At 41.3% G+C, this 72,089-nt stretch overlaps 1 protein-coding gene and 2 long non-coding RNA genes across 3 annotated transcripts; all 3 read right to left on the reverse strand.

The window, feature by feature from the left end:
- Window positions 1-34,063: 34,063 nt before the first annotated feature.
- On the reverse strand, window positions 34,064-35,805 carry LOC131321198 (uncharacterized). The gene is made up of 2 exons (XM_058352202.1): window positions 35,266-35,805; window positions 34,064-35,050 (listed from the first exon to the last, which is right to left on the reverse strand). The coding sequence occupies exons 1-2, from the start codon at window positions 35,803-35,805 to the stop codon at window positions 34,064-34,066; spliced, it is 1,527 nt and encodes a 508-aa protein (XP_058208185.1).
- A 26,079-nt stretch (window positions 35,806-61,884) lies between these two features.
- On the reverse strand, window positions 61,885-63,226 carry LOC131320405 (uncharacterized). Its single transcript, XR_009198217.1, has 2 exons — window positions 62,411-63,226; window positions 61,885-62,114 (listed from the first exon to the last, which is right to left on the reverse strand). It is a non-coding gene; the product is annotated as an uncharacterized LOC131320405 (long non-coding RNA).
- Window positions 63,227-64,781: 1,555 nt separating this feature from the next.
- On the reverse strand, window positions 64,782-68,147 carry LOC131320406 (uncharacterized). The gene is made up of 2 exons (XR_009198218.1): window positions 66,347-68,147; window positions 64,782-66,228 (listed from the first exon to the last, which is right to left on the reverse strand). It is a non-coding gene; the product is annotated as an uncharacterized LOC131320406 (long non-coding RNA).
- Between the last annotated feature and the right edge of the window lie 3,942 nt (window positions 68,148-72,089).

Here is a 72,089-nt window from a genome sequence, read left to right on the forward strand (position 1 = left end):
AAGAGTGTAATACCGTACGAGTACATCCATACGGAACCAAACCACACCAAAACGGTCCAATACCGTCAAGTACATCTATACGGTACCAAACCACACCAAAAGGGTGCAATACCATAAGAGTACATCCATACGGTACCAAACCACACTAAAACGGTGAAATACCGTACGAGGAGATCCATACGGTACCAAACCACACCAAAACGGAGCAATACGGTACGAGTACATCCGTACGGTACCAAACCACTCCAAAACGGTGCAATACCGTACGAGTACGTCCTTACGGTACCAAACCACACCAAAACAGTGCAATACCGTACGAGTACATCCATACGGTACCAAATCACACCAAAACGGTATAATACGGTACGAGTACTTCGTTACGGTACCAAACAACACCAAAACGGTGCAATACCGTACGAGTACATCCATACGGTACCGAACCACACCAAAACGGAGCAATACCGTACGAGTAGATCCATACGGTACCAAACCACACCACAACGGTGCAATACCGTACGAGTACATCCATACGGTACCAAACCACACCAAAACGGAGCAATACCGTACGAGTACGTCCGTACGGTACCAAACCACTCCAAAACAGTGCAATACCGTACGAGTACATCCGTACGGTACCAAAAAACACCAAAACGGTGCAATGCCGTACGAGTATATCCATACGGTACCAAACCACACCAAAACGGTGCAATACCGTACGAGTACATCCATACGGTACCAAACCACCGCAAAACGGTACAATACCGTACGAGGACATCCATACGGTACCAAACCACACCAAAATGGTGCAATACCGTACGAGCACGTCCAAACGGTACCAAACCACACCAAAATGGTGCAATACCGTACGAGTACATCCATACGGTACCAAACCACACCAAAATGGTCCAATACCGTACGAGTACATCCATACGGTACCAAACCACACCAAAATGGTACAATATCGTACGAGTACTTCGTTACGGTACCAACCCACACAAAAACGGTGCAATACCGTACGAGTACATCCATACGGTACCAAACCACACCAAAACTGTCCAATACCGTCAAGTACATCCATACGGTACCAAACCACACCAAACGGGTGCAATACCGTAAGAGTAGATCCATACGGTACCAAACCACACCAAAACGGTGCAATACCGTACGAGTAGATCCATACGGTACCAAAACACACCAAAACGGTACAATACCGTACGAGTACTTCGTTACGGTACCAAACCACACCAAAACGGTGCAATACCGTACGAGTACATCCATACGGTACCAAACCACACCAAAACGGAGCAATACCGTACGAGCACATCCATACGGTACAAAACCACACCAAAACGGTGCAATACCGTACGAGTACATCCACACGGTAACATACCACACCAGAACGGTACAATACCGTACGAGTACTTCGTTACGGTACCAAACCACACCAAAACGGAGCAATACGGTACGAGTACATCCGTACGGTACCAAACCACTCCAAAACGGTGCAATACCGTACGAGTACATCCATACGGTACCAAACCACTCCAAAACGGTGCAATACCGTACGAGTACATCCATACGGTACTAAACCACACCAACAGGGTGCAATACCGTACGAGTACATCCATACGGTACCAAACCACACAAAAACGGTGCAATACCGTACGAGTACATACATACGGTACAAAACCACACCAAAACGGTCCTATACCGTCAAGTACATCCATACGGTACCAAACCACACCAAAAGGGTGCAATACCGTACGAGTACATCCATACGGTACCAAACCACACCAAAACGGTGCAATACCGTACGAGCACGTTTAAACGGTACCAAACCACACCAAAATGGTGCAATACCGTACGAGTACATCCATACGGTACCAAACCACTCCAAAACGGTGCAATACCGTACGCGTACATCCATAGGGTACCAAACAACACTAAAACGGAGCAATACCGTACGAGTACATCCATACGGTACCAAACCACTCCAAAACGGTGCAATACCGTACGAGTACATCCATACGGTACCAAACCACACCAACACGGTCCAATACCGTCAAGTACATCCATACAGTACCAAACAACACCAAAAGGGTGTGCAATACCGTACGAGTACATCCATACGGTACCAAACGACTCCAAAACGGTCCAATACCGTACGAGTACATGCATACGATACAAAACCACACCAAACGGTCCAATACTGCACGAGTACATCCATACGGTACAAAACCACACCAAAACGGTGCAATACCGTACGAGTACATCCATACGGTACCATACCGCACCAAAACGGTACAATACCGTACGAGTGCTTCGTTACGGTACCAAACCACACCAATACCGTGCAATACCGTACGAGTACATTCATACGGTACCAAACCACACCCAAACAGTGCAATACCGTACGAGTACATCCATACGGAACCAAACCACGCCAAAACGGTGCAATACCGTACGAGTACATCCATACGGTGCCAAACCACTCCAAAACGGTGCAATACCGTACGAGTACATCCATACGGTACCAAACCACACCAAAACAGTGCAATACCGTACGAGTACATCCATACGGAACCAAACCACGCCAAAACGGTGCAATACCGTACGAGTACATCCATACGGTGCCAAACCACACCAAAACGGTGATATACCGTACGAGTACATCCATAAGGTACCAAACCACACCAAAACGGTGCAATACCGTACGAGTACATCCATACGGTACCAAACCACTCCAAAACGGTGCAATACCGTACGAGTACATCCATACGGTACCAAACCAGACCAAAACGGTGCAATACCGTACGAGTACATCCATACGGTACCAAACCACACCGAAACGGTGCAATACCGAACGAGTACATCCCTACGGTACCAAACCACATCGAAACGGTGCAATACCGTACGAGTACATCCATACGGTACCAAACCACACCCAAACGGTGCAATACCGTACGAGTACATCCATACGTTACCAAACCACACCCAAACGGTGCAATACCGTACGAGTACATCCATACGGTAAAAAACCACTCCAAAACGGTGCAATACCGTACGAGTACATCCATACGGTACCAAACCACACTAAAACGGTGCAATACCGCACGAGTACATCCATACGGTACCAAACGACACAAAATTGGTGCAATACCGTACGAGTACATCCATACGGTACCAAACCACACCAAAACGGTTCAATACCGTTCGAGTACATCCATACGGTACCAAACCACACCAAAACGGTGCAATACCGTATGAGTACATCCATACGGTACGAAACCACAACAAAACGGTGAAATACCGTACAAGTACATCCATACGGTACCAAACAACACAAAATTAGTGCAATACATACGAGTACATCCGTACGGTACCAAACCACACCAAAACGGTGCAATATCGTTCGAGTACCTCCATACGGTACCAAACCACACCAAAACGGTGCAATACCGTACGAGTACATCCATACGGTGCCAAACCACACCAAAACGGTGATATACCGTACGAGTACATCCATAAGGTACCAAACCACACCAAAACGGTGCAATACCGTACGAGTACATCCATACGGTACCAAACCACTGCAAAACGGTGCAATACCGTACGAGTACATCCATACGGTACCAAACCAGACCAAAACGGTGCAATACCGTACGAGTACATCCATACAGTACCCAACCACACCAAAACGGTGCAATACCGAACGAGTACATCCATACGGTACCAAACCACATCGAAACGGTGCAATACCGTACGAGTACATCCATACGGTACCAAACCACACCCAAACGGTGCAATACCGTACGAGTACATCCATACGTTACCAAACCACACCCAAATGGTGCAATACCGTACGAGTACATCCATACGGTACAAAACCACACCAAACGGTCCAATACCGTACGAGTACATCCATACGGTACAAAACCACACCAAAACGGTGCAATACCGTACGAGTACATCCATACGGTAACATACCACACCAAAACGGAACAATACCGTATGAGTATTCGTTACGGTACCAAACCACAGCAAAACGGAGCAATACGGAACGAGTACATCCATACAGTACCAAACCACTCCAAAACGGTGCAATACCGTACGAGTACATCCATATAGTACCAAACCACACCAAAACAGCGCAATACCGTACGAGGACATCCATACGGTACCAAACCACGCCAAAACGGTGCAATACCGTACGAGTACATCCATACGTTACCAAACCACTCCAAAACGGTGCAATACCGTACGAGTACATCCATACGGTGCCAAACCACACCAAAACGGTGATATACCGTACGAGTACATCCATAAGGTACCAAACCACACCAAAACGGTGCAATACCGTACGAGTACATCCATACGGTACCAAACCACTCCAAAACGGTGCAATACCGTACGAGTACATCCATACGGTACCAAACCAGACCAAAACGGTGCAATACCGTACGAGTACATCCATACGGTACCCAACCACACAAAAACGGTGCAATACCGTACGAGTACATCCATACGGTACCAAACCACACCGAAACGGTGCAATACCGTACGAGTACATCCATACGGTACCAAACCACACCCAAACGGTGCAATACCGTACGAGTACATCCATACGTTACCAAACCACACCCAAATGGTGCAATACCGTACGAGTACATCCATACGTTACCAAACCACACCCAAATGGTGCAATACCGTACGAGTACATCCATAGGGTACAAAACCACACCAAAACGGTGCAATACCGTATGAGTACTTCGTTACGGTACCAAACCACACCAAAACGGTGCAATACCTTACGAGTACATCCATACGGTACCAAACCACACCGAAACGGTGCAATACCGTACGAGTACTTTGTTACGGTACAAAACTACACCAAAACGGTGCAATACCGTACGAGTACATCCATACGGTACCAAACCATACCAAAACGGTGCAATACTGTACGAGTACTTCGTTACGGTACCAAACCACACCAAAACGGTGCAATACCGTACGAGTACATCCATAGGGTACCAAACCACTCCAAAACGGTGCAATACCGTACGAATACATCCATAGGGTTCCAAACCACTCCAAAACGATGCAACACCGTACGAGTACATCCATACGGTACCAAACCACACCAAAACGGTGCAATACCGTACGAGTACATCCATTCGGTACCAAACCACACGAAAACGGTGCAATACCGTACGAGTACATCCATAGGGTACCAAACCACACGAAAACGGTGCAATACCGTACGAGTACATCCATACGCTACCAAACCACACCAAAACGGTTCAATACCGTACGAGTACATCCATACGGTACCAAACCACACCAAAACGGTGCAATACCGTACGAGTACATCCATAGGGTACCAAACCACACCAAAACGGTGCAATACCGTACGAGTACTTCGTTACGGTACCAAACCACACCAAAACGGTGTAATACCGTACGAGTACATCCATACGGTACCAAACCACTCCAAAACGGTGCAATACCGTACGAGTACATCCATACGGTACCAAACCACACCAAAACGGTGCAATACCGTACGAGTACTTCCATACGGTACCAAACCACACCGAAACGGTGCAATACCGTACGAGTAATTTGTTACGGTACCAAACTACACCAAAACGGTGCAATACCGTACGAGTACATCCATACGGTACCAAACCATACCAAAACGGTGCAATACTGTACGAGTACTTCGTTACGGTACCAAACCACACCAAAACGGTGCAATACCGTACGAGTACATCCATACGGTACCAAACCACACCAAAACGGTGCAATACCGTACCAGTACATCCATACGGTACCAAACCACACCAAAACGGTGCAATACCGTACGAGTACTTCGTTACGGTACCAAACCACACAAAAACGATGCAATACCGTACGAGTACATCCATAGGGTACCGAACTACACCAAAACGGTGCAATACCGTACGAGTACTTCGTTACGGTACCAAACCACACCAAAACGGTGCAATACCGTACGAGTACATCCATACGGTACCAAACCACACCGAAACGGTGCAATACCGTACGAGTACTTCGTTACGGTACCAAACTACACCAAAACGGTGCAATACCGTACGAGTACATCCATACGGTACCAAACCATACCAAAACGGTGCAATACGGTACGAGTACTTCGTTACGGTACCAAAGCACACCAAAACGGTGCAATACCGTACGAGTACATCCATAGGGTACCAAACCACTCCAAAACGGTGCAATACCGTACGAGTACGTCCATAGGGTACCAAACCACTCCAAAACGGTGCAATACCGTACGAGTACATCCATACGGTACTGAACCACACCAAAACGGTGCAATACCGTACGAGTACATCCATACGGTACCAAACCACTCCAAAACGGTGCAATACCGTACGAGTACATCCATAGGGTACCAAACCACACGAAAACGGAGTAATACCGTACGAGTACATCCATACGCTACAAAACCACACCAAAACGGTGCAATACCATACGAGTACATCCATAGGGTACCAAACCACACCAAAACGGTGCAATACCGTACGAGTACATCCATACGGTACCAAACCACACCAAAACGGTGCAATAACGTACGAGTACATCCATACGGTACCAAACCACTCCAAAACCGGGTAATACGGTACGAGTACATCCATACGGTACCAAACCACACCAAAACGGTGCAATACGTACGAGTACATCCATACGGTACCAAACCACACCAAAACGGTCCAATACCATACGAGTACATCCATACGGTACCAAACAACACAAAAACGGTGCAATACCGTACGAGTACTTCGTTACGGTACCAAAGCACACCCAAACGGTGCAATACCGTACGACTACATCCATACGGTACCAAACCACACCAAACGGTGCAATACCGTACGAGTACTTCGTTACGGTACCAAACAACACCAAAACGGTGCAATACCGTACGAGTACATCCATAGGGTACCAAACCACACCAAAACGGTGCAATACCGTACGAGTACTTCGTTACGGTACCAAACCACACCAAAACGGTGCAAAACCGTACGAGTACATCCATACGGTACCAAACCACACCAAAACGGTGCAATACCGTACGAGTACATCCATACGGTACCAAACCACACCAAAACGGTCCAATACCGTACGAGTACTTCGTTACGGTACCAAACCACACCAAAACGGTGCAATACCGTACGAGTACATCCATACGGTACCAAACCACACCGAAACTGTGCAATACCGTACGAGAACTTCGTTACGGTACCAAACTACACCAAAACGGTGCAATACCGTACGAGTACATCCATACGGTACCAAACCATACCAAAACGGTGCAATACTGTACGAGTACTTCGTTACGGTACCAAACCACACCAAAACGGTGCAATACCGTACGAGTACATCCATAGGGTACCAAACCACTCCAAAACGGTGCAATACCGTACGAGTACATCCATACGGTACCAAACCACACCAAAACGGTGCAATACCGTACGAGTACATCCATACGGTACCAAACCACTCCAAAACGGTGCAATACCGTACGAGTACATCCATAGGGTACCAAACCACACGAAAACGGTGCAATACCGTACGAGTACATCCATACGCTACCAAACCACACCAAAACGGTGCAATACCATACGAGTACATCCATAGGGTACCAAACCACACCAAAACGGTGCAATACCGTACGAGTACATCCATACGGTACCAAACCACACCAAAACGGTGCAATACCGTACGAGTACATCCATACGGTACCAAACCACACCAAAACGGAGCAATACCGTACGAGTACATCCATAGGGTACCAAACCACACCAAAACGGTGCAATACCGTACGAGTACTTCGTTACGGTACCAAACCACACCAAAACGGTGCAATACCAAACGAGTACATCCATACGGTACTAAACCACACCAAAACGGTGCAATACCGTACGAGTACATCCATACGGTAACATACCACACCAAAACGGAACAATACCGTATGAGTATTCGTTACGGTACCAAACCACAGCAAAACGGAGCAATACGGAACGAGTACATCCATACAGTACCAAACCACTCCAAAACGGTGCAATACCGTACGAGTACATCCATATAGTACCAAACCACACCAAAACAGCGCAATACCGTACGAGGACATCCATACGGTACCAAACCACGCCAAAACGGTGCAATACCGTACGAGTACATCCATACGTTACCAAACCACTCCAAAACGGTGCAATACCGTACGAGTACATCCATACGGTGCCAAACCACACCAAAACGGTGATATACCGTACGAGTACATCCATAAGGTACCAAACCACACCAAAACGGTGCAATACCGTACGAGTACATCCATACGGTACCAAACCACTCCAAAACGGTGCAATACCGTACGAGTACATCCATACGGTACCAAACCAGACCAAAACGGTGCAATACCGTACGAGTACATCCATACGGTACCCAACCACACAAAAACGGTGCAATACCGTACGAGTACATCCATACGGTACCAAACCACACCGAAACGGTGCAATACCGTACGAGTACATCCATACGGTACCAAACCACACCCAAACGGTGCAATACCGTACGAGTACATCCATACGTTACCAAACCACACCCAAATGGTGCAATACCGTACGAGTACATCCATACGTTACCAAACCACACCCAAATGGTGCAATACCGTACGAGTACATCCATAGGGTACAAAACCACACCAAAACGGTGCAATACCGTATGAGTACTTCGTTACGGTACCAAACCACACCAAAACGGTGCAATACCTTACGAGTACATCCATACGGTACCAAACCACACCGAAACGGTGCAATACCGTACGAGTACTTTGTTACGGTACAAAACTACACCAAAACGGTGCAATACCGTACGAGTACATCCATACGGTACCAAACCATACCAAAACGGTGCAATACTGTACGAGTACTTCGTTACGGTACCAAACCACACCAAAACGGTGCAATACCGTACGAGTACATCCATAGGGTACCAAACCACTCCAAAACGGTGCAATACCGTACGAATACATCCATAGGGTTCCAAACCACTCCAAAACGATGCAACACCGTACGAGTACATCCATACGGTACCAAACCACACCAAAACGGTGCAATACCGTACGAGTACATCCATTCGGTACCAAACCACACGAAAACGGTGCAATACCGTACGAGTACATCCATAGGGTACCAAACCACACGAAAACGGTGCAATACCGTACGAGTACATCCATACGCTACCAAACCACACCAAAACGGTTCAATACCGTACGAGTACATCCATACGGTACCAAACCACACCAAAACGGTGCAATACCGTACGAGTACATCCATAGGGTACCAAACCACACCAAAACGGTGCAATACCGTACGAGTACTTCGTTACGGTACCAAACCACACCAAAACGGTGTAATACCGTACGAGTACATCCATACGGTACCAAACCACTCCAAAACGGTGCAATACCGTACGAGTACATCCATACGGTACCAAACCACACCAAAACGGTGCAATACCGTACGAGTACTTCCATACGGTACCAAACCACACCGAAACGGTGCAATACCGTACGAGTAATTTGTTACGGTACCAAACTACACCAAAACGGTGCAATACCGTACGAGTACATCCATACGGTACCAAACCATACCAAAACGGTGCAATACTGTACGAGTACTTCGTTACGGTACCAAACCACACCAAAACGGTGCAATACCGTACGAGTACATCCATACGGTACCAAACCACACCAAAACGGTGCAATACCGTACCAGTACATCCATACGGTACCAAACCACACCAAAACGGTGCAATACCGTACGAGTACTTCGTTACGGTACCAAACCACACCAAAACGATGCAATACCGTACGAGTACATCCATAGGGTACCGAACTACACCAAAACGGTGCAATACCGTACGAGTACTTCGTTACGGTACCAAACCACACCAAAACGGTGCAATACCGTACGAGTACATCCATACGGTACCAAACCACACCGAAACGGTGCAATACCGTACGAGTACTTCGTTACGGTACCAAACTACACCAAAACGGTGCAATACCGTACGAGTACATCCATACGGTACCAAACCATACCAAAACGGTGCAATACGGTACGAGTACTTCGTTACGGTACCAAAGCACACCAAAACGGTGCAATACCGTACGAGTACATCCATAGGGTACCAAACCACTCCAAAACGGTGCAATACCGTACGAGTACGTCCATAGGGTACCAAACCACTCCAAAACGGTGCAATACCGTACGAGTACATCCATACGGTACTGAACCACACCAAAACGGTGCAATACCGTACGAGTACATCCATACGGTACCAAACCACTCCAAAACGGTGCAATACCGTACGAGTACATCCATAGGGTACCAAACCACACGAAAACGGAGTAATACCGTACGAGTACATCCATACGCTACCAAACCACACCAAAACGGTGCAATACCATACGAGTACATCCATAGGGTACCAAACCACACCAAAACGGTGCAATACCGTACGAGTACATCCATACGGTACCAAACCACACCAAAACGGTGCAATAACGTACGAGTACATCCATACGGTACCAAACCACTCCAAAACCGGGTAATACGGTACGAGTACATCCATACGGTACCAAACCACACCAAAACGGTGCAATACGTACGAGTACATCCATACGGTACCAAACCACACCAAAACGGTCCAATACCATACGAGTACATCCATACGGTACCAAACAACACAAAAACGGTGCAATACCGTACGAGTACTTCGTTACGGTACCAAAGCACACCCAAACGGTGCAATACCGTACGACTACATCCATACGGTACCAAACCACACCAAACGGTGCAATACCGTACGAGTACTTCGTTACGGTACCAAACAACACCAAAACGGTGCAATACCGTACGAGTACATCCATAGGGTACCAAACCACACCAAAACGGTGCAATACCGTACGAGTACTTCGTTACGGTACCAAACCACACCAAAACGGTGCAAAACCGTACGAGTACATCCATACGGTACCAAACCACACCAAAACGGTGCAATACCGTACGAGTACATCCATACGGTACCAAACCACACCAAAACGGTCCAATACCGTACGAGTACTTCGTTACGGTACCAAACCACACCAAAACGGTGCAATACCGTACGAGTACATCCATACGGTACCAAACCACACCGAAACTGTGCAATACCGTACGAGTACTTCGTTACGGTACCAAACTACACCAAAACGGTGCAATACCGTACGAGTACATCCATACGGTACCAAACCATACCAAAACGGTGCAATACTGTACGAGTACTTCGTTACGGTACCAAACCACACCAAAACGGTGCAATACCGTACGAGTACATCCATAGGGTACCAAACCACTCCAAAACGGTGCAATACCGTACGAGTACATCCATACGGTACCAAACCACACCAAAACGGTGCAATACCGTACGAGTACATCCATACGGTACCAAACCACTCCAAAACGGTGCAATACCGTACGAGTACATCCATAGGGTACCAAACCACACGAAAACGGTGCAATACCGTACGAGTACATCCATACGCTACCAAACCACACCAAAACGGTGCAATACCATACGAGTACATCCATAGGGTACCAAACCACACCAAAACGGTGCAATACCGTACGAGTACATCCATACGGTACCAAACCACACCAAAACGGTGCAATACCGTACGAGTACATCCATACGGTACCAAACCACACCAAAACGGAGCAATACCGTACGAGTACATCCATAGGGTACCAAACCACACCAAAACGGTGCAATACCGTACGAGTACTTCGTTACGGTACCAAACCACACCAAAACGGTGCAATACCAAACGAGTACATCCATACGGTACTAAACCACACCAAAACGGTGCAATACCGTACGAGTACATCCATACGGTACCAAACCACACCGAAACGGTGGAATACCGTACGAGTACATCCATACGGTACCAAACCACACCCAAACGGTGCAATACCGTACGAGTGCATCCATAGGGTACCAAACCACACCAAAATGATACAATACCGTACGAGTACTTCGTTATGGTACCAAAGCACACCAAAACGGTGCAATACCAAACGAGTACATCCATACGGTACCGAACCATACCAAAATGGTGCAATACCGTACGAGTACTTCGTTACGGTACCAAACCACACCAAAACGGTGCAATACCGTACGAGTACATCCATACGGTACCAAACCACTCCAAAACGGTGCAATACCGTACGAGTACATCCATACGGTACCAAACCACACCGAAACGGTGCAATACCGTACGAGTACATCCATACGGTACCAAACCACACCAAAACGGTGCAATACCGTACGAGTACATGCATACGGTACCAAACCACACCAAAACGGAGCAATACCGTACGAGTACTTCGTTACGGTACCAAACCACACCAAAACGGTGCAATACCGTGCGAGTACATCCATACGGTACCAAACCACTCCAAAACGGAGCAATACCGTACGAGTACTTCGTTACGGTACCAAACCACACCAAAACGGTGCAATACCGTACGAGTACATCCATACGGTACCAAACCACAACAAAACGGCCCAATACCGTACGAGTACTTTGTTACGGTACCAAACCACACCAAAACGGAGCAATACCGTACGAGTACATCCATACGGTACCAAACCACACCGAAACGGTGCAATACCGTACGAGTACTTCGTTACGGTACCAAACTAAACCAAAACGGTGCAATACCGTACGAGTACATCCATACGGTACCAAACCATACCAAAACGGTGCAATACTGTACGAGTACTTCGTTACGGTACCAAACGACACCAAAACGGTGCAATACCGTACAAGTACATCCATAGGGTACCAAACCATTCCAAAACGGTGCAATACCGTACGAGTACATCCATACGGTACCAAACCACACCAAAACGGTGCAATACCATACGAGTACATCCATACGGTACCAAACCACTCCAAAACGGTGCAATACCGTACGAGTACATCCATAGGGTACCAAACCACACGAAAATGGTGCAATACCGTACGAGTACATCCATACGCTACCAAACCACACCAAAACGGTGCAATACCATACGAGTACATCCATAGGGTACCAAACCACACCAAAACGGTGCAATACCGTACGAGTACATCCATATGGTACCAAACCACACCAAAACGGTGCAATACCGTACGAGTACATCCATAGGGTACCAAACCACACCAAAACGGTGCAATACCGTACGAGTACTTCGTTACGGTACCAAACCACACCAAAACGGTGCAATACCGTACGAGTACATCCATACGGTACCAAACCACACCGAAACGGTGCAATACCGTACGAGTACATCCATACGGTACCAAACCACACCCAAACGGTGCAATACCGTACGAGTACATCCATACGCTACCAAACCACGCCAAAACGGTGCAATACCGTACGAGTGCATCCATAGGGTACCAAACCACACCAAAATGCTAGAATACCGTACGAGTACTTCGTTATGGTACCAAAGCACACCAAAACGGTGCAATACCGTACGAGTACATCCATACGGTACCAAACCACACCAAAACGGTGCAATACCGTACGAGTACATCCATACGGTACCGAACCATACCAAAATGGTGCAATACCGTACGAGTACTTCGTTACGGTACCAAACCACACCAAAACGGTGCAATACCGTACGAGTACATCCATACGGTACAAAACCACACCAAAACGGTGCAATACCGTACGAGTACATCCATACGGTACAAAACCACACCAAAACGGTGCAATACCGTACGAGTACTTCGTTACGGTATCAAACCACACCAAAATGGTGCAATACCTTACGAGTACATCCATACGGTACCAAACCACTCCAAAACGGTGCAATACCGTACGAGTACATCCATACGGTACCAAACCACACCAAAACGGTGCAATACCGTACGAGTACATCCATACGGTACCAAACCACACCAAAAGGGTCCAATACCGTACGAGTACATCCATACGGTACCAAACCACACCAAAACGGTGCAATACCGTACGAATACATCCATACGGTACCAAACCACTCCAAAACGGAGCAATACCGTACGAGGACTTCGTTACGGTACCAAACCACACAAAAATAGTGCAATACCGTACGAGTACATCCATACGGTACCAAACCATGCCAAAACGGTGCAATACCGTACGAGTACATCCATACGGTACCAAACCACTCCAAAACGGTGCAATACCGTACGAGTACATCCATACGGTGCCAAACCACACCAAAACGGTGCAATACCGTACGAGTACATCCATAGGGTACCAAACCACTCCAAAACGGTGCAATACCGTACGAGTACATTCATACGGTACCAAACCACACCAAAACGGTGCAATACCGTACGAGTACATCCATACGGTACCAAACCACGCCAAAACGGTGCAATACCGTACGAGTACATCCATACGGTACCAAACCACACCAAAACGGTCCAATACCGTACGAGTACATCCATACGGTACCAAACAACTCCAAAACGGTGCAATACCGTACGAGTACATCCATACGGTACCAAACCACACCAAAACGGTGCAATACCGTACGAGTACATCCATACGGTACCAAACCACACCAAAACGGTCCAATACCGTACGAGTACATCCATACGGTACCAAACCACACCAAAAGGGTCCAATACCGTACGAGTACATCCATACGGTACCAAACCACTCCAAAACGGAGCAATACCGTACGAGTACTTCATTACGGTACCAAACCACACCAAAACAGTGCAATACCGTACGAGTACATCCATACGGTACCAAACCACGCCAAAACGGTGCAATACCGTACGAGTACATCCATATGGTACCAAACCACTCCAAAACGGTGCAATACCGTACGAGTACATCCATACGGTGCCAAACCACACCAAAACGGTGATATACCGTACGAGTACATCCATAAGGTACCAAACCACACCAAAACAGTGCAATACCGTACGAGTACATCCATACGGTACCAAACCACTCCAAAACGGTGCAATACCGTACGAGTACATCCATACGGTACCAAACCAGACCAAAACGGTGCAATACCGTACGAGTACATCCATACGGTACCCAACCACACTAAAACGGTGCAATACCGTACGAGTACATCCATACGGTACCAAACCACACCGAAACGGTGCAATACCATACGAGTACATCCATACGGTACCAAACCACACCAAAACAGTGCAATACCGTACGAGTACATCCATACGGTACCAAACCACGCCAAAACGGTGCAATACCGTACGAGTATTAGATCGCATTTATTAAATGTTCAGGTCTTGTCGCCGTAGTTGATTTTGTAGAATATGAAGTATGAAAGTTTTGTTGTTACCTAAAATTTTAATCTGGATTTGATAATTTGGTTGGACTCCCATGAAGATTTATTTGAGAATGGTTCAATGAAGCTGTTTTGATGGTACGGTCACCATAGGACTTGTGATTCTTTAGTAAATATTAAAATCTTTGAGAAGTAAGAAGTTGGATAGTAGAACTTTGGATCTTTGAGGTTGTATGGATCATAGTAACCAATTGTAGATGTCGAATACTTAGAGCTTGGCTTACTTGGTTTGAGCTATAATTATTCTTTCAATGGCTACTAATTCTAACCGTGATTGATTAGTTGGTTATTTGTTAGTTTTAAGTTAGTTCCTTTTAGGTGAAGTGAAAGAATTATATCAGGGAGAATTTTTGTGGAAGTATTCCTGTTGGTTCATAGCTACGGATGGTAGTAAGACGTCATGAAGACTAATATGTATTTTGAAAACTTGACTGTTTTGGAGTTGGATGGGAAAGGAAAATTTGATAGCTAGAAATGGAATATTCAACCTTGACGTATCACTTTAGCAAAAAAATAAAAAAGAGGAGAGAGAAGATTTTGGGGATCGATGATGTAGGAAATTTATAGATTTAGTCTGTTTGGGTTAGTAATTTTTGTGATAGCCATAAAAGTTTGTTGCAATAGATACACTGATTGGTTATTTTGAGTGTATTGAGTATGCTTAGCTTGAGTGTGGTTAAAGTCTTGGAAAACTAAGAATTGGATTTCCATATGTGATTTGGTACAGTGTGATTGGTGCTTTATTAAGTGTTCAACAGGATAGGAGGATGCACTATTGTTTAAAATTTTAATTTTGGAGTTTGGAGAATATGGTAGAATTGGTTATGATGGTCTTATTCAAACACTTCATTAGTGTTTTGTGCTATGCTTCGAGTGCCTACTGAAAAGTATGTTGATATGAAATGAGGAGGATTGATGAGATGAACCAATGAGATTTTGGATTTTTAGAAGACACAATGCCTTTGATTGCAATAATTCTTTTGTTAGAGTTGTTATACTGATGTCGGATTTTATGTATTGGTGGTCTACTTGGAACAACATTAGATGCACTTGGATGGACTAATATTAGACATAATGAGGCAGTAACTATTGATGGTTGGAATTTTTTTGAGTTCTTGGAGATTCAACATGATCAATCTTATGGAGACATAAATTTTTCGGAGTTCCAAATAACTACTTACATTTGTTTGATCTTGGTGTGAGTGATATGGAGTTGTACAGGAATTGGAATGGTTACGTGAATGTCAAGTTGGGGGTTGTAGTTGATCGGCTCGCTACGTCAACTTGTTTTGTTGCTATTAAGATGACATATACGTTGGATTGTTTGGCGTGGTTGTATGTTAAGGAGATTGTTAGACTCCTTGGTGCACCTATATCAATTGTGTCAGATCGTTTTCCCATTTTGTATCTAAATTTTGGGTGCCTTAAATATAGAGATGGATACTCGCATATTTTTTTTTTTAGTTTTGCTTAACGATGATCAAAGTGAGAGGACTATACAGACTTTGGAGGATTTATTGAGCGCATGTACCTTAGGGTTGGAAGGAAATTGGGATGATCAATCGCCGTTAATGGAATTTGCGTACAATAACAGTTATCATTCGAGTTTGGCAATTGTTCTATATGAGGTCTTGTATGGACGAAAGTGTATGTCCCTTATCTGTTGGTATGAGGTTGGAGAAAGGTGACTTTTAGGACTTGACTTGGTGGAGGATGCAAAAAAAAAAAAAACACTATTTGGGACAGGTTTGTAACCACTTGGAATAGATAGGAAAGTTATGCAGCTAATCGTAGGAGGGATTTGGAGTAATTAGATGGCCCTATGAATATTTTTGAAATGATGGAAATCTAGTGACTATTATTTTGACATTCTTTTACTATTTTGGTAGTCTTAATTTGATTGAAGGGGTTGGTTGATTAACTTCTTTGATAGATTTGGGCTAGTTCAATTTCTAGTCATATAGTAAGAGATACTTTTTCGAACAGTCATCGGAGGGATTTGGAGTTTGTAACTAGAGATATTATACTTCTTAAAGTGTCCCCATAGAAAGATGTTATTTAGTTTTGCAAAAAGAAAAAGTCGAGTCCTCACTATATTGGGTTGTTTGAGGTTTTGGAAAAGGATAGTTGAGGTGGCCTATCGTTTGGCGTTGCTGCCAAGTTTCGCTAAAGTTCATAAAGTTTTTCATGTGTCGATATTGAGGAGATATGTGCATAGTCCGTCCCATGTTATTGATAATGAGCCACTGCATGTTCGCAATGATTTAACCTATGATTAGCAACCCGTAGAGATTCTGGATATGAAGGAGAAGGTCCTTCGCAACAAAACGATTCTACTGGTCAAAGTTCTGTGGCACAATCATGCGGTTGAGGAAGCCACTTGGGAGCTTGATGAGAAGATGCGCAAAAAGTACCCGCATTTGTATAATTGAGCTTGGTATGCAATTTCGAGGACAAAATTTATTTTAAGGAGGGAATTATGTTACGGCCTAGGTTTTTATTTATTTATTTAAATAGTTATATAGCCGTTATTAATTAGCATTATGATTGGGTCCCAACTAATTAATTTGTGCGTGCTATGGATATTGTTGACACGATTATACTATTTGGGGTATGAAATTGATTTTGGGTAAACTAGTGGTACCGGATGGTAATTTTATAAGTTGAGTTACGTTCTATCTTATTCTAATTAGTTATAATATAGGAAGTAGTGGGTAGTTTTACAAAGTTAAGAGATATTTTCACGGTATAGGGTTTTATTTGGGCAGAGCATCAGACGTTCAGAGAGAGAGAGAGAGAGAGAGAGAGAGAGAAAGAGAAAGAGCCGCAGTCAAGGTTTTGCGTGGTGGAAGATTGCTGAAGTGGTTTGTTCATTTTCCTTCTTGTTCTCTTTTCCTTCTCTTCCTCTTCCACGTTACAGTAGTTTAGGGGTTTCAGCTAGAAAACAACTTGGTTTTTTTTTTGGTGGTGTAAAGATCGGTGGAGTTAATAAAGGAAAAACAGATGGGTTTTGTTCGTTTCTTTTTAATGCTAATGGACAATGGAGTTTGGAGGTGGTTTAATTTGTTCGGTGTGTACGAGGGTGATGATTTGCTGTAGTGGGGATAGGTGTTTTGCCTTGTTTTGCTTAGGGAGTATATAGAATCTAGTTGTATTATAAGGGTTTGTCTTGGAGTAATATTGGTCTATGGGCAGAAGTGTTGGGCTTTAGTACTAGGTTAGGAAAGTATTATTTCTAGGTAGTTCCTTATTGTTGTCAATAAGGTGATACAGTTAATGATAATTTTGTATATGATTATTTTGTTCAGGTTAGCATCGTTTGTTGTGATTCGAGTTACATTACTTTTGGACCCAGGTGAGTGGTTAAGCATGTTACGTATTTGTGAACTTCCCCGTATCTCTTAAATTATTGTTTTAAAAAATTAATGATTGAAATTGGGAACATATATTTGTTTGATTTGGTTCTTGAAATTGGCATGCGGATTGGTGAAACCATTTGTTGATCGAATAATCTTTTGGTGAGAACTTTGTGGATATTGATGGGAACATATTTTGGGAGTTCAGGGAAATTAATCCTCTGTGTGCAGGTGACTCTGGCCATTAGGGAAGAAACCGGATTAGGCCGGTGACCCTAATGCTCAACGATTGTTATTGATCGGATCGTTCTTTGGGAAAAGTTCCACGGGCTGCCTACTCGTGGTGACTCTAAGATTCGATATTGGATCCAATTATGAGACATTTATTCATTGGCATTTGGTACTATTGATTTTGGTTGTGGTTCCCCATTGTTGTTGGAGATTGGATTGAGAACACCATTAAAATTTATCGAATGAATCGTTTATATTGACATGGTAAATTATTTTGATTCTTGTTTCAGAACTTTATTCTAATATACATGCTTTGCTGCTCACTGAGCTCGTCAGCTGACGGATTTATTCCAACTTCTTTTTCAGGCAAGTTGGGCAGTTAGGAGGACTCTGGCGGCATCTCGGGGATTTTCTTTTTTTGACCTCTTTAGGGTGTCTCATCCTTTTATTTTAATAATCGCTTCCGCATTTAAAACATTTTTCGGTTATTGAATTCTTTTTATTATTGGTGCATCACTTGGTATTATTTGGTTCGTGGGATGTTTGTGCCCCATGCTTTTGTCTGAACCTTTTTGGCTGATACTGTTTTGAATAAAATTTACTTAGTGATTCAAAGCTTTGGCATTTAATTTATTTTCTTTTTAGGCTACGTGTTCCATGGATTAGTCTCATGGTTCACGGCCGGTCACTTACCATTTTGGGGTGTGACACATTGAGTGCCGCTGTGTCTGCTGGAGTGAGTTCTGCTATGAAGTCGGCCAACACCTGGCCCTTAATTGTCGTTCGTGGCTCAAAGCTGATGTCGAAGTTCGCAAGTTCGACAGCCCATTTTGATACCCGGTTGGAGAGATCTGCCTTTCGAAAGAGAGCTTTGAGGGGGTGTTCTGTTAAGACGGTGATTGGGTGGGACTGGAAGTAGTGCAATAGTTTCCTCGCCGCCGAGACGAGAGCAAGGGCTAGTTTCTCTAGCGGATGATACCGTGTTTGTGCCGGAAGAAGTGTTTTGCTTGTGAAGTATATCGGCTTCTCATCAGCCCCTTCCCGGCGAACGAGTGCAGAACTGACCGCATGGGCGGAGACAGCAAGATACAAATATAGGGTCTCGAATTCTTTTGGCTTTACCAGTAGTGGGGCCGAGCTGAGGTACTCTTTGAGTTCAGCCAAAGAGGAGTCACACTCTGGTGTCCATTCGAAGCTGCGTCGGCTCTTGCCTTTCAATGCATTGAAGAAGACATGGCACTTGTCGGAGGACTTGCTAATGAACCGGTTCAAAGTGGCCGCCATTCCAGTGAGCCGTTGTACTTCCTTGATTGTTCTTGGTGGCCGCAAATCTGCAATGGCTTTAATCTGGTTGGGGTCAGCCTCAATACCGCGCCTGGTGACCAAATGTCCGAGAAATTTCCTAGCACTTATGCCGAATGCACACTTCTCGAGGTTTAGGCGGAGCTTGTAGAATTTGAGAATGTCGAATATTTCCTTCAGCTCCTGGAGATGGTTGCTCTCCTTCTGGCTTTTGACGACAAGGTCGTCGACATAGGCTTCCAAAGTGCGGCCAATTTGGGCATGCATCATCTTGAATATGGCACGGTTGAATGTGGCGCATGAGTTTTTGAGCCCAAATGGCATGACGCGATAACAAAAAATTGCCGTAAGGGGTAATAGAGGCTGTTTTTTCCATGACATCTGGGTCCATGGCTATCTGATGGTAGCCACGGCAAGCGTTGAGGAAGCTTAGCCGAGCATGTCCTGCTGTTGCGTCAACCAGTTGATCGATCTTGGGAAGTGGGAACCAATCTTTTGGACAAGCGTCGTTAAGGTTGGTGTAGTCGACACAAACTCGCCATTTGCCATTTTTCTTCTTAACGACCACCGTGTTTGAAAGCCAGGTTGGGTACTGCACTTCTTGGATGGCATTAGCTTCCAGTAGCCGCTTTACATCTTCTACGACAGCATCGGCATGTTCGGTGGCCGAGCGTCGCGCTTTCTGGACTACTGGCTTCGCGTCCTTTCTGACGTTGAGAGAGTGGCAGATAAAATCTGGGTCGACCCCTGGCATTTCGTTGGGGGTCCATGCGAAGTCTTTTATGTTGTCCTTTAGGTAGCGGAATGTTTCTTCCCAGTCGTCATCGCTGAGTGAGGATGCGATTAAGAAGAAACGTGAACCGTCCTCGTTGAGGGGCAATGGGATTAGGTCCTCTTCGGTTTTGTCCTCAGCTCTCTGGCCGATGTCGTCGATCACGGCCATGTCGGGGACTTCAACCCATTGTACTTGTTTGGCCTTGGCGGAGTTGTGGACAGCCGAGACATAGCACTTTTTGGAGGCTACTTGGTCACCTCGCAGATCTTCCTGTCGTCCATTGGAGCCGATGAAGCGGACAACATGGTGGTAGGTCAAAGCGATTGCTTGCATGTCATGAAGCCAGGCTAGGCCAAGAATTGCGTTATACGGGCTCGGCACGTTGACAACGATGAACTCAACGGTCAACGTTTTCGAACCTGCGACAACCTGAAGGAAGATTCGATCGAGTGGCTAAACCGGTGCTCCATTGAATCCGATGAGAGGGACTTTGATGGGTTGTAGGGCTGACTCTGGGAGGTCAAGCTTTTTGAACAAATCATAGTACATCACCTCTGCTGAGCTTCCCTGGTCGATGAGGATTCTCTTGACATCGTGGACTCCGATTTGCATGGTAACGACGAGAGCATCGGAGTGTGGAGTTTGTACGAACTCAAGGTCGCGCTCGGTGAAAGTTATGGTCCACTTGGGCGTTTCGTCTGGGCGCGGGCGCTTTGACCCGGGTCCTACCGCAAGTACCTGTTTAGAAGTGGAGGCGCGATCGAGGTCGGCTCGGAGGTGTGCTTCGGATTCTTTTGTCACTGGGCCGTGGATGACATGTATCGTCGGCCGTGGTTCATTGAGGTTGGGATTTCCGACAGGTGGGCAGGCGGGTGTTTTTGCTCGATCAATGTATTGGTCGAGATGGCCTTGGGCCGCCAAACGTTCCAACAGCGCCTTGTACGGAGCACATGCCGTTGTGTAGTGGCCGAGCTCATTGTGATACGAGCACTTCTTCCTCGGGTTTTGATCCGCTTGGCCGTTGTCCGTGCCGAGCTTGCCTTGCGGCCACTCGAACCATGGTTGCCTCATGATTTCCTTTAGGAAGGACCAGATGGGTTCTTTAAAGTGGGTGGTTTCGGCCACGTAGTCGTGCTCTTTTGGCTGGCGTTTCTTCCCTTCTTTGATGTTGTTGACTTGTTTCTTTGGCTGGGATTGTTGAGTTACGATTGGTGTCTGCAGCTGAGGAGCTGTCGTCGGCAAGCAGGTTGTTGAACTGGGGATCCCCTGAGCGGCTCGGTCCGCGTAGAACTCTTCAAGGGCACAAAATCATTCTACGACACGCATAAACTCTCCCATGCCGTGCGGAGGTCGAATAACCAGTTCGTCGAGTATTTTGCTACCAGATTCCAACCCATTTTTGAAGGTGCGCGCGGCCCAGTACTCGTCGATTCCGGGAATTTCATTGAAAAGTTGCCAGTAACGCTCGGCGTAGTGTGTGAGTGTTTCATTTGGGAGCTTTCTCATCTGGGACAAGGACTCAGGCTCATTGGCTGTCCTGTTACTGGTGATGAAGCGAGTGTTGAAGGCGCGTTCAAGGTCGGCCAGGTTCCGTATGGATCCAGCGGGCAATTTGTTGAACCACTGGAGTCCAAGGGAGCCGAGGCTGGATGGGAACGCTTTGCATTTGATTTCGTCCTTTGTGGTGCATAGCTCAATGGTTTGACGGAAGTGGATAAGGTGGGGTGTAGGCTTCGCATGTGGTAGGATCGAACTTTATAAACTTTGGTAGGTGGAAGTTGGGTTCGGCCGTTGTGTTGATTATGTGGGGTGTGAAGGGAGAAATTGAGAGATCCTTCAGCTGCCGCTCAAAACTGGGGCGCGGTGGCTTGCCGTGCTCATCCGTCTTTGCTCTCTTGGAGTCTCTATCTAGAGACTTTTGACGGTTTTGATGCCGGATTTTGTCTCATAAATCTGCTGTCACCCGGTGATGTCCGCCAACTATTTCTCCTCTGTCCTTACCGAGTTTTGTTTCGTTGTTCGGCTCTTCAATACGCACGCCTTTTTCGTTCCGTCGAGCTTGGTTGCTGTTGTCGAATTTTTCTGCCAGGATTTTCCCGAGTCGTTCAGATACATGGCGTCTAGTCTCCACGGAATCTCGGCTACGGTGGGAAACCGTTGTGTGAGAGAATTCTGCGCGACCAGTCGAGTATGTGCTTGTAAACGACTCGGTATCCCTAGTGTTATCGTGGTGGCCCTTTGAGGGCTGTGTTCCAGATGTTGTGTTCCGCTTGTAAAGTATGATCTCCCTCGCATCACCTGGATCTGATAGGATGCCAAGGCGGTCCTTGACGGAGCCGCGGTGGCCGGTTTCGTGAGGACGTTCTTGTGGCTGTGGTGGGGCTGGTGTTTGCTTTCGTCGCCTCCCACTTCTGCCTCCCGCCGATCTAGATGTAGTGGGAACGGCGTCTCGCTGCATTTGTTGTTTCATTTGGGCAACTTCTGCTCTTAGAGCTGCTAGCTCGTTGTCCCTATCTTCGTCGCGACGTTGTAACAAGCGGATGTAGGTCATTGTTACGTCGTCTGCTACTGGGGAGAGACCTGAACTTGGGGGAAGTGAAATGGACATGTGCCTCTCTGAAAACGGTGTAAGGATTGTGTTTCCATTGGCGTCTTTGGCCCCTGAGACGGTGACATCTGCCAGATCTCCGCCCATGGTAATCGAAGCTGTAGTTGTTATTTAAAAGAAGAGGATGGGCTGATGAAAGTTCGAGCCGTTTGGATCAGAAGTTTTGTATTTCACGTCAGGTTCACCAATTGTGTGGCCCGTGATATCTAGCTCGAGTCCTTCCTTCGCTGGTTCAGTGGCTTCCTAGCCTTCTCCACGTAGCTTGCACAGTGAGCGCACGACTACGACCTGGCCGGGGGTTGCCCGGCAAGGCCCTCCGGCGAGAGGATAAGTATGTGCAAGAAGAAAGGGAAGAGACTAGGGTTTTGAGTGGGTATTCGCGTGTATCAGTGCGTACCTCCCCAGAGGCGTTATCCTTTGGTATTTATAGAGCCTCCCTGACTTGCTCTCCAAGCACGGGCACGTGTCTTGCGCGGGCCAGGCGACGTCACAGTGACGTCATTGAACAGATCTGGTAACCACTTTTGGGGGTGAGCTGGTACTCCCATGCGCGTTCTCGATTATCTCTTGGCATAACCGTCTCCGCGCGTGGGTGGGCACGTGGCCGCGCAGGTGGCCGAGCCCATAAGAACCTGTCGGTTGCCGAGCTTGAAGGGAAGCCGAGCCCGAAGGGAATTCGGGCTAGGTGAACGTCGTCTGCGGAGCAGCAACCAAATGGTGGCCGAGCTTGACACAAATCCTCTCCGTCGCCGGACGCAAGGCAAAGGCAGAACCGACGACTGGTACGCCTCGGCTGAGGTCGAGCCCCGGTGGAGTGGGTCAGCTGCCCCGTGCGGCAGCTGGCGGTGGCAGAGGAGTAGAGGTGGTCCCTGGTGTAATTGCGGTTGAGCTCGGCCTGCTACAGACACCTCAATTTGCTCGCTTCCTTGTCCGATGCGCCACTGCAGTTGTACGGCTGTAGAGAAGACAATTCGCGCTGAGAATTTGTTGGAGTTGGAGTGTGTATTCAATTTGTTGTCGTTATATATAATTACGTATGTTGTTTTTTGTGTGTGTGTGTGAAGATGAGAAATGTGTAGTACCCCCGTTTCGCAATGCAAAAAAAGTCCTTATTTTTTAAGAAGACAATTTCTAGCTCAAAAATTATGGACTTATTGAAATCTAAAAATATGCAATATGGATCTTATTTGGAAGATCTCATCAAAATCTTTTATACGATGCAAAAAAAATTGAAAAAATATTTTTCATTTACATCATTTTTGAGTTTGAAAATGTGAAATAAGCTGCTTATTTTTTAAGAAGATTTTTGGAACGGAGCCGTAATCTGGTTAGGGTTTTAGGTTTCAGTGGGAGCTTTGGGGTTTAAATGACCTCTACAATAGGTTAACGGTGACGTAAAAGATGGGATTTGGATTGGGTGCATCGTCCCCTATTTGTAACATATGCAATGGAGCCACTTAAAGGGTAAGTTATGCCACGTCAGGGATTTTGGGAACAAAATGGACGGAGTGTAACAGCAGAGGTCTAAATTAGGGAATTTTGTTAGTACAGATGTTTAATTGAAATAAACTTAAGTTCAGGTGTTTTTGCGACATTTGAGTAAAAGTTCAGATGTCATTTTGAAAATTTTCCTTAAAGATACAAAGCTCTACTTTTACTTCCTTGATGATTTGATTTAGGGGAATTTAGAGGCCAGCCTTAAAAGTAGGTTCGGACTTAAATTAGTCTTGACAAAAATATTCTTTTTTTATTTCAGTCTTTTTTCTTGACTTTTCATGTATTTTTACTATTTTGTCCATTTTTCTTAACTTTTTGTGTACATATCAATTTTTAGTAAAATTTGCATTTTTAGAATCAACTTCTGACCCATATTATTTCGGACAAAAATACCCTTGGCTATGTGAACTAGTTATGAAAATTGCCAATTCTCACAGCCAGTTAACATAATACTTCGAACAAAAATATCTCTGTCAATTCACATAACCCGAGTTAACATATTATTTTGGACAAAAATACCCCTAAACTATGGCTATGAAAACTGAGGCTGCAAGAGTTATATTTTTAGAATCAATTCTTAAATCATATTATTTCGGATAAAAATACCCTTGCTTATGTGAACTGGCTATGAGAACTGCCAAGTCGGCTATGTGAACTGAGCTATGAGAACTGGCTATGTGAACTGCCAATTCTCATAGTCAGTTTTATGAGAACTGTTAGTTTTCATAGTCAGTTTTATGAGAATTGGCTATGAGAAGTGACTATTCTCATAGACAACTAGCTTTGTGAACTAGTTATGAGAACTGGATTATGTGAACTGAAAATACACACAGTTCACATAGTTTTGCCACACACTAAAATACACAGTTCTCATAAAAAATATATAGTTCTAATAGAAAAAACACGGTTCTAATAGACAGTTCTCATAGACAATACACAATTTTCATATAAAAAAAAGTTCTCATAGACAGTTCTTATGAACAACACACAATTTTCATAAAAAAATACACAGTTCTCATAGAAAATATACACACGAACAAAAAATGAACAAAAACAAAAAGGTAATTAAAATCAAATATAGTTATAAATGTTCTCACCGCCATATCTTAAAAAAGTAATCAAAGTAAAAAAGTAATAGTTCACATAGGAAATAAATTGATTTAGAATTGAATTTTTAACTACCAAGTCTCATAGTCAGTTCTGAGAACTGCTCTTATGAGAACTAGCTATGTGAATTGAGTTTTGAGAACTGGCTATGTGAACTGTCAATTCTCATAGTCAGTTATATGAGAACTGCCAATTTTCATAATCAATTCTATGAGAATTGGCTATGAGAACTGACTGTTCTCATAGAGAACTAGCTTTGTGAACTGATTTTGAGAACTAGACAACGTGAACTAGCTATGTGAACTAAAAAATACACAATTCATATAGTCTTACCACACACTAAAATATATAGTTCTAATAAATAATATATAGTTTTCATAGAAAATACACGGTTCTAATAGACAATTCTCATGGACAATATACAGTTTTTATGGAAAAATATGCAGTTCTCATGGACAGTTCCACAGTTCTCATAGAAAAATGCACAATTCTCATAAAAAATACACACACGAACAAAAATTGAACAAAAATAAAAAGGTAATCAAAATCAAAATCCATCAATATCACAGCTTATTTTTTTTCTCCGAAAATAGATAACATACATTAAGTGCCCAATATTTGATCAAACAAGGGAGATCACACTCTCGCACACAGAATCATTCTCTACACATACAAACAAACAAAAATTTTAAACTAAAATGTCAATTTTGAAAAAAGTCAATGGGTCTTTGTCTCCTCCTGAATTCTATGCAAAATGGAGTATTCTAGGTTTTCTTCATGTACCTTTTACAGCAGATGGAGTCCACCTAATATCCTATGAAATCCCCAGGGGATTTGAACCTATACGATCATAATATCTGGAGCTATGTGAAAACTTGGATCTCAATAAGAGACGACCAGAACGAGGAGGAGGATAGCAGAGATACTGACAACAACAAGAACGCAATGGCGATGGTGGCAAGAACACGAATTCTCGTTAGAGAGGAGATGTTGACAGTGGCGGTGGTCGGCGCTGATCCATCGGTGGAGGGACAAAGCGGTGTTTGGTGAGTCGAGATGTCGTGGCAGTAGTTTAGAGAGAGAGAGAGAGAGAGGGGGAGAGGGGAAAGGGCTATAACGACCTTGAATTTTGGTCAATAAAAATTTCGTTCAATATTTGAATTTTATTTGAATTACATATTTTTCTTAAGTGGCTATATGATTCTTGTCGTAGTTAGATTTTGGTCTTTGGTTAAACTCTCGACTAGAAACCCTACGTGACCAATTTAGTTGGTTTCTAACCGACTAATTGGAGGAACCGAGCAACCAACTTACCTAGTTACTAGATGAACCTTTTGGACCTTTTGAAACCTTTGAACCTTTTGCTTTTATCCATTGGTCCATAATGGTTAGGGTAATTTTTGTCCATTGGATAATAGAAACCCATTTCTTTATATTAAAAGGATTTTTAAAGATTGGAACAAAGTACTATAATCTTTTAGAAGTAGACTTTTATAATTACTTTAAAAGTACTTTTTGGATATTTTACTATAAAAAGTACCTTAGTAACTATTATCCATTGGACAATGATTGTTAGGGTAATCTTTACCCATTGGACAAAAGCTTTTCCTTTATTATATTTGGCTAAGTACATATATATAAACACATGGGTAAATTTCAAAAGTACATGTAGTCTTTTCAAAATCTTATTTTAAAGTATAAAAGTACTTGTACTCTTTTGTCCATTAGTTATTACATGCTAGGAAAATTATTATTCATTGGGTAATAGCCCAAATCTTTCTACCAAGTACAAGGTTGCATTTTAATAATCAAGATTTGGATTCCCATGTACTTTTATGTATTAAACTTTTGGGGTATATCTAAACCCTAGATTTTCTAGTACTTGTACTCTATTATAAACTAATGGGGATAATTCTAGCCTTTTTATTTAATTGGGGTACTTGGTACCACACCTATATTTAATATAGGGCTTTTGTCACATGCTTTAAAGTACACTTTGATTATTTTAAATAAAAGTTTCCTTTTAACTATTGTCCATTGGATAATAAAAGTTAGGGGATTTATCGTCCATTGGGTAAAAGGTTTATTCTTTCAACAAGTACATGGATTCATTAAACTAATATTTTTCTTAAAACCCATGTGATGAAAGTACACATTATTTTATTATTAAAGTACTTAGTAGCCCTAATAGCCTTTAAGGCCTATTATTCTCCTAAGTACTTTGTTATTAATTTATATTGGGGTTTTGTACCCAATTGGTTTAATTTATTGGAGAGTTGATCTTCCTAGAGTACATTAGTACACTAGTTTATTTATTTATTGGAAACATGTGTTTAATTAAGATTCTTACTTGATTTTGTAAATCTTGTACTTTGTACCTTTCTTATTCCTTCTTTCATTTATATATATATATATATATATATATATATATATATATATATATATGTATGTGTGTGTGTGTGTGTGTGTGTGTGTGTGTGTGTGTGTATGTAGTGTACCTTTGCAAGAGAGAGAGAGAGGGAGAGGGAGAGGGAGAGGGAGAGAGAGATTGCCGAGAGAGAGAAGGAGAGGGGAGCCGAGAGAGAGAGAGAGGGGGAGAGAGAGAGAGAAGGAAGAAAGGAGGAAGATGGGTTGTACCTTGACTTGACCTTCCTCATCCTTTCAAATCCTTGGTGATATCTTTCTTCCTAGCTAAGAAACTTCCTCCATTGTACTTCTATGCTTGTTTAAAACCAAATCTTGTACCTATGTCTCCTCCTTTCCAACATATCTTCCACAAATCCCATCCAAAGTACTAAGAATAGCCATGCAAGCCTACCATTTAGCCTAACCTAGCCATGCAAGCCTAGGGTTAGACTTTGATCTTTCAAAGATTGCATGCCATGTGTCAAAATTTGAGGTAGAGAGAGAGAGAGGGGGGCCGGCCATGAAGAGAGGAGAGAGAGCCAAGGTTTTTCTATAAATAGGACCCCATCCCAAGCATTGAACTCACACCTTCTCACTTTGCTCCAACTTCTCTCTAGAAATTCTTGTTCTTTCTTTAGTTCTTCTTTGTTCTTGAGTGTTCTTGAGTTCTTCAAGAAACTCAACCTAAGCTGCCACTAAACAGCCACTTGGCCACCCTTCGATCCATAAAGTAGTGTAGTATTAGTCAAGTAGAAGTTTCGAGAGAAACCTTTCTCTTTCGAAGCTACCGGGAGCATTCCGTAGGAAGTTACTCCGCCCGACCACCGACGTACTTTCCGTAGCCGACTACTGCCAAGAAGTAAGGTAGGATTCCTTGTCCACTATCTCTACGTATATGTAGAATCCCATATACACTATCTCTAAGTATAATGTAGGTACCATATTTACTCGATGAATACGTAGGTTATTTACCATGTGAATCCAAGTATTCGTATTTTGATCTTTAAGATAATTATGAGTATGCGTATATGAATTGCCTGTATTGCTTGTGGTATGTGATAAAGCATAAGTGATTTCACTCCAAAGACGTCCGTACATGTGGCGTTGTGCTTTGAATAAAGCATAAGTGATACACTCCAAAGACGTCCGTACATGTGGCGTTATGGTATAATTAAGCGTGATGAGTAATATAGAATTGATGATCTTGTTAGGATGATTCGTGCTTACGTTTGTCCTACCGCGGAGTCTTTGCATGTAACGAGACACGAGAATCGAGAAAGTAAGAACATGACACCTAGGGTGTGGTTAAAGAAAGGAAATATTTTTCGAGGAAGAAAATATTTTGAAACTACATAATGACCGGTTTTGGGTGGCATTATGTGAGTTGTGTGCGTGTGTAAAAGAAACATTTAAAAAGGTTTTGAATTTTCAAAAACCGCAATGTGGCTGGACGTGGTAGCCCATTGTGTGGTGTGTGTTGAAAAACCCAATGAGAACTCGGAGCGGCGGAATCATTGTGGGGATACTCGGGAACCCGGAGCGGCGGAACCGAGGCTTTTAGATTTCGAAAACCCCCAATTGGGAACCCGGAGCGGCGGAACCATTGTGGGAGACTCGGGAACCCGGAGCGGCGGAACTGAGGGCTTTAAATTGTGTGCATTCCCATGGGAACCCGGAGCGGCGGAACCATGGTGAGGTATGGCTTGGTTATCCGCGGTACGGAGCCAATGCAAATATTTTTGTGTGCCAATGGGAACCCGGCGCGGCGGAACCATTGTGAGGATACTTGGGAACCCGGCGCGGCGGAACCAAGGTTGGGTGTGTAGCTTGGTTATCCGCGGTACGGAGCCAATGCAAATGATTTTAAAAAGGTTGGGTGTGTAGCTTGGTTATCCGCGGTACGGAGCCAATGCAAATGATTTTTGAAAGGTTGTTTTGTAAATGAAATTGTTGACACAGTCTACGATGAGTCGCGTAGGAGAAACTCGAAAATCTTGGACACCAACGATAGATGATTAATGAATGTGGATGTGTCATTGATTAGCTGTGTATTTACTTATCATGTGGAAATTGATGTTGTATTATAGCTTTGTTTATAAGTTATGGGTTAGCGGATATGAGATTACTCTGCTGAGCTTTGTAGCTCACGGTGTTGCCTTTTTGGTGACCCTGACATATTATATCGGTGGTGACGCTGGTATAATGTGTCAGATTTTGTAGATAATCAGGATAAGCAGTTCACCGTGGAGGCTTTTGGAGCTGAGGAGCTGGCAAGAATGGAGGAGCTGAGGAGCTGTAGTTAGGAACCGTAGAACCCCCTTCATTTTTGTAAATATTGAACTCTTGTAGGAGTTTTGTTGTAATAAGAGCCAGACTCCATTTGATGTTATCAATAAAATGTCCTTTTAACGTACCCAAAATTCGAGGCGTTACAAGGGCATTCTCAGCTTTTACGTCTGTTTATGGAGTTGATCTTGGTGGGCAAAAAAGTCAATAAGTAACATAATCGAGCCATCTAGCTTCAGGAAAAAAAATATCAGGGTTGGGATCAAACCAAACCTAAAAAACAGGGCGGGCCTTTAATTTTCTATTTGATTTAAAGGGTTGCTCGCAACCCTTTATTTTCTCCATTAGCCCACCTGCTTCATTTACTCCATCTAACCCATTAATTTTCTTTTATTTACTCCATATAACCCATTAATTTTTTCAAATCTTCCTATTATACCCCTCTCCTCCCAAAACACCAAATCTCCATAGCCACCACCACCAAAGCTACGAACACCGCCCTACCACCGCCACTCCCTCCCCTCCTCTCTTCAAGGTTACTCTCTCTCTCTTTCTCTCAAAACGAAACCCACTTTGGAGTCAATCGAGCACTATGTTTTTTCTACGCAAAATTTTCAATTTTTTAAACCAGATTTTTGACGTTTCAGGTCCGAAAAAATGTAATATTTTTGACATTTGAATACCGTAATATTTAAATAATTTTGACAGTTAGTTACTGAAATGTTTATATATTTTCTAGGGCTGCTCAAAAAAATCTGGTGAACCGCGAAACCGGTCCGGACCAAACCGATTCGTACCTTTTGGATTTTGTTCGTGGATTAATGGTCTGAACACAGATTGAAAATTTAGAAAACCGTGACTCGCGGTTCGATCCATGGATTTTCATTACGAATCAGTGGATTAACCGAACCGGACCGTGAGATATTTATTTTATATAAATAATAAATATATATATATATATATACACAAATATATATGTGTATTTATATAATTAATAGTGAGGAATGTTAAAACTTTTTTCCACCTATTTTAGTATTTTAATGTTAAACTATTGTCGGTTGCCGTGCATTGCATTTGGATGGAAAATACAATTCCACCTCTTTGGTGTTATAGTTGTCCCCCTTTGATGTTTTTTTTTTTTTTGTTTTATGTTATGTACTATAATGATATAATCTACAAGTATTTAGATTCTTTAGAATCTGATTTATGAAGTAGGCCTTTGGTAGTTTATGTAACAAATACTTTCTGGTGGTATTAAACTTAATTCTAAGTGTAACCTTCTTCCATTTTAGTGTGGGATATTTGCTTGAGCTTTATTTTTGCTAAAATCCGTGGACAAAACCATAACCGATCCGCGAGTCACGGATTGGATTGGAACCGGGCTGTAGGACTTTTGGTCCGGACACGGATTTCATTTTGTAAAAACCGTGACTAGCTGTTCGGTCCTTGAATTCCTAGAAATCCAAACCGGACCGAACCGTGAACAGCCCTAATATTTTCGGCAGTTAATTACCGAAATGTATATATATAGAGAACTTGTCTAATCTTCAGTAATATAATATTGTCAAATAAATTTTCGGTAATCTAATACTGAAGTATATATCAGAATTCGGCAGTTAATTACCAAATTATATATGTATTTTCAACAATTTTTTACCGAAATATATATATGTTTTCGACAGTTAGTTATTGAAGTATATACCAGAAGGGCAAGTAGGACATTTTGCATTAGGGGCTCATGTTGTAATTATTTGCAAATTTTTAATGGGCTAATGAAGAAAATAAAGGGTTGCGAATAGTCACCCTCTTGATTTATATAGAGAGACAAACAATGACGAGGAAGCCGTTTGGGATTCCTTTCGTTTAATGTCCCCCATCTCTAAGTTGTTATTCCATACTTGCGAGTGGCACCCCCTCAAACTTTCCCCTATCGCGTATTTGTGCAGGCTCTAGATAAATATGTGGTGATTAAAGAGTTCCGAGCCTCAAGGGTATTGAACAATTTTCCCCACCTTTCTCTCCGATTTGTACTCGTTCAATTGAATTATTTTAGGAAAATTCTACGGCCACGAGCCTTTTCACTAATGCCACGAGCATTTATTGCTCTGGTATGTAAAATGACTCTGTTATCCCCTTGTGGTCAAAGCTGTCAATCCATAACATTAGTTACCCAAACTAACCTTCCTTGAAGGAACAACCCTAATTGAATTACCCTTAGGCTTCTGATTTCTCGTGCTTTCCTACTGACTATTTTGTCCCTACTTTGTTTGATTGTGACCAAAAGTCAATTTTTTAATTGAAAAAACTAAAACGAAAATTGTGCTTTTCTCCATAGCACACTTCAAATTAATTTGAGTATTTTTTCTTTCTCAAAATCATTCACACTGTTGAGTTGGTGACCCTAACAAAATTTATCCATTTTTTCAGCTTTCAATTTTTTTTTTTTATGTTTCAACATCTAATAAACAAACACATGGTTCTCCATTTTAATTTTACTTCTTTTAAAAAAAAAGATACTTTAAAAAAATACTAAGCTGTAAAAAAAAAAAAAAAAAAAAAAAACCTTCTCTCTTCATGTGGTTTACCCAACAATAAAACCAAAAAAATTGCTCTCCAGTACAAGTAGAAATCATCATTCAAGAAATCACCAATCAAGAAAATTCCTTAATAATTGTCAAAATATAATAAAGATATAAAAAGTAAGGCCGCTTCCTCATAGGAAAAGGCCATGTTTCTTCCACTTCCATCTGAATCCAGAATGAATCTAAAGAAGCATTGTAAAGTCCAAACTGGTACTTTATAGCCAAAACTGAAATTTGTCATGTCACTTGGAGAGAAAACTGAAAACCATATGTTAAACAAAATGTGGTACATCCTTCACTTAAGTAGCAGGATGTTGGCCAGAATTGAATGGGAAAGACACTTTTTATCTCCTGCGGCTGCAAAAGAAATGGTAAAAGTTGTGGCTCTAATTAGTTGAGATTATCTGTAAGACTTACCAATAATTCGTCCACTATGAAATAATAGAAAAAGAACTATCTTACCTCAAGTGGTCAATCCAACAAAAATCAGTCGAGTGAAGTAGGAATTGGGTCCGAGCACATTCATGGTACTTTCATCATCGTCCAGATTAGCTGCATGAGTTGAATTCGATACATTCGCCTCCCATTTGCCTTTACATGTTCGACTATTATGACCAACACCTTTGCAAATGCTACACTTTCGTGTTGCATCCACAATCTCAAATTTTGATGCATTCCGCCTCGTAGAACTAGATTCCTTAACTTTCTTTGACCCCGATGGACGTCCTTTATGTGGTAGAATATTTGGCTTAATAACCAATGGTAGTGATGGACTTACAAGTTGAGAAATTCTCTCTTGAACACGTTCTCTTTGGCTTGCAGTCCACTCTTTGTTTTTATTTTCTAACTCATGAACTAACCTTTTGAATTCTTGCCCATTCAACCTAGTTTCTCCCCCATCAGAAAAAGCAAAGGATCTCATATCAATCCTCCATTGCGAGTGTATTGCATCAAGCGGTAACACCTTACCTTTCCAATCAATCATCTTATATGCACAAGGAAGACCCATACTTTCCATGAAGTGTCCCGTACATGTTGATTTCATTGTACCATGCTTCAACATCTCATATTGATCGACTAGTTTCCACAAAGCAAATGACGACACTTTGGGGATCAACTCCTTAAAGAAGTAATTATTGCAGTTGTGAGGAATTCGGATCCTCTCACTTGAGAGTTGAGTCGTTATCTCTTTAAATTCATTTTCAATGGCAAGGCATATCTTGTTCTTCACTTGATAGAGATCACCTGTTGAAACTTGTAAATATTTCTTCAATTTCCCATGTGCACCTTCTGCCCTCGAAGAAACATGATTTCCAAAATGAGCACAATTTTCAGTCCATGCATGCACAAATCGCTCTTTGAATGGAAGCCATGTCTTTCGAATATAGCAGAGCACTTTTTCCTTATCCTTGTACAATAGCTCAACTAATTTCGAAGCTTCATTGAATGCCTACTCATCTTGAGAATTTATCACTTCTTTCCAAGTAGACAAAAATGTGGTCCAATCATCTTGACTGTCAAAGTAAGGCTTGCAATTTGCTAAAATATTTTTCTCAATATGCCACACACACAAAAGATTTGTAGTTGAAGGGAAAATAACTTTTATGGCATTCATCGAGGCCAATTCTCTATCTGATACAATAATAGAAGGATGGCAAGTGGGACCCAATATCTTGCTAAATTGTGCAAAGCCCAAATATAATCTCCTTCTCCATCTTTCTCCAAAATGGCAAAACAAGAGTAAAATGAATTGTTAAAACTTGAAACTCCAATTATGTCAAGTAGTGGCATCTTGTACTTATTTGTCTTATAGGTGCAATCCATCACGAAGACATTTATATAGCTTTTGGTTAATATGCTTGAAGAAGGGTGTGCAAAAAATAGATGTGTCAAATGGCCATTTTGATCATATGCAACGTCGAAAGTAAAATCACCTTGACAAAGCTCTTCAAATAATGTTTGGATCATAGTTCGTCTTGCCAAGTTGTCCTTCTGAATTTTCCCCTTCATATTAAAAATTGTTTTTGACACCGTTTGAAGCTTTGGATTGGATTGTCTAATTGAAGAAAGAATTTGCCGTGGTGGTATTCCCAATCTAGTCATTTCTTGAATGCTCGTGATCTTTCTTTGACAAACGACGACAAGAGGAATGTCCGGATATGTCACTTGAAGGTTCATGATTATGTGAGCTTCTTTTGACTTCATTAATCACCCACAAGCCATCATCTTGTCTCTTACAACAGAATTGAAAAGGACAATTTATGAGACGAGTTGCCGTTTTCCTTTACCGTTTCTCTAAGGGAACATGCCCACTTATTCCAATAACAACTACCCCAATCACAACCGATGGTAAGATATCTATCTTGTCTAGAGTTTTTGATAGATATTGCATATCCTTGCATTGAGAAAAATTCTTGAAGAGTATCGAGAAGTTCTTCCCGAGATTTGAATTTCCTACCAAATTGCTGAAGCATATCCTTCTGTTTGTTTTCTTAATTTTGCATGTCAATTTCGTGTTCATCAATCTGATCACTGGAACTTCCATGGATGCATTGGTTGTTCAATATCCATGGTTCACTCACCAAATCTACATCATGAAAAAAATTGAGCAAAGATTGTGGCAATAAAAATTCATAAGAAAGCACTAACAGAAGGGGGAAAAAAGAGATAACCCTAAGCGTAGCCTCAATAAATTTTAGTCCCTAAACATTCAAGGTTTTTTTTATAAAAAAGAAAAAATATTAATTTTTGCTTATTACCGTATACAAAGTACACTAATGAAACACAAAACATAGCTCAACAATAGTAGTTTTTTTTTATATTATTTATAGCTTAGTTGTCAGAGACAGCTTTCACACATCACGATTAATCTTTGGAGACCAATCTCACCGCCATTTGCGCGGGTCCCAATTAAAGCTAGAGTAAAACTCTATATCAACTGACCCCAGAATTTAATAACATATAATAGGTTTCGAACCAAAGATCTTAGACGAGAGTAAACCCCTAAGTCTCAAGTCTTGACCACAAGACCAACCCGTTGAGATTGGCTCGATCTCAACAATAGTAGTTTGTGAATAATGTAACAAAACCGCAAACATATACTTTAGAAAAGCAATCCCTAAGTATACAAGTGCACAATGAATAAACAATACAAACCTTGAATGTATATACTCCAATGAATCTGGTGATCAAGTACAAATGGCCAAACGGGAAGCGGATAAAAAAAAAAAGTACAAACGGGAAGAGACAAAACCTAAGGAATAAGGGAGATAAAGGTTGCAGTTGAAAAGCACAGGAAATCAAAAGTCGAAAAAGGGTAATTGAAGGGTTGCTTGTTTACAAAAGGATAGTTTGGGTAACAAATTTTATGGCACTACTACAATAAACCATAAAGATCACAGCTATTGGCCGTGATTGTAAGTTTTCCATCACGCTTCTGCTACCGTGATGGATCTGGGTGTGATTATAAGTCACTATCTTTTAACCGTATCTGGGTATCTGGGTGTGATTATAAGTCACTCTCTTTTATCACGGTTATAAACCGTGATTGAAAGAGAGAAACAATCACGGCCAAAAGGAGTGATCGTTTCTCTTTTGTCACGGTTATAAGCCGTGATTGTTTCTCTTTTCTAGGTGTGATTGTATGTCACTTTAGATCACGGTCTATAACCGTGATTGAAAATTCAAAATGATCACACCATAAACTGAGATGAAAAACCATTGCGCGTGATCTTTTCTTTGTATCTACTAGACCATCTTTTCTTGTCATTGCCAAGTTTTGAACCCACGCACCCTTAGTTGATTTCCCAAGCCCTTACAACTAAGCTAGCCAGAACTTCTGTTACATTAGGAAAACAAAAATATTTATACTTACTTCCTAAAGTGAGAAAACTTCTTTTTTTTTCTTTAAAATTTGCTGAATTTTTTGAAATGCATTTAACATAATAATAAAATATATAAAAATACATATATAAACATTATTTAAAAAATTTTAAAAATATGACAACAGATCTTTTGCCAATCAAAATTAGTTGTTGGTCACCAAAGAATTTTCTTAGGGTGAAAAATTTAGTTTTAGCTAGTAAATGTAGTAGACAATAGTGTTTTTTGTTGTAGTATGCGCTTTGTATTTTTATGAAAATTATCACAACCTGCAGATTGTAACATTATAGACAAACTTTAGATTTTTTTTTTTATAAACTAACCATTTCACATGAATTTTGTGTTTATATTGAATTTCAATTTCAATGGTGGCTTTCCAATTGGATTTTAATCATTTTCAAACAAGGCTAAGCCATAATAATATAATTGTTTTTTTTACCTAATGTGTCAAACGTATACTTGGAAGACATCCAAAATAACTAAATTTAGCTACTACAATAAACCATAAAGATCACAGCTTGCCCACGTAAAAATCGAGCACTAGTGGAACAGTCCGCCTGTCGTCGAAGAAGCAATTGGGCACTGGTGGAACCCAGTTGTGAGATTTGCCTTTTCTCTCTCTTTCTCTCGATCTTTTTGGGGCGTGAAGATAAAAAATGAAACATAAAGATTTTTTGGGATGAGTGTAATTAGGGCTTATCTTCTTATCTTTTGTAAAAAAAAAAAAAAGAACTTTTCAAAGTTCTTAAAACGATATCGTTTTTCTCACATAACTTTTCAAAGTCTGCCTAAATGAGTACCAGCTCGCCCACGTGAAAATTCAGAATCCGCGCCTAAATGGTAGGCTTTTTATCTCGCCACAAGAGTGAGATCATTTATTTCATTTTTTTCCGCGCTAAAGTTTTTTATCATGCTACAAGGGTGAGGTATTTTCTCTTTTATCTCGCCATAAGAGTGAGATCTTTAATCTCATTCTTTTTCGTCCTAAAATCTTATATCATGTCACAAGGGTGAGGTCTTTTCTTTTTTTTATCACACCACAAGGGTGAGGTCTTTTCTCTTGTGGCGAGATCTTTTATCTCATTTTTTTCCGCCCTAAAATCTTTTATCACGCCGCAAGGGTGAGGTTGTTTTTCTTTTATCTCGCCGTAAGAGCGAGATCTTTTATTTCGCGCTAAAACCCACTTTTTTTCTTAGCTTTTGACTTAAAATGAGATGAAAAAAATTTAAGCACCACTTTTTATCACGCTTTCACTAAAAATCGTGATCTTTGTGAATCTCCTTAGTGTGACGCATATCTATTATTGTATTAGTGAAAAGAAATCACGCTAGGCTTATTCTAGTGGATCTCTTACAGTCTTGAACTTCTTATGGATCTAGGGGTGTGCCTAAGGATGCATAATCAGTCATCACAGCGACATTACACACATCTTTCTCCACGCTTGTAAGGTACTGCTGGAAAAACATATAAATGGACTACAACAGCAACGCCCATCTGTTTGACAAGTTTAACATCATAAGCCTACAAAACAAATAACTCTGACGACCTCAATCACGAGATCCTACTCAAAGGAGCAGGAACATACACAAAACAATCCACCAGTAAATGAAAATGAAAAGAATGGAGGCATCAATATTAAGAAGACTGACTTCCTGCATTCTACTTTTTGACATGTAATTCATTTCATGCCGCTGAACTGCAAAATTCAGTAGTTTTTACTGGTTCATATACTGAAATAGTGAAGTAAATCTTGCAACTCAGGCTGACCAAAACAAGTGTTTTTCTATTGAAAATTCAGTAGTTTGATGTACATAGTTTATAAGCCCAAGCGTTTATCCATTAGGCTTTGGCATCTTAGCTTGGGCGCATTGGGTGTTAAAAGGAGTTTACATCCTTGTTAAACTAGTCTAGCTGAAGCTCTAATGTTAACCACATAAAGGCTTGACAAAAGTCACAATTTTGTGTTTAATCGTGGCTTATCCTGGGCTTAGATAAAGCCAATATGAATAAGCAACAAAGTTTAAGAAATCATATTTATGCATTACTATTGAGCAACAGGGTTATTGGAATGCAGTAATAGCTGGAAAAAAGATATAGAAGAGACATATATGCAATGATGAACAAGTATCAGAAAATAAACACGCATGCAGAAAGAACTGCCTAGATAGGAAATATAAAGGCTCATACATATCAATGAGATCGAAACATACTCCTAAGGTAGCATCAGGACGACCATCTGTCCACGGAGGTTTTAAACTAGCAATGGAAGACAACCTCCAACCTCTCTCATTTACCATGGCACAAAAAAGAAAAGGAAAACCTCTGACTCTCATCTATAGTGTTCATTACAAAGTCCAGAATTAGGATAAACAGCTAAAATCCATGTCACATGATGAAGAGAAGGCAAACAAAGGTCAACAAGTATGAGCCTTAGTTGCATGTATTAGGAAACCGAATCCCAGAAAACAGTAATGACACGTATAGATTAGAGAACAAAAATTGTAAAAAACCCTACAAGGCGGAATTAAAATTTTACGACAACTCCCGCATCACGAACGTTGGTTGAACTTGTTACAGCACATCTTGCTGTATGCCACGAATACTGCCCGACTGTACCTTACGATCTTCTGCCATATTTCCTTACACCTCGAATCACGTACCCGTTTGTGGAAACCCTATGTGATTGTTTGTTCTCTCTCATAGCCTACTTTTCTGATCTCTCAAAAACATGTCATCAACCTGGAGAATGAAGCGGTATATTTATAAGGCTAGGGCAGGGACATAAGAAGAAATAAGTATGGGCTTCTTATGTAAATAAAAAATCTTAATCCCACCAGGATTCTATTTCTTATCACACAAATTATAAATTCACCCCACTACAGAATTGTAATTGCACTTCCTTACACCTCGAATCACGTACCCGTTTGTGGAAACCCTACATGATTGTTTGTTCTCTCTCATAGCCTACTTTTCTGATCTCTTAAAAACATGTCATCAACCTGGAGAACGAAGCGGTATATTTATAAGGCTAGGGCAGGGACATAAGAAGAAATAAGTATGGGCTTCTTATGTAAATAAAAAATCTTAATCCCACCAGGATTCTATTTCTTATCACAAAAATTATAAATTCACCCCACTACAGAATTGTAATTGCACTCCCGTCCTTATCTCAATTATATTTCAAGCTCTATGTTATTAAATACTTATTAATCTCCCCACGTTAAGATCACAGATACCCGTTGATTAAAATAAATTATTAACAATCTCCGTCTGTAAGGCAATCCCAGGGCAGAGGATGTCCCCTTACCTCTCCTCTTGCACATCTCCCATCAACCTTTCTAAAAGGAAAAGACTTGGTTGCCAAGCCCTAAACCAGCCATTACTTGGCTGGTTACATCCCTCTTTCACTCCTTCTCCTCCTATATATACCTCTCACACACATCCAAGTAAAGGGTTGGTTACAAAACATCCTAGCCTTAAGTCTCAAAACTCAAGCAAAAGCCTTAATTCCAAGCAACAAGCTACCTTGTTCTTTGCTATTGCCACTCAACAAGCTTCCATCATCCACCATTCAAGCCCCCCAAACAAGCAAGCTCAATCACTCTTTCAAACCCAAAAACAAAAGGTATAACACCTTTGTTCTACATTCTGTTTAGATCCTTGAGGGGGGCTGGCAGGTTCAAGGCTGGTGTTCAATACCAAGTCCTAGCCCTAAAGCTAGCAAGGTTTCAAAAACTGTGCGCGCCACTCTATTGCTACACACACAGATCTTGCGTGGGGATTGGTGTCTTGCTCTTTTGTGTCTTTGCTCACATACACATCACTGCAAGTATGATGAAAACCAGTTTACTGCTTTCCTTAGTTAAAACTGCTACTTTTAGTTCAATATTCATATCTGCTGCTATGGAGTACCCCTGGGATCATTCTGGACATGTCCCAGAACCTAGAAACATGTAGAACCAAACACTGGTTTGCAGGCCCAAACCCGCGCGAGACTGTGGAAGACCTGTGCGCGCTAGTTCACCTCTGACCAGTGAGTGGCCTTTGCATGGGTAACTAAGCCTTGACCTCTGTTTTTATCCCCACACTATTTATGGGTTGTGTTAATCATTTGGTGGCTTTTTAGCCCATTCAAACTGTCCATAACTGCCATATGAACTACTTGGCTTGTCCTGGGTGTGCACTGGTCATTTTCAGAGCCTAGAGGGTTAAAAATAAGAACTATGGGTTTGAACCTACTGGCGCGCGCAGGTCTTAGTGTAGGGTGCGCATGTTGGATTAACATGCAATGACTTAATCAGAGCATGCTGATTTCTTCCTGCATACGACACTCTAAAACAGTGGCCTTCTAGTCTGTTTAAACTCCCACAGGAGTCTGTTTTCATCCTATACTAACCGTTTCAATAAGCGAGCATGCCATCTATCACATCTTGCAAATCTGTTACTATTTTAATCCCCTTAAACTGCTCCCCCGCCTTAATTGGCTAAAAATTGATTAATGAGAATTGCAAATGTTTACAAGTACTCGAGTAGAGACTGATCTCAGAATTGGGTGAGAGGGGTGCCTTAAAACCCTTCTCCTCTCTTAACCTAACTCCCGAACCTAAGATATCAAGGTGACGATGGACCAGTCTACAAAGCCTTTTTTAAATCAAACAAACGTAGCAAGCGTTTCAAGTTTGGTTCCTTAGGTGTCGGACCTTTAAACCCAAGTGGCGACTCTGAATTAAGCATTTTGCCGCACTTTAAAAAGGGGTGCACCCACTTATCGCGAACGATTTTCTAGGCGTGTGCCCACACTATTAAAAAAAAAGCCCAATCAAAAAAGAAACCCTAACCCTAAATGACTCCCCTCACGAGAACCAGATGCCAAATGCCACCCCATGGTCGGTGATCACTATAGTCCACAGATCCAACCACCATCAAAGCCCAGATTACATTGCCATCCGATGACCAGATCAACCAACACCCCCTCCATCAGCCACCACAATCGTCTACTAGGACGGAGACCAGAACCGATAACGCACGCACGCACCTTCCACCAACACATACCAGAGCAACGAATGGAACCACTGGTAGAACCAGAATTGAAAGTGGTCAGAGAGAAAACACAGCATCTATAGCCGCGTTGGACATCCTAAGCCATTAAGAAAAGAACCGGTTCCCCCCAGTAAGACAACCGGCAGATATCCAAATGCCCTACAGAGCCATCACCTATCGCAGCACTCCACCTTGCCATTAGGCCCCTAAATCGGTTCAACCCATGAGAATAAACCGACGGGAGAAAACAAGATAGATGAGAAACTAAGTTGGAGAGGAAGACGACGACGGAGAAAGGGAAATGAAGAAAACTTAGCGGCTAAGGAGAGGGGAAAAAGGGGGGGGAAAGAGAGAGAGAGAGAGAGAGAGAGAGAGAGAGAGCTTTGTTGCCAATCTCAAATCATCAACACTACAAAGATGAAGGTGCTTAATGATTGTCATTGCCACAATACTTCTAAGGCACACAACATATACATGCTTTAAATGCAAAAAGAGTCCTACAAATCATTGAGCAAAGTCTGCCATGACCCACTGCCCCTCCTGCCTACTTCATTTTGGTAGCTACAAATTTGCATGCTATAATAAATTAATTGCTATTTGATGCATTGAATAGCAACTGAAAAAATATATATTTCGATGCAAAAATGGATACATATTAATACTTTTCCTTTTTGGATTATGAACAAAATGCTGGAGCTGTAAGCAGTATAAGCAAAGATGTCCAGCTAAAACACAATGAGCAAGATATGATTTGCATTCAAAAGTAACCTAAACACATAGAATCTCATCCCTCAGCATCTCATTCTAAATGGTATATGAAGGAAAACCAGAAATCCTATACGTTCATTCCTCACCAAATGCTCTGAGTACAGCTCTACATCACAAGAGTAACTACCTTCTAAACCAACTACAGGTGACTTAATACAAAGGTTCCTTCTAACTAATTCAGTTACGGATGGAATGATCCACAGCTTCAGCAAATGCTGCTACTGTTGCTGCACCCTTCAGCTAACATCCTCTGTTGAGGTGTTTGACTCTAGTTGCTGGGCTAGCACTGAGGGATAAGGATTGGGCTGAGTGTTTGACTATGGTAGTCTATCAGTATAGGATTTAAAAAAAGCAATCCAAACTAAAAGTTTTGCACTTAGTTAAACCATATGGTCTTTGGTGCTTCAGAGTTAAAGCAAACCTGATTGTAATTTCTTTGCCAAGCAAGCAACAATATGAAACTATGCAAAGTTTTAGCCAAGCTGAACATATTCGTAGTTTCTAAGTAATTAGCATCCAGTGTACCTTTTTACCCTAGCTCTTTCTTATAAAATTGCACAACAACGTAAGGTACTAGTTTTACTCATCAAGGATTCTAACCACACTATATGGGACAAGAGTACCAATGAGTTAAAGCAAACCCGATTGAAGTTTATTTGCCGAGCAAGCAGCAATATGAAACTATGCAAACTGAGTTTCAGCCAAGGTTGATTGTTCTTAGTTTCTAAGTAATCAGCGTCCAACGTACCCTATTGCCGTAGCTCTTTCTTATGAAGTTGCACAACATCAAAGATTCTAACCACACTATACAGAAGAGGGTTCAAATCTTGGTAAACAAAATATATACCCGAAGATATTAGTCTCACAGGATACATCCATTGATTTCTATGTAAAATGATATGGATTTATGATTGAATCACATATTTTCGTAATAGTAAGCTCTTATCAAAGACCGGCATTTGCTTGCTCATCACCTCACCATCACATTATAATTCACCCAACACCCAATGAAACTAAAGATAGAAAAAGTGAAATCAGATAAGGAAAATACAGCAAACGAGAAAGTGAGTTACTAGAGAAGAAGAATAGAAACACATTAAAATAATTACAAAAACATCTCAAGGCTCCCACAGTTTTCAAAATTGTCAAGAGAATAGTACACATTAAAAATAATGCATATATTAAATCTAAAAAGTCCTAGAAATCAAACCCAGTACCTCAACCAACATAGACATAAAGAACTAATTTCATCATGTAATACAAAAAACAACACATTGTCACCATTTATACACTCAAAAGTGATAAGCGTATAATATATACTCAATGATTTGGGGACAATAGACACCAGACATTAAAAACACAACCACGGGACCACTTTAAAATTTTCTTTTGTTTCATAAAGGCCAAGGTAGGAGACCACATCATTTAAAACAAATACCGGTCTATCTTTTGCAAAGTATATATTTAAAATGGAGATTTAAACAACGTAGAACATTCAAAGCACATAGACCCAAAAAGAAGCCCTAATTTCCAAGAAACAATGTTGAATCACAGATTCCAATATATATAGACAGAAAAATTCTTCAGAAACAATTGGAGAAAAGAAGAGGAACCCTGATGAAAACCGTACTGAGGTCCAGCCAACTTAAGTTCACAACTAATAGTTGAGTCACCTAAAAATAATGTAATTGTTGACATGTCTCATCTTGTCTCTTTTTTGGTGTAGAGGGGCTCCCTGAGATGATATTGTATCAAACAATCAAAATAAATTAATGAATTTCAATAGAATTCGCCTTCAGAAAGGAATCAAATGATGTTTTCGCACAGATGCTGTAGATACCCGTATTAAATTTTAATTATTTCAATGTTTTATAAATGCATGAGTTATGAGAAAAAGTGAAATATGAAAGAGTGGAGGGTGTGGTAAGTATAAAGAAAGGAACAAACATATGGAAAATATCACATGATAGATGCTAGCACCAGTATGATGTCTGCAACATTGAGGAGTCATTGAAAGTCACTAGACTCACCACAGAGGCTAGGATGGAGCTAGAGGAGGGCTAGTAAGGGCTGTCACTGGCCCCCACCACAAAATTATTAAAAAACCCTATTATTACATTCAAAAAAAAAAAATTATCATCAAACTACAGTAGCTACTTTAACATTTTTCGAGCTATAAACTACTTTGTAATGAATTTGTCTTAATGAGGTCAAATTACAATCCGTACTAAATTTGTACTAGCCCAAAGCTCCAACCCCCCTCAAAAGGCATTTCATAAGTTGAACGTAGGTTAGCCGAGAAGTAATCCACTCATGGCAGAGTAGACCACCAATTTGTGGTCAGCACACATCTTGACACTCAGCATGTCATACAATGTGATGGTTTTTCAAAAGAAAAAGACAACTATATTTGGGAGTTATTAAGTGATGCAACTACTTGCAATGTGTCGGTCATAAAGAATAGGTCTAGGAACCTGCCATCTGGCGGTGTCATCAGTTTCACACTTTGAATGATAAACTCAAGCTCATGGTGAACTTGAGTAACATTTGAAAAGATGAAGTTTGTGCTATGACGTCAAAACCAAAAAAAAAAATGATGTTGAGCCTGAGTTAAAGGCATTTGTCATTAGCCATTATTGTCTAACAGTTGTTTTCGATCTAGGCAAGAAAATGCTAGCACGTAAACCAGAGATGGCACAAAGTGTGGAAATGGCTGGTTTAAATCAATGAGACAGTACAAAAGGGCATAGAGATAAAAGTCGATTTTTCAAATTTTGCCATCTCACAATAGAGATGCTAGAGTAGGGAACCACCCATAACACTATTTAACACCATCTCCGATCGGTTGAAACATCTACAGTAAACAAAAAGAGATATCATATCAGTCAAAACCACAAATAAGTAACGCCATGCCCCATTTTTTTGTTATATGATCCGGCAATATGATTTTAAGCTCAATAAACGAAATATTATCACCAAATCAATAAAAACAATTTCTTTTCATTCATCATGCATTGAATTATAAGTCCAACCAAAATTAAAAGAATAGCAACAAGATCCAAATCTTTCAAAGTTTTCAATTCGCCATTAAGGCACCAAAATCCAACTTCATTCTTACAAACTTCACCTACAATAGAAAAGTACAAGTTTTCCTTTCCATTTGCCAAAAAAAAAAACATAGTAAATCATTTCTAGAGTAAAATTTAACATTTATCTATCCATGCCCAAGGTCAAAACAAATATACATGTAGACAAAAGATAGCATTCAAGGCTTAACAAAATATTACTTAGATCAACTCGTCAAAGCACAAAAGTTAGCTCCACCACCGTGTCCATCAAAGTTTATCCTTGTCCTTTAAATGTGTAAGGTAGGGAGTGAGCACAACAGCCCACACATAATCTACTAGAAACTAAAAGATGCAAGTAACATGTTCAAAAATATGAATGTTTGTACCCTTATAACCCTTTTACTAAATTAAAAATTTTACCTGTCAACACAATACATAATGAATATAAACTAAGTTTGAAACCAAAAATGAAGCCAAAATCCTTCAAACTTATCAAACCAAACCGAGCCTTAAGTCCCAATCACTTGGGATCGGCTACATGAATCCTTTTCCTCTATTGAGCTCTGTCAAGAGCTATTTGTTCACACAAACCTACTATACTCATATCATTGCGTACCACAGCATCTAATGTCAATTTAGGTTTACCCCTCCCCGTAGCATTGCTACCCAAATCTATCATATATGCGCTCTTAACTATTGCATCTCCTGGTCCACGGTAGACATGCCCAAACCATCATAGCCTATTTTCCCTCAACTTCTCTTCTATGGGTGCTACACCTACCATCTCACGAACCGTTTCATTTCTAATCCTGTCTCTTCTAGTCTTACCACACATCCACCTCAACATTCTCATTTCTGCTACACTCATCTTGTTCACCTGTTGTTTCTTAATAGGCCAGCATTCTGTCCCGTAAAGCATCGCTGATCTAATGGCAGTTCCATAGAATTTTTCCTTCAATTTTATGGGTACCCTCTTGTCACACAGTACACTAGTAGCACTCCTCCATTTGAGCCACCTCACTTGAATCCTATGAGTCACATCATCGGCAATCTCTCCATCTCTACTAATGAGTGATCCTAAGTATCTAAAATGATCATTCTTAGGTATCTCCTGATCTTGGATCATCACTCTTTCTTCGTGCTCACTGCTGGTACCACTAAACTTGCACACCATATACTCAGTTTTACTCCTACTTATTCAAAAACCCTTTGACTCTAATGCTTCCCTCCAAATTTCTAGTTTCGTATTAACACCTCTAGCGGTCTCATCTACGAGGACAATGTCATCTGCAAACATCATACACCATGGGATATCCTCCTGAAATTGTCTAGTCAATTCATCCATAACTAAGGCAAAAAGGTACAGGCTCAGGGCTGACCCTTGATGCAATCCTACAGTGATTGGAAATTCACTCGTTTCCCCTACTGGTGATCGAATGGTAGTGACGGCACCTTCGTACATATCTCTAATCATCTCGATATACCATTTGGTCATTCCCTTTCTCTCCAGAACCCACCATATGATGTCTTTAGGCACCCTATCATAAGCCTTTTCTAAGTCTATGAAAACCATATGGAGATCCTTCTTCTTTGCTCTATGTTTTTCTACCATTCTCCTTAATAAGTTGATAGCTTCCATGGTTGATCTTCCAGGCATGAACCCAAACTATTTCTCTAACACCGTAGTCACCATCCTTAAGCGATGCTCAATAACTCTTTCCCACAACTTCATCGTATGACTCATCAATTTAATACCTCTATAGTTGTTGCAGCTTTGGATATCCCTTATATTCTTATAGATAGGTACTAGAGTGCTCCTTCTCCATTCGTCGGGCATCTTCCTCGTCATAATAATCTTGTTAAACAACTTCGTCAACCAAGTCACCCCTAGGTCACCTAGACTTTTCCACACTTCAATAGGGATACCATCTGGTCCTAAGGCCTTACCCGGTTTCATCCTTTTCAAAGCTTTGGCCACTTCAAACTTTTGTATTCTCTGATAAAATTCATATTCTATATTCTCGCCAAGTACATACTCTTCCTCCCCACCAAAGCCTCCTTCATGTTTCTCATTTAACAACTTCTTGAAATATGACTTCCATCTATCCCTGATCACTTCATCTTTTACCAACACCACCGAATCAATAACTTTTATACACTTAACTTGAGAAACGTCTTTAGCTCTCCTTTCTCGCAACTTGGCAAGTTTATAAATAACCTTTTCTCCATCTTTACTATCGAGTCTAGCGTAGAAATTCTCATAGGCTTTCAACTTAGCATCCCTAACAGCTTTCTTAGCTTCCTTGCTAGCTTGCTTATAACCCTGAAAATTTTCCTCATTCCAGTCCTTTTGCCACTTTTTAAAGCACTCCTTCTAGGCTTTTACCTTGGTTTGAACCTCGTCATTCCACCACCATGTCTTTTTAGAAATTGGACCTTTTCCCTTCGACTCCCCGAGAACTTCTCTCGATATTCTTCTAATAACGTCAGCTATGGTATTCCACATATTGTCACTATATCCTTCCACTCCCCACTGTACTTCTTGAAATATTCTTTCCTTGAATACCCCTAGTTTCTCCCCTCTTAGGCCCCACCATTTAGTTCGTGGGCATTTAGTTTCCTTCCTCCTTCTAATATTCCCCTTGAGACTAATATCTAACACCAAAAGTCTATGTTGTGCCACTAGACACTCTCCGGGAATAACCTTACAATCCTTACATGTCAAGCGGTCCGCACCTCTAACGAGAAAGTAGTCAATTTGGCTTCTATTGGCTCCATTCTTAAAGGTAGTTAAATGCTCTTCTCGCTTCCTATAGTGGGTATTTCCCACTATAAGGTCAAAAGCTACTGCAAAATCTAGAATCCTCCGACCACATTCGTTAAGGTCACCAAAACCAAAGCCACCATGCACCTTCTCATACCCTTGCTTATGTACTCCCACATGGCCATTGAAATCGCCTACTATAAATAGCTTCTCCCCAAAAGGTAGATCTTGAACCATGTCATCCATCTGCTCCTAGAATTGCTCTTTAGTGAGACCATCCAAACCTACTTGGGGTGCATAAGCACTAATAATATTAACTATACTCCCTCCGATCACAAGCTTAACTAAAATAATCCGATCTCCTTTCCTCGTGACTGTAACTACCGAATCTTTTAGGTGTTTATCTACTACGATACCTACTCCATTTCTATGTCTATTCTTACCCGTATAGTAGAGCTTATAACCTGTGTTCTCTATTTCCCTAGCTTTCTCCCCTACCCACTTAGTTTCCTGAAGTCAAGGTATACTAATCTTCCTCCTAAGCATGGTGTCAACTTGCTCCCTAGTCTTACTCGTTAATGTCCCTATATTCCAAGTTGCTAAACGAATCCTATAATCTTGGGCTAGCTTCTTTACCCGTGCTCGTCCAGGTACACACGGGAACCCTTGCTCACTTATCACCACACCCGGGCGCCGGTGTGGCGCCCCTTGCTCATTTTTCGAAGCACCCGAAGGCAGGCACAACACGTCGCTTAAAGGGAACGCCCTAGCATGTTTCGTTATCATATTTGGATTCAGGTCATAGAGATCTGATGGGTTTTTTTACATGCTAGCTGTCAGCTACCTAACGCACAACCCTCCTCTTTTATCCGGGCTTGGGACCGGCTGGGGAATAAAGATAAGGCTCTAAGCACAAACTAGGTGGAGTTGAAAAAAAAATCCTTCAAACATAAAACAAGCAAAATTATTAACTTAATTAAGAGAAAATAAGAGCACATACCAAAGTTGTGTTTCCTAAATGATAAGCTCTAAATAGTGTAAATATTTGGGTTTATGGCCCTTCGTTTTGCAGCCCTTACATGCATATTTGCTTATTTTTGTTTGATATTGCACGCAAGGTGCGTTTTTGTGGATTGATAGGTGATTGGAGCAAAAAAAGGGCATTTCCAAGGCTTCTAATAATCCCTGAAGGAATCCGGATGTACTTGAGCATGTGAGAAACCTTAAGAAGTCATTTCGAGTCCCAAATGAAGTATCCCAAGCCGTGGAGGAAGACTTGGAGCCGCTCGAAGGCCAAGAACAGCAGAAAAGCTGACTGCACAATCTAGCAAGTAGAGGGATCGATCCCTCGATCCCTCATTCCAGCCGCCAGATCCAATAGCTCCGGGATCGATCCCCCTTTCACCAGGGATTGACCCCCCTATCCTGCGCAAACATTTTAATGGCATTTTTGTAATTATTCTGTAAATGGGGTATATATACCAACTTAAGCCCGATTCTAGGGCATTCAATTTCTACACTTTCTCTCTCTACCTCCATTAAAGCTATCTCTCACCTCTCTCCTCATTCATGTCTTAAGGAGGGATTTTAGGTACGATCCATTTACTTTTGGAGCTTTTAGTCTTCATTAAAGTTGTAAGGAATCTTCTCCTCTGTTTATTTCGAGTTTAATCAATGTTTAGTATTCTCCTTATCTTACCCTTGCTCATTTTATGTCTCCTTTCAATATGTGTGAGTATTGTAGCAAGGCTAGGTTGCGGGATGGTTAGCATCCTGTAACCATGAGTGTTTTTTTGGGTAGTTTAGCTTGAAATAGAAAAGAGGCTAACCGAATGTACAGCCTACAAGGGGCATACTCCAGGAGGAGAAAAGGAAAAATACAAGAGTAAAAAAAAAAGTTGTCTTCGCCAAATGGCTACATGGGCTAAAAGATATGCGATGTTTCCAATCCATCTAGTAAGAGGGAAGGAAAACAACTCCATGGAAACAATACCTGTAACGCCCTGAATTTTGGGTACGTTAAAAAGACAATTTCATTGAAAACCTCAAAATAGAGTCTAGCTCTTTATTACAACAAAACTCTCACAAGAGTTCAGTATTTACACAAATGGAGGGGGGTTCTAGGGTTCCTAACTACAGCTCCTCAGCTCCTCCATTCTTGCCAGCTCCTCAACTCCAAAAGCCTCCACGGTGATCTGCTTACCCTGATCATCTACAAAATCTGACACATTATACCAGCGTCGCCACCGATATAATATGTCAGGGTCACCAAAAGGCAACACCGTGAGCTACAAAAGCTCAGCAGAAAAATCCCATACCTGCTAACCCATAACTTAAAAACAACAGGAAATAATAACACATCGATTTCCACATGATACATATATACGCAGCTAACAATGAAACATCCACATTCGTTAATCAACTATCATTGGTGTCCAAGATTCTCTGGGTTTCTCCTACGCAACTCATCGTAGACCGTGTCAACATTTTCATATACCAATTCATCTTTCAAAAATCATTTGTTTAACTCACAAAATTTGCATTGGTTCCGTACCACGGATAACCAAGCTACACACCCAACCTCGGTTCCGCCGCGCCGGTCTCCCGAGTATCCTCACAATGGTTCCGCCGCGCCGGGTTCCCATTGGCACACATTTGCATTGGCTCCGTACCGCGGATAACCAAGTCACACACCCAACCTCGATTCTGCCGCGCCGGGTTCCCGAGTAACCTCACAATGGTTCCGCCGTGCCGGGTTCCCATTGGCACACATTTGCATTGGCTCCGTACCGCGGATAACCAAGCTACAATTCAAAACCCTTGGTTCCGCCGCTCCGGGTTCCCAAGTATCCCACAATGATTCCGCCGCTCCGGGTTCTCATTGGGTTTTCGAAAAAAACTAAACCCTCGGTTCCGCCGCTCCGGGTTCCCGAGTATCCCCACAATGATTCCGCCGCTCCGGGTTCTCATTGGGTTTTCAAAAAAAACTAAACCCTCAGTTTCGCCGCTCCGGGTTCCCGAGTATCCCCACAATGATTCCGCCGCTCCGGGTTCTCATTGGGTTTTTCACAAATCTTACTTTTACACACGCACACACACAACTCACATAATGCCACCCAAAACCGGTCATTATGTTGTTTCAAAATATTTCCTTCCTCGGAAAACATTTCCTTTCATTAATCACACCCTAGGTGTCATGTTTCTACTTTCTCGATTCTCGTGTCTCGTTACATGCAAAGACTCCGCGGTAGGACAAAAGTAAGCAGGAATCATTCTAACAAGATCATCCAATTCTATATTACTTATCACGCTCAATCACCATTTATAGCATAACGCCACATGCATGTACGGACGCCCTTGGAGTGTATCACTTATGCTTTATTCAAAGCACAACACCACATGTACGGACGCCCTTGGAGTGAAATCACTTATGCTTTATCACACCACAAGTAATACAAGATACTCATATATGCATACTCATAACCATCTTAAATATCAACAATACAAATACTTAAAGTAAATAGGTAAAGATACACTTCATATAATTCGGAGTAGGGAGAATCTACCATTCTTTCTTAGCGATTCAAAATAACAACGTTATACTTGAGTAAGTAAATAAATAGTAAGTAAGGATTTCCTTACCGTTCTTCTAGGCGGTAGTAACGGCTTACGGACGGTAATCGGCGGTCGGACGGAGTAACTTCCTACGGTATGCCTTCGGGAGCTTCGAAAGAGAATGGTTTCTCTCGAAACTTCTTCTTGACTAACACTACTCTACTTTATGGATCGAAGGGTGGTCGGGTGGCGGTTTAGTGGCGGCCTAGGATGAGTTTCTTGAAGAACTCAAGAACAACTCAAGAACATGAAGAACAAAAGAAAGAACAAAGAAAGAACAAGATTTTTCTAGAGAGAGAAGTTGCTAGGTGAAGGTGTGAGTTGAATGCTTGGAATGGCTTGCTATTTATAGGCAAAACCTTGGGCTCTCCCTCTCCTCTCATGGCCGGCCTTCTCTCTCTCCAAATCCTCCATGGATTTGCTCCATTAAGTCATCAAATCACCTCACATGTCAAGCCATGCCTTGTCCAATCATATCTTAGGTGTAAGGCTATAGAATCAAGTAAGATCTTAGGCTTTTTAGGTGAATCTAGGTAATTATAACCTAGGTCTAGCTTGTAGTCAAATCTTAGGCTAATAAAGGCTAGGATAATGGCCCATCATAGGTTGTCATTAGGCAAATTAGACTTAGGCCTATTAGGTAGCTTGCATGGCTAGGATTGTGTACCTTGGATGGGATTATGGAAGATTTGTTTGGAAAGAAGGAGACAATGGTACAAGATTTGGTCTAAACAAATATAGAAGTACAAAGGAGGATAATGGAGAGTTAGTTTCTTAGCTAGGAAGGAAGATTCACCCATGGATTTGAAGTACAAAGAAGATCATGGGAATCAAGAGTGGTACAATCAAATCTTCCTCTTTCTTCCTTCTCTCTCTCTCTCTCCCTCTCTCCCTCTCTCCCTCTCTCTCGGCTACTCTCTCTCTCTCTCCCTCTCGACTTTCTCTCTCTTTCTCTCTCTCTCAGGTACACTATAGATATATATATATATATATACATATATAAATGCAAGAAAGAATAAGAAAGGTACAAAGTACAAGATTCTTTCCAAATCCAAAAACCATTAAACAAATCCAATTTAGGCACATGACCCATTAAATAAATAAACTAGTGTGCTAATGTACTCTAGGAAGATCAACTCCCCAATAAATTAATCCGATTGGGTACAAAACCCCAATATAAAATAATATAAGAGTACTTAGGAGAATCTTAGACCTTAAAGGCTACCAAGTACTTTTATAATAAACTAATATGTACTTTAGCACATGGGGTTTAAGAAAAAGACTAGTTTAATAAACCCCTGTACTTGGTTGAAAGATTAAACCTTTTACCCAATGGATAATAAATCTCCTAACTTTTATTGTCCAATGGACAATAGTAACTAGGAAACTTTTTATATTAAAATAATCAAAAGTTGTCTTTTAAAGCATGTGACAAAAGCCCTATATTTAAATATAGGTGTGGTACCAAGTACCTCAATTAAATAAAAAGCTAGGATTCTCCCCATTAGAATAATAATAAAGTACAAGTACTAGTTTAGTCAATAAAATACTAGAAAATCTAGGGTTTAGATATACCCCAATATTTTAATGTATAAAATCACATGGGAAATCCATACTTGATTTATTTAATTAAAACTTTGTACCTTGTTGGAAGATTGGGCTATTACCCAATGGATAATAGTTTCCCTTGCGGGTAAGGACCAATGGATAAAAGAAGTACAAGTACTTTTGTACTTAAAATAAGGTTTTGAAAAGACTACATGTACTTTAGTCAAATATTATAATGAAAAGCTTATTGTCCAATGAACAAAAATTACCCTAACACTATGGACCAATGGGTAAAGGCAAAGGTCCAAAAGGTTCATCTAGTAACTTGGTGAGTTTGGTTGCTCGGTTCCTCCAACTAGTTGGTTAGAAATTAACTAAATTGGTCAAGTAGGGTTTCTAGTCGAGACCGAAATCTAACTACGACGAAAATTATCAAGAAATCATATAGCCACTCAAGAGAAAATAAGTAATTCAAATATTTAACGAAATTTTTACTGACCAAAATTCAGGGGCGTTACAATACCAAAAGGAATAACATAATAATATGAAGGGTGTGACTCAATAGGTGACTCTTTAGCAGTGAGCACCCAAATTGAACCATTTTAGAGTATCCAAAACCTACTGCAGCTGGATTGAGGACAACAACAGTAAGAAGCAAAAAAGAACAACGGCATGAAGTAGCAGCAAGCAACCATAACAGCAGCAGCAACTGCAGTTTGCTTTGGCTTGAAAATAGCAGCCAACTCAGTGACTAGATAATGTCAACCAGGTAGTTAGAAACACCAATTGTAACATAGTCCTCTTAAGCATTCTCCAAAGAGATAGTAGTAAGGCAGTCACAAAATAACTAATAGTGACAACATGACAACAACAGCCGAAGTTTCAAACAGCAGCTGGTGCAACAGCTTAGGCAGTTAGTCGGCAATCAGCAGCAGCAGAGTGCATCCACAATGAATAGCTAGGGACATGCCCCCTAGAAAAACATAAACTTTCCAAGGGACAACCCCCCAAGGATAGGTCAAAACCAAATGAATATCTGCTAGAAGTTACAAACACCAGAAGCAGTAGCAGAAGCAGTAACAATTAGTAACCATACAGCAGTAATAAGCAACCGTAGCAGCAAAACAACAGAGGTAGACATGACATGCAAGCATAACATTGCCAATCAATAAAATCTAGCTAGTACAGCTAGTAGAGTAGACACTGTAACAACTGCTAATCAATTAAATCCAAACCAAAACCAAACCAAAAACACCTCAGATATGATATGAGGGTAGGTATGAAATAGCTATTAAGAGCCATACATAGAAACAAATAGAGAATGAACCAGAGAATGTAACCCTTGGTATGTATAATGCTCACACTTCTACTCCCTTGGAACCTCAAAACCCCTACTCTCTTATTGATACCAAGAGACGGGGATCCACCTTCTCCCTCCACTGTTTCCTCACATAATTCCCCCATTAAATATTACCTCCTCTCATAAGGAATGTTGGGGATCTAGCACACAACCCAGGTTATCGCACAATATAGTATGAACACTCATATGTTGTGGACTACTAAATTAGTTAGCCAAGAGTAAGATAACTACTTGAATAGTAGAACTAATAGAAACCCAAAGTGTGGAAATCTATGAGTGTGGCTGCTTTGAATGAATTGGTAGGCTTTAAAGGAGTGTTGCTGTAAAGCTGAATACCCCTTGAGCTTTAACCTGCAAATAAAATGACGTAAGTAGAAATCCAATAGAACAAGATATTTAGATTAAGCATGAATGTTCCACATAGAAAGTAAATGAGAAGGTCCCTTGAATTCTAAGGACAACAACTTACTTCTAACTTCATCTGGAATTTTGTTAGCAACCACTCCAGGAGGGCATCTAAGATTCTGGAACTTTCTGTAGTTCCTCTCAAGCCACAGTTGGTGCATATAAATTGTGAATACAAATTTAGCAATTATGATAGCTAAAGATTTACCCCGTAAATTGGGCAATTTACTTACCCACTGTTGCCAAGGGCCAACCCTACCATATGAGGGGTCTTTAGGGACAAAATACATCTAATCTATGTAGCCATGGGCACTCAAAGAACAGGTGGTCATGGGTTTCTACACCCATACACAGACTACAAGTGGAGGAAGATTTCATGCCAAACATTACCAATCTATCCTCATTAGATAACCTATTAAGGATGGCCATCCATGAGATCACACTGCACCTAGGAAGGTGCCCTGAAAACCATACCACTTTATACCAAGTGATAGTAGGAAAGTGTGTTCTCAAGTGATCCCAAAGGGATGAAATTGTAAATTTTCCAGTGGTAGTGAGAGTCCAGATACATCTATCTCCAATGGAATCATTGATGGAAACAACATGTAGATCAGATCTCACCTCATTAAGATCAGGTGATTGAGTCATTGGGTAGGCCCATTGACTGTCTCTAATGATGGCCTTCATAGTGACATCCTTAGGAAGTCCTTAATCATAGACTATTCTAAGTCCAAACCTTGGCAAAAGAGGGCCGAGGGGATGCCAATTGTCACACCACAAAGAGGTTAGTTGGCCATCCCCAATATTGTACTTAATGTGAGGTTGAACAAATGGTCTAAGGTTAAGTATTTTCCTCTAAACCCAGGAGGAGTCACTTGGAGTTTTAACACTCCAACAGCTCTTACCCTTAAGTAAATAAGACTTAACCCATTGGTACCACATAGATTGCTCCCCACCAGAGACAAGGAACCAAATGTGCTTGGCAACATCTGCCTTGTTCCAAACCTCCATAGATTTAAATCCTAATCTACCTTCCTTGACAGGAGACCAAAGGTGTTCCCATGAGACTTTGGCACTTGTCTTCTTAAGGTCAGGACCTGACTAGAAAAAGGCTCTAAGGATAGATTCAATCTCTTTAATTACCTTTTTAGGGAAAATAAAAAGAATTGACCAATAAGTTTGCATTGAAAATGGAATTGACTTAATCAATTATATTCTGCTAGCATAAGAGAGGTACCTATGAGTCCATGATTTAGTTTTGGCTACAATCCTGTCAACCATGACTTTACAATCAGTGTGCTTGAGTTTGGTGGATAGAAGAGGTACCCCCAAGTACCTAACTAGTAGAGTCCTTTTCTGGAAACCTAAAATATTCAAAATGGAAGCTCTAGTGGAAGGATTAACACTAGAGGAGAAGATGTCACTCTTGGAAGGGCTTGGTGAGAGTCCAGACAAAGCTTCAAACTCAGTCAAGGAGTTTTTAATGTGAGTAATGGAGCTCACCTCACCTTTACAAAAAATCATAAGATCATCTGCAAAGCAGAGGTTGTCAAGTTTGGTGGAGCCACATTTCCAATGAAACTTAAAATCAGGGAGGATAGACTTTTCCTTAAGGATACAAGTCAAAACGTCCATGACTATGACAAACAAGTAGGAAGACAATGGGTCACCTTTTTTTTAAACCTTTCTGTCTAGGAATATATCCTATTGCCTCCCCATTGAGGCACAGGGAGTAATTAGCTGTGGAGACACAAGCTTTCAACCATTGGATCATCTGAGGATGGAAATTCATGGATTCAAAGACATCCCAGAGGAAGTCCCATTTGACATTATCATAAGCCTTCATAATATCCAACTTCATGGCACACCTAGGGGAAGAGGAGTGTTTGTGGTAACCCATCATCAATTCCTGTGTAAGGAATATGTTATCAGTTATCCTCCTACCTTGTACGAATCTAGATTGGGCAGGATCAATAATTGGCAGGATAGGCTTGATTTTGTTGGCTAGGATTTTAGCAATACATTTATAGATCACATTACAACATGAAATAGGTCTGTAATCCCCTACCTTAGAAGGGTTGAGGACTTTAGGTACCAAAGCAACTAGAGTAGCATTAGCTTTCTTCAAAACCTGACCAGATTTAAAGAATAGTTTAACAGCTGAGGTCACCTCATGGCCTATCATAGGCCAAACTTTATGGAAGAATGTAGCATTGTAACCATCTGGACCAGGTGCTTTTTGAGGATTGAAAGACCAGAAGGTGTCCTTGATCTTTTTATCAGTTACCTCCATCACCATTTCCAAACTTTGGAAAGGAGTGAGTTTTCTAGTGATGAGTTGATGCATTCTAGAGGAACCAGTGTAATGATTCAGATGCTTGGTACCTAACAGATTAGTGTAGTAGTTGATGAAGGTCTGCTTAACCAACTCTCTATCCTGGGTGACAGATCCATCCTCCAAAATCAAACTAGATATTCTGTTTCTATTCCTAGAATTACTAATGGTTTTGAAGAAGAATGAGGAACATCGATCCCCCAACTTTAGCCATTGAATCCTTGATTTTTGCTTGGGAAAACTCTCTTCAGCCCTAGCATAAACAAAGTACTGCTTGCACAATTCCCTGTCAGTGGCTTGCTTTGAAGGATCACTAAGATTTAATCCTAGTTCTCTCTGGATGGCCTCTAATTGATTTCTATAGGAGGCCACTCTTGATGACAAATCATTGAACTCATTGGTATTTATCTTTTTAAGGTCTACCTGCAGATGCTTAAGCATCTCACAGACACAGTACATTGGGTTACCAATGATTACTTTCCTCTAAACCTGCTAAATAGTGTCAATGAATTTAGGGTGTTCAGTCAGAAAATTAAAAAACCTGAAAGGCCTTTTCTTTGGAGGTGAAGGGGCTGTCAAATAGACAATAGCAGGGGAGTGATCAGACGCTCTAGGGTTGAGAAAATGAGCATTGGACCAACAGAAGTACTTGATCCAACTTTCATTAACCAGAACCCTATCAATCTTGGTGCTGATGTGGGCATCCCCTAGTTGTTTATTAGACCAAGTGTAGTGGCAACCAGAGTATCTAAGGTCAACTAGTTCAGTTGATTGAAGGCAAGTATTGAATTCTTCCATCCTGGGCATCCAAGTCCTATCCCCTCCTACTTTTTTAGTGGGATATTTAATGGCATTGAAATCTCCTAATACCACCCCCAATGGGTTACAACATAGATTTGCTATAAATCAGCCCAAAGTTGTTGCCTATCTAGGTAAGAATTAGCTCCATAGACAAAGGTGGCCACAAAGGTATAATGGCCATCACAGGAATGCACTTCACAATGGATAAACTGACTGGATTGACACAGTACTTGTACTTTAAACACTAATGGGTTCCAACAAATTAAAATTCTCCCCATAGGAAAGCAGGAATGGTTGCTAACAAAAATCCATTGAGGGAGAATAGTTTTGACAATTCTAGATACTTTGGGATCTTTAACCTTATGTTCAATGAATCCAACTAAGGATAACTTATTATTAAAGACCCAATTTTTTGCCTCCCTATGTTTGAGAGGGTCATTAAGACACCTCAAATTCCAAAAACCAAAATGTATAGATGAATAAACCATTAGACAATTCTTTTTACAACCACAAGTTACAAATCAGTATAAATGAGAGTGGAGTATAAATAGCACTCATATAACTATATATGAACAAAAAACAAAGAAAAGAGTGTTACTTCCTTGAGATGTGGGAAGAGCCTTTAGAAAAGCTCTTCTGCCTCCCCCTTTGCCCAGCTTTGTTAGAACCTCCCTTCGTCAGTTTGACTTCTGAAATGGCTAGAGGGTCACGGGGTTCTTTATTTTCAGCTCTCTTAGCAACTGATTTGGACAGTGTAGTAGGGGTAGAGATGGACTGGTTATCAACACTTGTCTCTTTCTCAGCCTTAGGATCATGTCAACCAGTTGCATTGTGTAAGTTTGTGGAACTAATCTCTAAAGAGGCTGCTGGCTCTGCCCTTTGATTGCTGCTTACTACTCCTTCTAGAACCACAAGTAACTCCTCCTCAGAATCAGTAAGCTTTTCCTCAGGAACAGTGGTTACAACTGGAGTGTGTGATTGTTAAGGTTCAACTGCTGGACGGATATTTACAGGGCAATTCTGCTGCCCTGTTTTTGATTGTTCACAGCCAACCTTTTGTTTACCATTACCTACTCTAGTCCAAACTTGAGCTGTAGGTTGTAGTGGAGGTGAAGAGGTAGAGGCTTCTCTAGCACATTTACTTGTATGATGCCCAAATACGCGGCATATGTTACACATTGGGGGTAGGACTTGGTATTCCACAGGAATAACAACAGATCCCCGTCAACTACAACTTTTACTTCATTAGGGAGGACTTGTTCAGCACTGACCTCAATGCAGATTCTAGCCTTTGTAGATTTAGTTTGTAGTAGACCTAGCTGTCTAGTAGTCTTAGAAAGGCATGGTCAACATGTAGAGGTTTTCCAATAGTACTAGCTACCCTACTCAGGCACTCTTGGTTCCACAGTTCCAATGGTAGGTCATGCAATTTCACCTAAGCTGGTATTTTGGTAGGCTATTCTCTAGCAGGCTTCATCATCCTGTGCCAATCCTTAAGTACAAGGTAATTTTGAGAAAAGAAATAGGGGTCCCCTTCAAGGACTTGCATCTTAGATTGTCCATCTTTGAATTCAAACAAGTAAAAGCCAGCCACATCAGGTTTCAAGCCACAAAATGCTCTTTCCATTGGTTCCTAGCAGTGGAAACTATTAGGAGATAAGCCATTTGTCCGTCAAGAAAGTGACCTACCAAGTATTTGTTCCATTTGCCCACATTAGTCAACTCTAGATCTATTTCCACCAGAGCTTCTTTCCCTCTCTGAAGATCATCCAATTTCATGTCCATAGAAGGGCTTTGCGACTGAAGGAGGGCAGCCCAGTTTTTAGGTTTAGGTTTTGGTTGATTCTAACCTAACTTGGGTTTGTAATTAAGTAGATGTATGTGAGTGAGGTTTTTGTTAACTACCTGGTGTTACTGAGGTATTACGTGGGGTTGATGAGATTGAGGTTAAGGAATGGCATTTGGATTTATTTGATGTGGTAGGTCTGTTTTGGAATCAACTCCTGGATTGAAAGTACTGTCTGAAGAAAAATGCGTGGGTGCATGTCCAGGTCTATAGGATCTGGGGTTGTACTCTAGATTTGGGTCACCTTCAACATAAGGATCCCTCTAGCATTGAACATAATTTTAGGGTTTGAGGTATGTACCTCCGATGGAAAACTGATGAGCTTGTTTGTATTGCCTTGAACAATAGCCTCTCGCTCCTCTTCTTCCAGTTTCAGACTCTCTTTGAAGAAGGCCTGCTAGAGTTTACTAGCCGGACTGGATTTGTTTAGGTAATTTGGGGCTGGTTGTATCTACTCCATACAGAGAAGAGGAAGGGATGGATCCCTGAACAGTGGATCTTTAGTGTGAGTCGCTTGTAAGGAACCGGTGAGGAATTCCTATCTCGGTAAATGTCAAGCTCCTAGGGTTCATTGAAATTGGAAGGTGGGTTTGAGAATTGTGAGAAGAATCGGAGTGAAGCTTTTGTTTTCTTTAACTTCATTTGAGTCAAGAGCCGTGATTCCTAGCCCATCCGCCATGGATAAAGTACCTTCTACCATCAGAGATCACCGAGGCTCACGAAATCGCTGGAATCGCCCATTCTCTTTGTCACACCCCACCCCGGCCCAGCACTCAAATGAGCCTAAACCGACGTGAGGGTGCAACATCAACCACCAACCCATTTCTATAACTCAAGTTTTAGCAACTAAATTATCCAACAACCATTTTATTGATAACGCAAAACTTAACGTTCTTACAAACACAGCGGAAGTCTTAAGAAAACATTAAACTATACAATAAACCAAATTTAAACATAGGCTGCAACTACATCCCTATCTACAAAATTTTGCCAAAACTAGTCCAGCCTTCCCGACGTGCTACCCTAAGCGAGCGTACAACCCCACGACGATCAGCAGTGGATATCTACAACGCCTGCAAAACTGGATTCCAAAATGGAATCCAGGAGTGTTATGAGACATGGATGCAATTCCATATTAAAGGTACAGCTAGAAGATATATCTCAACCAGTTAACCAGTGAACCAAGCAATTAAAAGCAACACCGGGCACAAAGCCAATAATTTAAGGCATAAAGCCTTTTGGCATTAAGCCAATCACCGGGCACACAGCCAATAGTTTAAGGCATAAAGCCATATGGCTTAAAGCCAATCACCGGGCACTAAGCCAACATTCAAGTTCAATTCAATATAGAATAACATCTATGAATCAAACACTCACCTTGTACTCCAAAAGAAAGTACAACTATGGTTTCGGTGCTCCTTGATTCACCGACTCGTCACCTATCCACAAGCCAAACATTTTAGTATAGAAATACTTTTAAGGCTTTAACAAATGCATTAACAATGTTCTGCATGAATTCAACTATTTAACGTATGCCGAACAAAAGTAAAATCACCAATTCGTACCCAAACCAAGAATTTCACAATTTCACACATTATCAACAGAACCACTGATCGATTTCTGACTATAGAATTCTATAGGTTTCAAAGAATACTACAAGACCACCACCACTAGCAAGAAGGCTTCTAGTACATCAATCTAGATATAAAATTTGCCCAAATTGGACTCCGAATGACTAAGATATGCTCCATTGAAATTACACATCTAAAACAGAAACTACAGACCCAGCAGAACAGTCTGCGATCGAATGCTCATTAAAAATCACACACTTAATCTTTTCCAATATTTCCAACGCCAAAACAACACCAACTGATCAAGGTTTAAGACTCAACAGCATCCATAGTCAGGAAGCATATTCAACTATGAGAAAATTGATTAAGAACACAGCTACAAAACCTGCCCAGAATTCCAGAATCACCAAAACCTGAACTTTAATTCAAAAACTGCTATAATCTAGAAAGAACCACGACACAACCCATACATATTCAGAAAGATATGCGAGTCTAGTTTCGGAATCAAGAAACGGTGCATAAAACCGGTACCCGAGCAAGAAGTTATGCCCGTTTTTCCAACATGTGTCTGGGCTGTCTGCCCAGACGCGAATCTGACTGCAGCCCGGTTCAAGATTTTTATCTTTTTCCATACTATTCAGAAAATTCTGAAATTTTTACAGCATAAACTAAACTCACAGAGGCACCTACAGTAAAATTATCAGAAAATAACATGATCGGTATGTCAACAAGAAATATTCATCAAAAACAGGACAGATTCAATTCTGCTCAAAACACAGTTATGCATATTCATTTGTTATACACGAATTTAAGCAAAAAGGGAGTGAAAATTACCTACTGAATTGAGGTTTCAATCACTCTTCCACCTTCTTTCCACCGTCTCTCTCTCTCTCTCCCTCTCTCTCTCTCTCTCCACGTTGGAACAACTCCCTGATGGGTTTCCTTTCTGTTTTTTTTTTCTTTCCCTTTTGATGACACACACACACACCACCTCACACAAACACACGGCACACATGCACCAATTTAAACAAAAAATTGCACTTTAGTCCTTAAGTTATTAAATATAACATTTAAGCACCTCAATTAAAAAGGATGTCACACTCTTGCTCTCTCTCATTCTTGTGTCAATTTTTTAATCCTGTTCCATGGGTGTTTCTTGTTCTTCTCTTGTAAATTTCATTTTTTAAGCTTAAGAATGGTTTAGAGTTAATTTTATGTACCAAAACTTAGAGGTGTTAACCTCTTTGATCAAATGTAGGCAAGAGTTAAGCTACTTGCCACATTTGAAGCTTGGAGCTATGTCCCTCTAAGTGTTTGTTTAGATGTCTCAAAAACCCTAGACAAACTCAACACCTTTGTTAAAAAGAGAAGAATAAGTCCATCCTTGTGTTATGGGTGTTGATTATCTCTAAACCTAGCCTTTAGTTTAATGTCCAGTCAAAAAGCCGTAGTTAGGTTAAGTAGCCATTTACTAAATCTCTCAGTTGGTTGTCTCAACGCTGAACTTTGGTTAGCGGTCCTAAAACTAAAAACTCTACGCAAGCAAACTTCCAATCAAATTATGGGTGCGCTCCTTATGGATTCGACCCCAGACTTCCGGATATTATGCTTTCAACCGACCTAGCCCTACGCTTGGGGTATTCATATTACAACACACATTAAGGTCGCAAGCATTTTTGGCGCCGTTGCCGAGGAGCGCTTTCTTTTATAGCTTATTTTGGAGGTTCGCCAAATCATTGTTAGTATCTCGCTTTATTTTACTTTGTGTAATTTGTACTTAATCTAGTGGATACTTCTAACCTGAGCCTCTCTCAAACGTGAGGTTTAACGACGCTAGAGTAAGTACAGATTATCTTTTCTTTTATTGTCCTTTCTTATCGAGGCGGTAGCATAGCCCCTCGAAGCTGTTGTTAAGAGGCGACGGCATAGCCCTTCTTCTTTTTTTGGTTAAATCAACTTGAAATTTAAAAAGAGGCTAACCGAATATACAGCCTACAAGTGGCATACCCAAGAGAAAAAGAAAAGAAAAACGAAAAGAAAAGAACAGAAAATTTGCCTAAGCCTAATGGCTACATAAGGTAAAAATGAGACACACTGTTTTCAATCCATCTTCCAAGAGGGAAGGAAAACAAACGAAAAGAGACTCTTAAGCCAAATGGCCACAAAGAACTAAAGCAAAAGATACCAATTGTTTCCATTTCATCTAAAAGAGGGAACGAAACCAAACAAAGACACACTATGCAGTAGGAAGAGCTGAGCTTGAGTCCTTTAGATTGAGCAACAACATAGCAGCAACTATTCGGGAACACAGCAAGGCATAGAAGCATATTACAATAGGCCTCCTACACAGCAGCCGCATGAGATATACAGACAGCTACAAAACAGGCCTAAAACAGACCAAAAAGGAGAAAGAAAAGAACTAGGGACAAGCCCCCTAGAAAGGCTTAAACATCCCTAGGGACAACCCCCCTAGGGTAGGTACAAAAGTTCCAATATATTTAAAGGCAGTCATCCCAAACTGGACTAATACAACGTAGCCAAAACCTGGACATAACCTATACATTATCTAAGGCACCCATTGCCACACCACATAGATCCAGGGACAACTTCCCACGGAAACCAATAGGAGCTGGACCTGAGCAGATTCAAAACAAGCAGCAACAACTGCATTAGAATGTAACAAATAGCAGCTGCCGCAGGAACCAACATTAACAAGAATCTGTGGCACAACATTAGAAACCACTTCAATAGTAGCTAACTGCCACCATTACAACAGCAGAGGCATGAAATAGCAAACAATAGTAGCAAATAGCAGCAGTAGCAGCAGCAAGCAAAAGGCCCTTAGTGCAGTCCAAACAAAGTGCAGCTGCCGTAGCAGCAATAAACAAAAGCAACCAAAGTAGCAGCAGAAAACAACAACCCAAAATGAGTAGAAAGCAGCAGCAAAAGTCACAAGAGGACTAGAAACAAGAGCAAAATAACAAAATCCAGAGGATCATCACAGTCCAAATCAATTAAGTCAAGGAACTAGAGAGCCCATTGCTATTATCTGCTCGCTCTACTCCTCCCTCGAAACCTAACACACCGATCAAACTAAAAGCAATAGGGCAGGTCTCAACTCCCTCGCCTCTCCCTCACAAAATGCCTCCCACTAATTATTACCTCCGCTCATAAGAAGATTGGGGCTCAAGCACACATCTCACAGAACCCTCATATGCTGGCACACTCAAATCCAACCGAGAGCAAAAGGAGGCCCACCTAAGACCTCCAAAACTGACCGCAAACAGAAACCAGTAAAGATTAATGTTACCTTGTAGATAGAAGTAATAACAATTATGGACCTGCCCAAATGAATCACAAAGCCACTAGAAAATACTTACAACCAGATTCCAACAAAAATAGAAAACATCACAGTAAATAAGTTTAAACAGTGTTCCACACATGTACAATCCCATATGCTTGTGAATGTGGCAATTTAGAATGTGATAAAAGCCTTGCTCTTACCATAGTGCAAATTTTATGAACTATCTCCCAAGAATTTCCTCTCTATAATTTCTAGAGAGAGAAAGGGGTTATCTCCGCTCAATCCATATATTCCTCCATTGATCCGATTCTCTGAGGATCCTATCCAAAGTCGGAACCATTACAAAATCAAATTTCTGAAACCAAACCTACTGTTTCCATTTGGTGGACGATTTGGATCCACTACTACAACAGGAAATGTCTACATTCCAAAACTCACCGATCCACGCCCCGTTTCTCTGGCTCAGTTCATCCAAGATCAGGACCCGACCATTGCAGGTAGCTCCTAAGTCTATACAGAGATGGACGGCGTCGGAGCTGTGGGTTCTGGTATGGGCTGTGGGTTTCGGGGTTTCTTGCCCCCACCTATCCATGCTCTAATCGCAGCCATTTGGAGCTATCTTTAAGGGTTTCTGGCTAGGTTCAGTCCCAGCTCTGGTAAATCAGAATAAATTCCATTGTTCCAATCCACCCCGTGGACCGACATCACAACAGGAAAGAGAGATGACCTCGAGTCCTAGCTCGTGGGTCCTATTACAAGAAAAGAAATCATCGGAGGGTAATTACTCGCCGAAAATGGGTACTGTTCAAAACCCATGTAAAAGGGAGAAGTATGGGTCACGGCCAAAGCTCGTCAAGATCTCCCCATTCTAGGTGACATGGCGGTAGGGCATAATCTGATTGTCCACAGCTGTCTTCACCAAACTGCAATCAATTACCCATTGCTACTTGTGGTGGGTCCATTTACTCTACAGATTCGGTCCGGAGCAGTCATCATTCCCAAGTTCGGAGCCTAATGGAGTGGAGCCTAGTTCTGCTCTATCGGGCCTCGCCGGTGATGATGGATGTGCTTGAGCAGTGGTGAATGTATAGTTCTTATTGACAGGTATAAACTTGTGGACATTTAGATTTTGATGAGAACCTTGATGGGCAGTCATCTGTTGAACTGAGATCGGGTTAATCGTTTGGATTTTAGCTCTTTGTTGAGCATCTTTAAATTTCTAGTTTCTTTGCTTCAATAGCCCGGTGGTTGAGCGTAGTATGAATGTAACCGTGGTTATCTTTGATTAGATTGGGGGCTAGCACTGGTTGAAAGGGGTAGCCTTCGTGTCGGTGCTTGGGCTCTGGTTGAAAGAGGTAGCCTCCAGAGCTGTCTTTGTCTAATTGGTGGTGTGGGCCGGTTGAAAGGGGTAGCTTCTGTGGCTATCATTGATTAGATTAGCCTGAGCTCTGATTGAAAGGGTAGCTTTGGTTTGCGGTTTGTCCTGTCTCACTTTTAGTTTATAGCGAGCCTAGGGGATTAGGTTGAGGGAGTAGTAGTCTGGATTGGGCGTGGTGTGCAGGGTGCTTAAAGGGGTAGCTTGTCGGATGCAGACATCTTCAGTTCGAGCCTCTTCTTGGTACTTAATTCCTTTGTAGTAGCCGTTCTCTTAGAGGTGGGTACTGTGTTCGACTCACTAGGTTAGATTGAAGTATTAGAATCTTTGTTTTCATATCCCTTCTCTAGCGGCTGTAGTGATTGGTATTTGGCTGAGGGCGGGTTGTCTTCTGGCAAGCCTTGAAAATTAGGTCGATGGAGTAGTAGATTGGTTGGTTGGGCGTGGTGTGCAGGGTTGGGCCCCCTGTCGGATGCTGTCATCCCCGGATCGAGCCTCTTATCTGTACCTAGTTTCTCTGTAGTAGCTGTTCAGCCTTCCCTCAAAGCCAAGTTGCTATGTTGCTGCATTTCCTCTGTGATGGTTCATCAGATGGTCATTTTTGACCATGACTTCCTTATCTTATAGCCTAGCCTGGCGGGCTGTGCCAGGCAGTAGTTAGCTTTCATGTCATTTACTTTAATCACAATCTAATTTGTTATTTACTTTAATTTACCTTACTCTCCATGCGGGTTATGCATGGTTTATCGCACTTTTTTCACTTTTCTTTTTTCCTTTTATTTTCCTCCTGGGGTATGCTCCTTGTAGGCTGCACATTCGGTTAACCTCTTTTAATTTCAAGCTAATTTACCCACAAAAAAAAAAAAAAAACTATCTCCCAAGTACAGGATTGATGTTGGAACTTCCTCAAATTTCTCTCAATCCAAATTTGATAAACCGTTACTGTGAAGCCCAATCTAATGATTACACTCTTAGGAGATTTGCCCTTAACATTTGATAACAAGGTTACCCAGTTTGCCCAAGATCTAGCAGGCCAAGTAACATGGAGTTTGGTCTGAATGGTTTTCCACACTTGCTTGGCGAATGAGCAATTAAACAAGAGATGGTCATGGCTTTCACTCCCCTAACACAAACTACAATGGGAAAAAATATTCAGACCAAATGACACAAATCTATTAGCAGTGGATAGCCTATTCTGAATGGCAAGCCATGTGACAAAGCTGCATTTTGGAATGTGGGCAGAGAACCAGACTACTTTATGCCACAATACCCTAGGAAAGGAGTTCTCAATTTGTCCCAAAGAGAAGCCACGATGAACTGCCCATTTGAAGTAAGGGTCCACCTTATTTGATCGGCCTCATTCAACCTGGATTGAATCAGAGCGGGCATAGTGTTTCTCACCTCATTAAGTTTAAATGTTTGGGTAATGGGCAATACCCAATTTAAATCATTGATAATGTGAGACACAAAAGCATCTTTTGGTAAACCAAAGTCATATACAATTCTAGGACCAAATCTATCCGGTGAAGGTCCGAGAGGATGCTAATTCTCATGCCACAAGGATGTGGAATTCCCATTCCCTAGTTTACTAAGAACATATGGTTTAACTACGGTTCTGAGATTTAAAAGCTTTCTCCAAAACCAAGAACAATCACCAGGAATTTTCAGATTCCAGAAACTTCTACCTCTCATTAAGTACGATTTGACCCACTGACACCACATGGATTGCTCTCCCCCAGAGATTAGGAACCAAATATGCTTTGCAATGGCTGCCTTGTTCCAAATTTTCAAAGATTTGAAACCAAGGCCCCCTTCCTCTTTAGGGGAGCACAGATGCTCCCAAGAAACTTTAGCACCAGTTTTCTTAAGCTCAGGGCCAGACCAAAGAAAAGCCCTAAGAATCGACTCCACCTCATTGATTCCCTTATTGGGAAGGATAAACAAGGAAGACCAATAGGTTTGAATGGAAAAAAGAACATTCTTAATTAATTGGACCCTACCCGCATATTTGACGTCTATATTGGTCCAAGTCTTAGTCCTGGCAGTTATGCTCTCCACTAAACGCTAGCAATCAGAAGCCTTGAGCTTAGTAGAGAGGAGGGGCACTCCAAGATATCTGACTGGAAGTGTGCCTTCATTGAATCTTAAGACATCTAGAATGGCCATTCTAGTGGCAGTGTTGACCCTAGAGAATTATATGCTACTTTTCTCAGGGTTTGGGGAGAGACCAGGCAAAGTTTGTAACTCACTGAGGGCTTCCTAAATATGGATGATTGAAGTCAAGTCACCCTTACAAAAATTCATGAGGTCATTTGCAAAACAAAGATTGATGATCTTAGTATTCCCACATCTCCAATGAAAATGAAAATCAGGAAACATGGATTTCTCTCTTAGTAGACATGTGAGAATTCTATCACAATGACAAAAACATAAGATCATAGAGGGTCTCCTTGCCAAAGACCTTTCTGCCCTATAATATAACCAGTGGCTTCCCCATTCAAGCTGATAGTGTAGTTAGCAGTGGTAACACAAGCTTGAAGCCATTTGATCATTGTTGAATGGAAATTCAAAAAGGACAGGATATCCCAGAGAAAATCCCATCTGACATTATCATAAGCTTTCTTAATGTCAACTTTCATTGCACATCTTGGGGATGATGAGGATTTATGATACCCTCTCATTAGTTCTTGAGTGAGGAAGATGTTGTCAGCAATCCTTCTCCCTTTAACAAACCCAGATTGAACAGGGTCAATTAGGACAGGGAGGACATTTTGCAGTCTTTTGGAAAGTATTCTAGCAATGCATTTATATACAGTATTACAACATGAGATAGGTCTAAAATCCCCAACTTTGGATGGGTTAGGGACTTTGGGAACAAGAGCTACTATGGTAGAGTTGGCCTTCCTAAGCAGCTTTCCAGACCTAAAGAAGGTCTTGACAGCTACAATTACCTCATGGCCAATGATAGGCCAAGCTATCCTGAAAAAACCAGCATTATAGCCATCGGGACCAGGGCCTTTACTGGGTTGAGGGACCAAAATGTGTCCTTGATTTCTTGATCTGTGATCTCAGCAATCATTGCAAACTTTTGATGATCAGTAAGTTTCTTATTGACAAGCTACTGAATTCTGCTATGCCCTTGGTAGGAATCAGAGTGGGCAGTACCAAGCAGCTTAGTGTAAAAGTTTACAAAACTTGACTTAATGATCTCAATGTCATGAATGAGTGACCCATCCTCTAAAACCAAACTGGTCAACTTACTTCTATTTCTTGTGTTAGTCATAGTTTTGAAGAAATAAGAAGTACATTGATCACCCAAGTTCAACAACTGAACCCTAGACTTTTGCTTAGCCTGACTTTCCTCTACTCTAAGCATAGTGAGAAACTGCTTATAAACCACTCTTTCCTGACTAATCAATGAAGGATCAGGATTATGAGAACTCAAGGCATGCTGCAAAGTTTTAAAGAGTTGTCTAGCTAGCGTCAACAACCCTCGTAGAAACATCACTAAAATCTCTATTGTTAATTAATTTAAACTCACCTTGCAACATCTTGAGCTTCTCACAAACACAAAACATTGGATTTCCAATGATGACTCTCCTCCAAACCTTTTGAACCACAGTAAGAAACTGAGGGTGGTTAGCTAGGAAATTAAAAAACTTAAAAGGTTTACTAGATTTCCTAGGACCAGGGAGGATGGTTGTAATGGCAGGGGAATGATCAGATATCCCAGGAGTAGAAAAATGAGCAAACGAACAATTATAGACCTTCATCCAATGCTCATTAACTAACACACAATCTAGTTTTGTACTGACAAAATGAATGGGATTTTGCTTGTTGGCCCAAGTGAGGAAGCAGCTCGTGTACCTAAGATCATCAAGTGCTAATGCATATAAGCAGTTGTTAAACTCATCCATATAAGAGGGCCACAAAACAATACCCCCAACTTTCTCTCTAGGGAATCTAATTACATTGAAATCCCCAAGCACTATCCAAAGGGATGTAGTGCTCAGAAGATGAAGACTAGACCATAGGGCTTGTCTACTTAGATAATTATTCTCTCCATACACAAAAGTAGCCAAAAAGGGGGGTTCCCCACATTGAGACTACACCTCACAATGAATAAATTGATCATACTGATCAAGAACCTGAATCTTAAGAACATTAGGGTCCTAACACACAAAAATACTGCTTATGGAAGCTTGAGGATAATTGTTCACAAAATTCCATTGAGGGCAAATACATTTCATCACCCTATTAGCCTTTTCTTCTTTTATTTTATGCTCTAATAAACCCAAAAGTGAGATTTTGTTATTATTCACAAAACATTTAACCTCATTTTGTTTGATTGGGTCATTAAGACCCCTGGTTCCAAAAACCAAGATTAAGGGGTTGTTTAGCCATAAAATAAACTTAATGCAATATGAAACATGTAAATGGCAGAAAATGAAAGTACTAGCTTACTGCCTTAACCAAAAAAGGATACAAAGATGCTAATTGCCTTCATCTAGTAGGGAACAAACAGCTTGTTCCCTTGTGAGCTTCCTCAATCTTCTTTTGGCAGACTTGGAGAGATAATTATTAGGAGCAATGCTTCCATCGGGAAACATGACAGCCTTCTCCTTATCTCCAGAACCTTGAAAATCTGGGGGGACAGGGGATGGAGGGATTTGTAGCTCAGGAATAGTGGTTACCCTGGCTACTTCCTCTGTATTAAGACCAGTCTCAACAGTAAACAGTCTTGCCCTTGGGAGGGATGGTTCTTCTCCATTCGCTGCTGAAGACAAAATAGCCCCTGAAACACAT

The sequence above is a fragment of the Rhododendron vialii genome, chromosome 3a (assembly GCF_030253575.1).
Source record: "Rhododendron vialii isolate Sample 1 chromosome 3a, ASM3025357v1".
In the NCBI taxonomy this organism is placed as follows: domain Eukaryota; kingdom Viridiplantae; phylum Streptophyta; class Magnoliopsida; order Ericales; family Ericaceae; genus Rhododendron; species Rhododendron vialii.

Coding starts and splice junctions, on each gene's coding strand:
- LOC131321198 (XM_058352202.1), bottom strand. CDS start 35,805: ATGAAGTCAAAAGAAGCTCACATAATCATGAACCTTCAAGTGACATAT. Junction 35,051..35,265: donor ACAATTTAGCAAGATATTGG/GTCCCACTTGCC, acceptor CAAGATGAGTAG/GCATTCAATGAAGCTTCGAA.